The following is a 72,089-nucleotide window of genomic DNA, read 5'->3' on the forward strand; positions in this document are numbered from 1 at the left end:
TACAAGTTAGGCTACTATTGGTGGCAGTGGTAACATTTGGTTTTGGTTTTCGACCGTGTGATTATTGGTCCGCACATACAGAAAAGATCATTAGAACTAATTTATGGAGTGATGTCAAATTTGGTTAGTTTGTATGCATATAAGATTGGTGTGATTATATGTGCATACAACAATGTCAATTATGTCATTTTTATTTTAGAAACGGTAGAAATATTTTGCTGTTTTATAAACACAAATCTACTAATTCTGTATATTAGTTTTAATAGAAACTTTCCTTGTTTGCTCTAATAATCATAAACAAACTTTATTTTGAAAATGTACCTCTCATGCACATTTTTCTGGCAGATGATTTTGATTAAAGTATCATTCTTTAAATTGATTAACTTATGTAACATATTAATTTAGGTATCATCACTTATAAAAAAATGAGAGAGAGAGAGAGAGAAATCCATTACATGTTTGTTAAAAACTGGCATATAAAGCATGGAACAGATTACTGCTAAATTATCAATAATCTTATATATACCACTGTTAGAAAAGTCGTTTATTTGTTAATTCATTAATTCAATAAAATCGTCAACGGCAAAAAAAGACAAAAATATCTCATTGCTTTTTGTTCATGTATCTACTACAAATACAGAAGAAATCATGTAGTTTGCACGAATTTCGCAGCAGAAGTGCGTTTGAAAAAAAACATCAGTTTGAGTAACAACGACAAATAAAATTATCCCGTGTTATGTTAACAGTCACAGCGTTATTCTTACACTTTCACAGACTCATGAATATATACTAAAGATTTAGATTGCGAACAATTATATCTTTTCATATGCTTAATTTATTGTTGCAGCCAATATATATAATTGCCTTGTGTACTGAAACATTTTTATTATCTCTCTCTCTTTGAATTGTTTATCCTTAATAAAACAAACTCCAGGGATTACTCTGCTGCGAGAAACTAACATTATTCTGAAACAAAATATGTGAAATTCCCGTCTAGAGCTAAGACCTCGATTAGAGAATGATTTGATGACGCATATTTGGTCTGGTTCATTATTTCCTTCATATCATTAAATAATAGAGTGAAGACAGAGAACTACGAGACCTAGCAACATCTCGTTGCACATATATACCGGATATTGGATACCGCCATCTACAATTGTGTCAGAACTCTTTATACAGCCGAAGTTAGCAAGTCACTTCTGTTCCTTTTGACACTGTTCCAAAAATGTCGTTTAATAGCGAGCATATATGCACGTTCATTATCACCACCGTTTGTACGTGATCCCTAATTTTAAAAAAGAGTGAGAACTAGATTTTCATCTCTGCAGTCTGTGATTCTGATGCGGAACTAAAGACGTATTTGAGTTATCTAGAACGCATCATCCGTCATTCTGCTTGCACCATAGACTGTGAACCACATTGGACTACCTTAGAGAATTACGCTTCGTGACTACAATCTAACTTAATATACCGTTTCTTGAGATTTTGAATACATTGCTAAAATGTGGAGAACCACATCTTGGTGCAAAATCATGGTTATTCTAATCAAGATATGCGTTTTTCTTATGCTGTTTGGAATATATGATACAACAGGTAAGCGATAAACTGATGTAGTATAATGTTTCCAATGTAGTATACGAACTACTATGGAATTCGTAATAAACTGAGAATAAGACTTCACTATATGTTCTAACAAATTTAAAGGTATAAAACAAAATAAGACATCGACAGTTCTTTACGACTGACAATGATAACTATTGAGTTTTCTTACTATGAATTCTCCGACGCAATTGTGAAAGGCAGCAAATGACGAGTACACACACACACACACACACATGCGCGCGCATTATTGTCTATACTATATCATTGATATACCACGAACTTTCTTTTAATGAAAACTTCATACAACTAGTGGTATGTCAAATATACAGAGTTCATACTATAAATAGATTTTATTGATATCATATTGATATCATATGCAAATACACATACCTGCATTTCCAACAAGTTAAGATTACGTACAGAATGAATGAACTCGTCTTAGCCTTGTCAAGTGTGTCCGCCATAAAATGTTGTTGTTGTTGTAGGGTTTAACGCCATTTTTCAGCACACGACAGTCTATACATGGCGGGCAGTATTAATGGTGGAGGAAGAACTGGGTAAACCCCGGAAAGAACCACCGACCCACGAGAAGCTACTGGAAAGCTTTCTCACATGCCCACATTAACCGAATCCGAGACTCGAACCCACGTAGACAGAGGTTAGATGGCAGTGATCCGTAACAGAGAACGCTTTAGACCACTCGGCCACTCGGGGCCCCTGCCACAAAATGTAGTTCTTTCCTTTTTGTGAGTAATTGCAAATTGAAAAGTTACTTCTTTCATTTCAACTTCTGCTTTCATTTGTAATGATTAAATAAATATAAGACACTTTAATGATTTAAACCTGAAATATGGTTTAAATGAAGAAAGTAGAGAACTACGAATACAGTATGATAAGCTTCTTGAACATTGAACCCGCAGATATTCACATTCCAGCTAGCTTAATAAAACGGGTGTGAAATATAAAATAACCCGCAAGAGGTATTTCAAGCATTTATATCATTTTCCAGTTGATTTAAGTGGTTATTATGAGTTAATTAATCGACCATGCAGTTGTTTCTGTCACAGAGAGAGAGAGAGAGAGAGAGAGAGAGAGAGATGTGGTGGTGCGGTTGGGGAGACTTTTTCATAAACGAATTTGTTCAATGTCCATCCCAATGTTTCTTAAAAATAAACAAAGCATTAAATATATTATAGTATGTTCCTCCTTCTAACCCATACATTTGTCATTTAATCTGACCAGGATGTTGCAACTTTGTATAATTGGTATTGTGAACACTGTATTAAAATCTCACGGGGCGTGCACACCTAACAGTTACCAAGACCAGGTTCTTCTAGGTGTGCAAGTTCAGTTGTCTTTTTCTCTCTCACTCCAATGACCAGTGCCGGATTACCAAATAGGCAGAGTAGGCACCGTCCTATGGGCCCCACGGCAACGGATCAAAATAATATTGATAAAACGTATTAGGAGATCATTTGCGAGGAAGGCCCCAAGATTTCGACTGCCAAAGGGCCTCCACAGTGTTTAATCTGGCACTGCCACAGACTTCCCCGTATTCTCTTCCTGATGCAAGAGAGAGAGAGAGAGAGAGAGAGAGAGAGAGAGAGAATTTCCCTGACCCTGTGTACCATGTTCAATTCATTATTAATATTTTGATCTTTATTGTATTACAACGCTAATGATTAATCAAGGGAAATTCATCATAGATGTATAGAATACAGAAGCGATCGCTAGCTGTTGAAATATAACCTAATTTTCAAACAATGTTTCTAACTGCGTATGTATGGGCCATGGGGGAATCACAATTTGATATAACAATAGCATTGATATCAGAAATTGCTTATATCACCTCTTTAAAAGCCATGCTATTTATAAAGTATATATCTATCTATATATCTATCTATCTATCTATCTATCTATCTATCTATCTATCTATCTATCTATATATATATATATATATATATATATATATATATATATATATATATAATTGTTGTTTGACTCATCTGACACAGATAGACTGAAGTTAAAATAAAAACATTTAACATAGAAGAAGTATGGGATATATTTTTAGCTATGAACTTAAGTAGACTTAAGAAAGTACAAAACTTAAAGGAGGGAATTAATACTTGTAGAGTCATAACATTTCCAGAACATATGAAGGAATGGATGAATGGATATAAATGTTCGTGGTTTTAAAACCTATCATTTCTGATTTTCAATAAAGCAATCGAAATGTCAATATCACATTTTAATCATATTTCAAATGATTCTTTTTTTGCAGGATGGAAACCTGAGGTATATGCTAAGGGAGAAAATGTGACCTTACTTCAAATGAATGGAAATCAAAATTTAGAAATAACCTTCTTTGGCTGCACCAGTAAGCTACATGTCACTAATGTAATGGTCTATCATCCAAGGAAAAATCTCACTGAGGGCATCTCTATTAACATAAATTACACTGGCCGTATAACAGTGATCGAAACGAACAATGGTATTGTCAGTATTCTCTTATTAAAAGTCAATTGTATGGACAGTGGAAATTATACAGTCTCTACATTGAATGGTTCTGTTGAGAAAGGGAGGAAAAGCATTATTGTCCCACGTAAGTTGTCTTATTGTCTCGCATGCAAGGTAGCCAGAACAGGGGCTCCAACTGTTTTAAAACTGTCTTGTGAATAATTTTGATTGATGCACCCCAAACTCATGGGATAAAGATTATCATGTCCTAATGGATGTCTCGCTCTCTTCCCGTTTGATCCTTGCTGCCTATCCCACTGTTTCGTCGCCACTTGAATGGTAACCACACATTTAAATCAAGTACAGTCCCGTTTCAACGAACTAAGACATATTCATTGTTAAGAATCAATTATAACTGATCACTCTCACATCCCGATACTTCAGTAGTTTGTACCAGAAAATCGTTTCTTTAAAGGAAAATTTCAGCCCCTATTTTTTCCTTCCTACTGGAGACGAAATGACCATATAAATCTACAAGACCATGGACCCGTTTACAGCTGAATCGACAGAACCTAACAAGTTTAATTGTCCAACGGATGCTAGTACCCATCGACTTCCGACAAAGCTGAATCCAGGAGTGCTAACGGACCAGCGGATAATGGATCCTGTTACAACTTGCTGGGTCAATAATATTATGTTCTGCTCAGATGCAATTTGATATTCATGATAAAGAAGATGTTGAACACTCCTTTGCTGTTGGTCCTTATATACTAGTCAGAAAACGCAGCCTTTTCATTGTATCTTTCAGCTTTCAACTTTTGTACGCTTGATTTTTTAAAATTGAAATGTGACACAGAAGAAATTTTGCAATATTCCTAAATGCTCCGAAATATTTATATTCTACATACCAAATTTATCAATTATACACAATGCCAGTAGTGGCTATAACTAGTGAAATGTCTTGTTCCCCCACACTTCACTGTCATTTACTTACATGTTAATTCACTTAATTATACAAATATATGTTTATTTCGTTTTTCATTGAAATTGCTTGTATTATATTTTGCGGTGAAATTTTAGGTCTTTCTTCTATGCAATTCTGACAAAGTTTAGGTATACTCATGTTTTTGTCATTCTGGGGGCATTTAAGGAAAGGACCTAGATAAGTTAGTTATAGCTTAGTTAAACAATACTACAATATATTTATATAAAATTCAGAATACGATAATGTTAAAATCAACAGGTCTTTGACATTTTTTACAGGCTGTCACCCTTATTTCTCTTAAAACAAAGATTCGGGTTCAAATATTATTTGTTATAATACCTTGAATTTTATGTTTTAGGTACAGTGCTACGTGTACAAGACGGTGCATCATCGTTGATAGTTCAGTTTATGTGTAACAAAACGAATATATCTTCGATCAAAATTGAGATGATCAGGCCTACACTTGTTCTTTTTGCAATCTATGACGTGAAACAGGGAAATTGTTCAGGGTACCTGTATACGAGTCAAATAGAAAGTTGTGTATTGAACGTAAACAGTTTTTCTTTAACGTTGCAAAAAGTATCATATTTGGACACGGGCACGTATGTTGCCTGGGACGAAAAGGGATTCCTTTTGGATTCAATAGATCTCAACATTCAAGGTAAATTTGTCTTGCAAATTAAATGAACCACGTATTAACTCTTTGCTCGAAGAATATCACAGTACAAGATCATTTGATACATTTTCCATGACAATTATAGTGGTAAATAGTATAAAGTGTGATTCATTATAAGAGATTAACGACATTATAACAGTATTTTAAATTTTTTGATCGGTGTTTGATATTCAGGGAGTAAATATGTAAATAAATAAATAATTTAAAAAAATCTATTGTTCAAAACTATGCGATAAGAAAGACATTAAATCAGTCTCCTGCAGAGGAAGAAGCTCTTTGAGATATTTGAGTACATTTTGTAAATTTATCAGTGTCCGGCTTATACGCATTTGGTATATATAGTATCTCGTTTTAATTTTGTATTCGCGTATATTTGTCCCTTTATCGTTTTGTTTGGTTATGTATTTTTCTACAGGTATTTTCTTAGCTGTTGAAAGAAATAATTTAATTTGTAAGAAAAAATGAATGAGTTTTGTCTTGGCTTTTTCATAGGATTATGTCCCTTATGTGATTTACACTTGACTGCGTATTAATCAAGGTATTTGGAACAAAGTAGGCTCGTTTCAGATGTGTTGTATCTATACTAAGTGCTATGTTATTTAATTTGTACAATAATAAGCAAGTCTGTATGCAGTATTCTCTTATATTCTTTAAATTCTCTCATGATTTGCAAATATGTGATGGGTTGGGGTACATTTCTTTACCTTACAAACAGTTCGATTTAAAAGTACTTCCACCATCACTCACTTCTCAAAGAAAAGGTTAAAAACAGAATGTTTTGATTATTACACGCAATCAAATCTAAATCACGTGTCATTATCGTATGAAAAAATCAAAAGGAAAAGTTCATTCAGTTTGTTTCTTGCAAACTAAATTATTTTAAAATTTGATTCAGGGATTCTTATTTCTTTCAACAACTGAGATGACACCTGTAAAAAATACACAACCAAACAAAACGATAAAGGGACCAAGCAATTTGGATGAACAGAAGAAAAAAAATAATTTCAATGCTTTTTTGGACGTGATAAATGTGCTAATGACCCGAGTTAGAATGAATCTTTCAGGAATTCTTTTTTCTCCATCCATATAATTCTTTCATTTTATTTTCTTTTAAAAGACACCACAACATCAGACTTGGAAACAACAAAAGGGTATGTCACTGTACCGTCTACGGCAAATGAAAAACAAAATGGTAGGTAGTGAAATCAAAAAGCCAACTAGTGTCTTGAACATTTGTTTTTCTACCTCTGCATGTAAATAAAATGAAATAATGACTTAAAACAACTAATGAAACAATATATAAATATAGAAAGAACTCAAAATGTAATTAAAATACAATAAAGACCTTTATTGCATATTTTTCAAACACGATCTTATCTGTACTATAGTGGGGCGATATAGGGTCTGTGGAAATCACAGTCAAAAAGGTGTCGTGGCACTATGGGGTCTATGGGACTTTAACATGGTTGGATCTGTATAGGGTCAAGGGGAATTTAACATAGGGAATGGATTGAGCCTGTATAGGGTCAGTAGGATTGGAACAGGGGTTATGCCACGGCAAGTGGCTGACCTCAATCGGGACCAAAAAGCGGGAATAAACCTAGAACGTTTGGCGGGACATAGACATATATAAGACATACAACATACAACATACAGACATAGAATATCAATCTATCACACAAAGAACTATTCAACCGACTAAAATATTTTTAGGCTAAAAAGCAAATTTTTCAAGGCATATGAGTGTCTCTGAAAATGGCATTTTGGTTCTTCTATTTTCTCCACTCCTTCCACCATCTCCTCACTGTCTCTATTAATCCCAACTTCGTTTCCTTCTCTGGCATTCAGTCAGAATGTCCCATTAATATAAACGTTTCCTGCATCTTGATTTAGTTTTGATTCGGTCTTTCAAAGTCCCCGTCTTTCTGTTTGCGTGGTCCTTTCTCTCCTTTGAACAGTTATCTTTTATTTTCTTCACTTCCTCTTTCAGTAAATTTTTCATCATTTCCACAGCTTTGTTTAATTGGTCTAATCCCCATTTCACATAAGACCACTCTGTCAAATTTTCCATATGCTCTAAAACACACCTGACTTTCATCACACCATCAAGTGCCTCGTTATTTTCTAACTCTAACATACTTAGGATGAATGGAGCATCTTAAGCTCTTCACTTCCTCGTCTATCATGTATTTAATCAGATCTCTCGCTACTTTCAGACTGGTTACAAAGTCTAGGCTACCTAGATACTTCCATTCATCTTCAAGCCTTTCAACTACATAGGCTCCATCCACCATCCAATACCAACTCTCTTTCAAGTTGTTAAACAAATCCATTTACCATACGTGTTGACCAGTCAACGCTTGGTAGCCAGACTGACTGACTGACTGACTAATTGGATTTAAGTGGTTTTCATACATATGCACATGTAGCACTGATTTCTACCTGCAATGGATGTTATTAAATTACTCCTGAGGGAAGGAATTAGTGCCACATACCTCAGGCATGTATGTGCTCACAGAGCATTATTTAATTTAGCCTTCTGGTCGTGGGACTAAATGTTCCTAACGACCTGAATGAAGGGCTTTCATGAATGGGAATGGACCAACACACACTCATGTTAAAAGATGTTATTTCATTCTGTTATCAACTGGCCAGGAGTCTACCAAAGCAGTATATGATAGGTCGCTACTATAACGTCACATCGGGACACCTGGGTCTGGACGGGTGGAAATGGTTCCACATCTCCGTCACGGTACAGGAAGTCCGGGAGAGGGAAGGGAGGAGAGGTACAAGGTAGCAGGCGAAAACGCACATAGCCCTAAAACGCCAGCCGTACTTAACCAAATCTAGTGCAATTATTTGAATGGTATTAAAGGTACGTGTGTAAGCCACCTGTGCAATTAATCAAATCCACTGAATCAAACAGTTTTGATTATGATTCATTAGGAAGTTGGAATTTAGTGTACAAAGTGTACATACGATAAGCTAATTAAAAACCAATCAGTAAAGTCAAATTGACTTATACATAGTTTGTATCACGCATAATAATAATTGGAGTATACTACTTTTGACGGTGGTATCAAAATGATCAAGTCAGGTTCAAATATGTAAATATTTTATCTAAACCAGTTTCCGGCCAAATGTAAGCTGCATGATTTACTACGGCAATTTTGGTAGGATACTCGACCTTTTTAATATCGAGTACGTACGAGGTCTTCAGAAATGTGGCAACACTTATCTGGCCGTGTCAAGAGTAAGAAAATTATCTCAGCTAGGTAGAATTCGAATAAATTACATTAATGACGCTGGCGGTAGTCGAGTATCCTTCGGTATTATTTGTAATTCTTCCTTGGTAAATCCGCGTTGTGGCGCTAGTGAATCTAAGATGTAAATTGCTGGTCTTCCTGACGATCTTGTTACGGCTGATATTTTATGTGTTGTAACGCTCCAGTTTGGATCGGTTGCTCTTTTTCTTCCTCCTTCGGCCTCACCTTCTTTATATAAATACCTGACCGTGACGCTACCTAGCACAGGCGGAATCGTAGAATCTCGCTTTAGGGGTATATTCGATTTTGTAATTGCAATTGCGGGTTTCATTGCTATTGTTCGAGTTACTTCGTTATTTAGCGCGTTAATCACGTGAGGCAACCTCGATACCCAATCATGAGATCGATTATCTTGGATGAATTCACGCGCGTACTGATATCCGAATAATCTTTACGCGAGTGTTTTGTTGAATCTTTCGACGATAGCTTGATTGCGATGAACACCAACTATACCACGTCGGATTTTAACATTATTCTTTTTCATCAATGAAGTAACCGCACCAAGAAATTCTCGACCTGGATCAACCTGGAGAAGATTTGGCCATGTCAACGGGGATCGTGAATAAATTTCGCTAAACGCCTTAGCGATCTCCGTTGCTGTTTTATTCGATAATGGCTCGGCTTCTTTATACCTGCTAGCGATATCAACGACTGTTAAAACGTATTTGTATGTGACGCCGCCAACGGTATCGTAAGGAAGAAACATAAGATCAGCCTGATGGACCTCATTAGGGACACTGACGGTGAAACTTGCATATGGTATTTTCTTAGGCGGAGGAAGATATATTTGCCAAATTGCCTGTTTCGATAACCACGATTCAGCGGTGGATTGTTTTACTTTAGCGGCTTTAGCGAGTTTGGCAATTGCTGATTTTCCTCGCCAGAATCCTCGCGGAGAATAATATATCTGATCCATTATTATTTACCAGCACCGAATACTAATTTACCTTTCATCGCGCCTTTTATCACCCATGTTGCCAATTTCTCTCTGAAACTTTTGTCGGGAATCGCGCTTATTGCGTGAATTAGCCTGATATCAGCGAGATGTCGTTGTTGTAAATCCCCGCTACGATACGCAAGATCGTGATAGTAACATGCGTTATCGATGGCATTTACTGGATCTTCGCCGGGATTTGGTTGATTATTATCGTCGAGTCTGATATCGAGCCTTGTGCCGGGTCCGCAGTAATTGTATCCTGGTAGATGCTTCTCTCCGGGATATTTCGCCCAAGGCAATCCAGGAAGATTTTTCATGGAGGCGGCAATGTCTCCTCCGGTTCTATTTTTTTTTTACAAATTTAAACTTGCGTGTGCTGCAAACTTCACATTCTCCCTTGATTGCGTTCCTGTTGTTGCGTGTGACGATTTCGATTGGATTTAGCGTAGCTGTGTGAGTGCGACACTTAACACGATATAGATCCATATATTTTAGTAACATGAATGTAATTGATTTTTCCGCCACGAAGCAACGCGAGCAAATAAAACACAACGCGGTATTACCAAATTCGATTAGAATGATAATTATTGGCCCGTCGGGATCTGGAAAGACGCAATTGTTGCTAAATTTGATAATGCGATGGCTGAAATGGGATAAGTTGTATTTGGTTGCACCGTCCGTTGATGATCAGCGATGTTATCAGGTGTTAAAAGAATTCAGCGACAATACCGACGAAGGCACGATCGAATTCATCACAGACATTAATGAAGCTCCATCAGTGGAAAATTTAGATGGCGATGTTAATAATCTTGTTGTTTTCGATGATGTTATGCTGGACAAGCAGACCAACCCGGCTAGAATATTCTCGCGTGGCAGACACATCGAATGATAGACCTCTGTGACGATATTGGACTCTCAAATAATCATCTCTGCTTTTGTATCCGTGTATAATAATACGATCTAATTCATCTCTATCTCCCCTGATGCTTTCTAAAATAGTAGGAAGGAAAAAATCAGATGCAGGTTCACCACTCATCCTCGATTCGTCCTCTGGGATATCTAATTCTTCTTCCTCACGCGAGTTTTCTTCTTCTACCTCCTTAACAAATTTCCTGTAATCTGGGTCGTTCAGATCATATTTTTTATCCTTATAAAAAGCAAAATATAACGCAGGAGTCCATTCAGATTCTTTTACTTGATCAATATAATCATACGCCAGATATTTTTCTCTTTCATTGTAGTCATGAGCAGCGATCTCAGTGATTCTTTTACGATCCTTTAAAATTTTAACAGCCTCAGGTTTGAACATCCATGCAGTAGTTTTAAGTAGTTTTACCTGTTTAGGTTTAGGTTGTAATTCCTTGAGGAATTCTAAATAATCTGGATCGTTTGGATCCGTTACTGCTCTCTTAGAAGCAAAATATAATATGAGGGGCCAATCAGCTGATGCGATCCTTTTAGCGTATTCAGGTTTTACATATTTATTAATCTCTTTGTATTTTTTAGCTATCTCGATCATTTTATCTCTATCTTTGATTTCTTGAAGAGTATCTTCGGTAAATATCTCATGTGGCATAGGTATCTTTGCAGGTTGAGGTTGCCGCGCAGGTTGAGGTTGACGCGCTGGTTGTTTTATTGCATTGAGATACGTATTATATCCAATATCTTTAGCAGTGACTCGATCCACATTATAATACACGTAATAGATCCACCTATACCATTTCTTGCGACCAGGAACATCATCAACATACTCAGGCTTCAACATATTTTTTTTTGATTAAATGAAGTAACGGCAAAGTTGGCAAGAGCGTTAACATCTGCTATCGCTTTTATTCTTGTTACGCTATCATCGGTGAATTTTTCAGCGGTACGAATCTTAGCGGTGGTTTGTTTTTCAATTCTTTTCAGCAAAGGAAGAATTCCTTCTTTTACTGCCTCAGGATCTTTTATGTCGCCTATGAAGGCTTTTTGGGTTGCTTTGGTCACTGGTTTGAATAATTCCTGTGTTGTCTCAGCAAATCCTTCCTTTGCTCTTTTAATGGCTCGTATTTTCTTTTTGACTTCCCTTTGTACTGGAAGATATTCTTCTATTGCTTTTAGTCTCTCTCGTGCTATTTTCGAGCTGAGTGATTCTCCAACATCCATGTTATTTTATTTTCATTTTGTATCTTGAAATTAAAATCTTAAATTCCAGTGAAATACGATAGCAGCAGGGAGGGAGTCTATCTCCAGTCGGTCGTCAAAATATAATCAGAGATAAAATAAAATCATGAACATATTATTCTGCAGCTATATCTTCGAACTAAGGTTTTATTCTCGGATTGAGGGTCAATAGCGATGTAACTCTTCCTGGAAGCCTTAATTCGGTAAATAGAAGCCTTCTCCGGATTAGATTTCTTTGGAAGATTTATTTTTTGTCGGAACCCTTAGGTCTGTTCGCTCTCCCTGCTGCTGATATGTAATTAGACTAAATCTTGTTCTTATAGTTCATGCACTTATTGTTATGAAAACTAAAATTGGAGTCCAGAGATATTGTTCGTATTATTACGTCATTATTAGCCTGGAAGTATCTTCGTATGACGTGGGGATATATCATATGTCATCGCGTATTGGTCGAATCAAACTGGAAAGAGTCAGCAGATCTTTTTATCTCCAATTCGTTAGGAGGAATCAGTAGAATAAACAACATAGACCTTGATTTGCCAGATCAGTTATATGTTGTTTGCAGTTGGACTCCACTTATCTGCATGCATATACAGTTATCTGACATGACAGTAGGTTCCTTCTCTATTTGATATTTGTCTTTTTCAAGGTAGGGAGTTCTTGAGAATTAATTAGTTTTGTTATAAAACGTTATATATGCAGTCATAGATGAAAAACACATCATCTACGTGAAGGAATCTGCATTATTATCTGTGGGCCATTGACGGAGGATGGGATGGAGTACAGATGGGTGAGCCCGGGGATTATAATATATAATAAAAAGTTTGGGAATTTTCTATGGCTATCCATTGAAATTGTTAGTAAATTTGATTAACTTCGGATGCATTGTATTCTTTTGAATTTTTTAAATAGTTATCTACCGATTACTTTGTCAAGTCAGAAGATCGCCAATGCTTCCGTTCGTATATTATAAAACATACTTTAGATTACAATTAACATGATGAGATCTAAACTAAATTTTCATGTTGCAAGCTCTAATGTACCACAAGGGGACTGTATATACTTTGGATTTACGAGAAGATTGCAGTAGAAGTACAAATGGCTATATAAAATGCGTTGTTGAATATAATAGTACCGTATGACGTTATTCGTTCCTTAATAAAGCTCGTAGAAAACTTCATATCACTCGATACAACGTTATAGCTCAGAGTGTGTGAAGTTCTACATGAGAAAGACATATCAAAATTATTTAAAGTAAACTTTGTTTCTTCAGTTTCTGTACTCGTGTGTAATTTTGACAACTGTTTTATGAATTAAAAGAAAATCTGAGGTGTCTTTACGACTAAAGCATAAGGCGAACTCCCATTAACAAAGTCTGTAGCGACTATTAGACCGTCGTTATTGTACACAGCATTCGCACGATCAACCTGTGTTAATGTCCACGTAAAGCACATATCGAGATGGAAAGTGTTTGGGCAACTTTACAAGTTGCAATGTAACGTTTAAGCCTTGAACGGGAGAGGATAACAGCTGAATTAGAGAAGCTAAAAGTTTGAGACTTACACGATAAAGAGAATATTAATATACTGAAATCTAGAAACACACACATATAACATTGTTGCTGAGAATTCATTTATTATGTACTTTATATACATATATATGGCTTTATGTCAAAATTACAAACAATAAGATCTCATGGCAAGGTGTTTTTTTCCACCTTCCTATCTTTTGTTGAATATGAAAGCTATTGCTTGAGTTGATTATCGTGCTTGTAAAATCGTTTTGTGACAGTGCCTGTTTCAAGTGCCATTAAAATGACCTTATTGCGTGTGATAGTAAATTAGTAAAATGAGTTGAATAATATTATACTATGTTGGTCACAATCTACTTAGAACCAATTGCATATTGCAATATTTAAGACGTTTCAGTAACTTCATGTCAAATAAATCGAGTTTTAGATTTTATCTAACACACAACGTTATTCACCCATGCTTTACTCACGACATTGCTATGTGACATTGTTAAGTGTTATGACACAGTGAGACCAATGATGTTCTTATTATGACGTCATAACGCTAATGCATGTGAACATTATGTGATAAATACACAAAACAACATACGCGTATTGTTACGAGTCAGCGAAAAAAACCTTAGTTTCGTAGGAGGTGGGGTGAATCACTAATATTTTTCGTCAGCCGATATATCTATTGTTCACATGGAACAAACAATTATCGTCTATATTATTTTTGTTCATTGTTCAAATCATGTATTTTCCTAGCAAAGTTCTCTTACCGTGTTATTATTTATGTTCCTGACATTTATGCAGGCATGCTTCCTTTAATCCAATCATCCATCCATCCATACTCACTCAAATAATATGTGCATAAAAATATGCTTTGCCATTATCTATGTTTCCTGCATGTTTTTCACTCATATAGTTATAACAGTAAATACAACAAGGGTATTGCACACATTTCCTATACCAAATCATAACTCGGTTTGAACTTCAGTGGGGCCATAATACTTGTTAGCCCATGACGTCAATCTTTCAACGAATGCAAAATCACATGTTACATATTTCTAACATATGACACAGAATATTTCTCACCTTGCTGATATAAATAGTAGTTAAAACTAAAATTGAATCCAAAAGTTATTTACAAGCGATATATGAATTTAAAGTTTTAAATTGCATAATGAGAAAATTGTTATATCTTAGCCCACAAATACTAAATAGTAATATTAATTTACAAAAACCGTACATTAGAAAATGCAGTAATTGTACTAAAGTGTTTTATCCCGAGATACACCACCTCCGCTGATTCTGGATAGCATTGGTATGATTCAAACATGGACCCAACTAATTGCAAGCTATGAGCGATGGATCGCAGCGTTTGAACAAACTAATATTAAACTTTACTAATATTCAAAGAAACTAAATTTAAAAATTCTGGACTTTGCATAAATGACCCGCTTAGATAATCTCCTGAAGATTTTAATAGCGGTTATATTACACGTATTGTGATTCAAGCAGATATTGCTTAGTGTGTGTGTCATAGAAATAACACTATACATAAATATTTTGTAGGATAGTCTGTACACTTCATGTTTCCTGCTTCCTCTACGATTAATTGTTTTTGATGTTGATAGCTTAAACTTTACTTTTGTCAGTTTAAATGTTTCACTAACAGTGCTCATGTGACATGGTGAATGTATTGTATTGAATTTCACTGCGCGATAATTATACTCTATAATAGTTTACTCAGTGAAGATTGAAATCACATGTGTGATTTTTGAATTCATACTGATCATACTACCATCGCGTGCAGCAGAAACATTTGATTATGTTCCTGTTAGTCAGTCCATGCCTGCGTGCATTGGTGCCTTGTCCGTTTTTACAGCCGTAGGTATATCACGATGTGGATTAAATAAGACCTTTTGCATTATAAAACCATTCCCAATAACAGAAGTCTCCAACGATAGCATAATAATATTTAAGAGTTTACCGAAGATCTATTTTTAAAGGAGAGTTTAAAAACAATAAGTCCTATCATTGAAACAGAGATGTGAGGTACAAATACCAGTACTCTAAAATATTTATTTCAGAGGTCAACTTGCATAAGCATGGTGTTAAAATGAAGACAAAAAACCCAATGCACAATCTTCGATAGTAATGTTCTCTTAGAGATAGTAGACACGCATGAATAGGAACGTTTTCTAAAGAAGAATATAGAAGTGCGCAGTAGAAGATAAAATTAGCACATGTAGAGGTTTCTGCCTTACATGGCAATAATTCCAAAACTGTTATAACTAAAATTGGAAAGGATATACTTTTTAGGCTTTGTTATTACTCCGACTGTTGCTTGAATATTTAATAAACAAAGATGTATCCGTGTCCAACATAACAAAAGATTCTGTTGGTCAAATTGTAATCTTTTTGTGAATTGTTTGTAAAAATAGGCCATGCGATGGAAATAAAAATATAACATTTGTGTTAAACATAATATCAACGACGTGTGATCAAATAAGTATGTAGTGCAAGATAAATTAGGTGATGATATGAACATTAAATTTTAAAGAATTTCGTCAATTAGCGGGTTTCCTAAGGAAACTAAATTTGATAATTCATTTTAATTACTTTGCGATTATTTGTGTTCACTCCAGCTAGACTGACAACAGCAGTGACTAAAATAAACTTAAAGACTTGAGTAAATGATTCATACAAGTTCTAAAATATTTCTTACCTGTTTACATAGTCTTATTCTTTTAGTCAAATTCAGCTTCCCCCATTCATACTTTCTCACTGATTGGAACATTGAAAACGTATTCTCAGTTAAATTTGCGTTGAACTTATTCAGCATTTTATTCGCGCTTACACGACATAATTGCAAATACAGCAGTATGTCCTTGATTTATTCAAAATCGTTACTAATTTTAACTATTGGACAGAAGTTATGAAAATATAAATTCATTATCTCCATTTCAATTGTAACAAGGTTTAGTGGTCATAAACAAAATATATAGCAAGTGACGATAAGTAAACAGCTGACAACTTCTTCACCTCATATATGCGTGTACTGAGATAGAGAGAAAGAGAGAGAGAGAGAGAATATGATTGGCTCTTAATCTGACAGATGCTGTCTCAGTTCAATAAAGACTGAAAGTGGTTCAATTATACTTTGAGATTAAATAATATGATTAATTTACAATGTAGAACGTGTAGCTTCTGCAAATCGCATTATAATATTGTCAGCGTTTATTGATAGTAAATACTTCTAAATTGTGAAATTATACCTCGTTGACAACCTTAACGAGCAGGTAAAACACCCGAAGTTAGTACATTGTTTAATAGTAGATAATATTTATGCAGTACAGTACAGTAGTTAATACGCATGTAGTACAGTAGATACTATGTATGTAAATAATAATATAGGTCATACGTTACATTTATAACTCTTTATTTATAACGTCTGTCTCAGACGGTAATTTATTTTTCATCTTTTGGTTTTTATCTTCAATTTGGAATGCCTACTCAGCACCAGGACTCGGGCCATTACAACCCCAAGTATCCTTTGCATAAATAGTTAATACAAGCTAAGACTTTTGATGAAGTAGTTTTAATAAGGTTTCACTAACATTTATTAAGTTAAAAGGATATTGAGATGAAGTAGAAATGTATGTGTTTGGGTTGGGTTAGGGAAGAACAAAGAGTCTAAATATTGGCTTCTAAAGTGATGACAGATTTGCAATGATATTAACTGATGCTGTGTTTTAAACGTCTGTGGCTTCCCAGACATCTTTGATCAGTTAGTTTCATTCATTTCATGATTGAGAATATCTTTTAATATTCCATATCTGTAATCGGGAATCTTAATGATTTCCCATGTAGGTCAGCCGATACTGTATACATTAATGAAGGTTACAAATAATTGGTTTTCGCGTCCATTTTATTGTCTGCTACTAAACTGAAATGGCTTACATGTCATGTAGTTGATCAGGATGTATCGTTACCGTAATAATGTTTAGTCATGTACAATGTTATCATACTCATAGACTTTTGTCTTGAAACTAATTTTCCCAATATCGCTAGGTCTTTCTACAACAACTGCAATTGTTCTGTCATCCCCAACCCTTCATTAACAAGCGTCAATTCACTGATCAATAAGATGTTTAGAATTTAGATCTAAGACGGACGTTAAGTAGAATAGACAGTGAAATAAGAACAATTCATCTCTCTAAATATCGAGTGATAATTGACTTTATTGAAAATTGCATCAAAAGTCTTATACGATTATATATCGATGCGGAGAGTGGCAATTCAGATGCGCACAACGGATTTCGATAAGCCATGCAAACTTACCAATATCGCGGCGCGGAAGTATCATCGTTAGCCACTACCGGATCTCATAGGATTGTATTTTAGCTATTAGTAATAGATCTGTGAAGATCCCATGACTCATGGTTCTGCAAGCATTTGGGGTGGCCCTATAAATGGAACATATATTTATAGGCATGTATTGACTATTGATATTTTAAATAAAGGACTCGTATTCGGTTTATTCAGTCAGGTAGATGCAGGTTATTCCCCAAAACCCGTGTACATGGGAAATCTGCCTAAACAATACATTTTAAGTCAAATGTAGATACAAATACGGATACCAGTATATATAACCATTTTTATCCACAGCCTTCACACCAGGTCTACAATCTTGTTACCATAAGGTATGTTTCGCTGAGAAAATCTCCTGTATATTTAGAGAACATTAATAGAACAATAATTTAGATGAATGTAGTTTCATGCATTTGATTTGCCATCCCATTACTGCTACGACAAAATTATTTTTTCATAGGATAACCTCAACACTTGATACTTCCCGCTTCGTGCAAGATTCATTGGTTGACATAGATACCTTTTAATCCAATTCTGCTAATGAATTCTGCAACAGCGCTCATTTAACATAGCGAATTCATTGTTTTGCGTGCGTTCGTGTGATAATTATATTTTACAATAATACAATGAGTTTTATTTTCATTTGCTGCTAACACTACTTGCAGTAGGGATATTTTGATTTGGTTTCATGCGCCTGTCTATCAATTTGCACGTATATACCCTGTCCGTCTATGTATTCTTACGTCTACCTGTCCCAATAAGTTCATTATAACTAATCGTAGACAAATAAAACTTGTTTTATATGCATATGAGGTTAATGTAATGATATCAAGTATATTTTCATGACAACAAACAATTGTTTCATTTCTTTTAAAAAATATTTGCAAGGTTTGCTAAAGTAACTGGTTTGCAAACACAAATTAATTTATTCTTTGGATTAATATCATCCAAGAAAATATCAATATTCGAATAATGGACCATTCTTATGTACGTTTTTCTGACAGAGGCATTTGATTAAAGTATCAGTTCTTGCTCATCTTGTCATTTTCAAATTTACTATATTATGTAACATAGCTGTAGCTAATATCAGTGTAAATTGAAAGTTAGAGCTTTCTTCAATATATGTTTATAATAGAATTGTTAATGTAAAAGTATGGATCACTTATTTTTATTAAATTATCAGTATGCTTAGAGTCCATAGATAATAGAACCAATCCAACATAGTCCAACTCATGTATTGCGTGAACGATGAATGAATATACATGAAGGAGAGACATTCATTTAATAATTTATGAACTTACATTTATTTTGGGAAAATCATAATTAGCACATCATCTGTTGTTAGACGTCATTGGTTAAGTCAGACTTGTTTGATCAAAACATAAACTTACGACATTTATTTCTCGATATTTACATAGACACTTTGAAACACTCATCCACTTTTGTCTAGATATCTGAAAGAATTATTCCAAAAAGAGTGGACCCTCTCGACAATGCCAGCACACATTCTATCATTCCCTGGTCCTTACAAAAGACGGTTAAATCAATAAACAATACTTTTGAGTCGAGTGTAAGTTTAAAATTTGTATCACAATATATAAAACTAAGCTTTTATCCACAGTTCTTATATAAAATTTAAAGGCTTTTTGAGCTTGAACGTTACTTGTTATCCCATGATGTTAATATAAAGTTCGTAAGTATTTTCTAAACGTGCTGAGAAGTTTAATATGTCCCCATTTATCTACGGTATATGTATCATGTTTTATATTGGTATACTATAACATGGGAAAATACGAGGGGAAACAAGAGATATAAAAGGAGAGCACTCAAAGGGAAAAGAACAGTATCGTAATTCTGAATTGTCCACATATGATACAAATCTCAATCTCAGTAAATAACATACATATTAAAATTATTTCCTTTATCAGATATGTATTGAGTATGTGGAGAATCCAGTTCCCTGTGAAGAAACTGGTCCAGTCATTGACATCAAGCAATAATGTACATGGACAAGGACAGCCATAAAGTCCTCAACATAAATTCAACATCTGAATGCAATTATAGTTTTGAACTGCAATAAGCATACATCTAATTGAGTGTTGTCCTCACAAAGTTTCTGGATATAATCAAGCGTCAATACACATACTGGACAATAACTTTGGCGTAATGCGCAACAAGATCACGCACATTTATAATGACAAGTTGTATACGGTTAGAGTCAACAGATGCACATAAGTACGTGTTCAGCATATATTGTCCTGATAATCCATCTTTACACCTTTAATGGTCAGTTATAGCTAATACCTAATGCAGTGGACAATTTAATTTACGAGCGATAAATGAATTAAAAATGTTATATTTTAACGTTAAAATTGAAATCATGTTCATCAACATATGAAAGGTTCTTTACGTGACAAGGTAATTCTAGTGAAATGCCTTAACTGGAGATACCACCTCAGTTGATCCCGCTACCTTAAGTAGGGTTTCAGCATGGGTCCCACGAATTGTAAACACTGTGCCACAAGGTTGAAAATGCACATTTTAAACAAACTGATATTAAGCTTCAACGAAATTCAAATAGAGTGATTTATAAGTTATAGACGTTGAGAAAAATGTTCCGCCTAGGTAACTCCAATTGTTGTGGAAAGCGTTTATAAAACAAATAGTTAAATTAATGTGGATATAGTTTCATGTACGTGTCATAACAAAACCACTATTCAGAACAAACGATGTTTACTGGGCCGGCTGCTACACTTGTCACTTCCTGTTTTATCAACAATGCATTGATATTCACGATAAAGAAGATAGTGAACACTCCTTTGCTGTTGGCTCTTATTTACTAATCAGAGATCGCATCATTTACACTGTATCTTTAAGCTTACTCCTTTTGTACGCTTGATTGTTTTTTTTTAAAATGTGACAAAAGAAAGTTTGCAATATTACTAAATGCTCCGAAATATGTATTTTCTACATACTAAATTTATCAATTATACACAATGACAGTAGTGGCTATAACTAGCGAAATGTCTTGTTTCCCCCACCCGTCTCTCTCATGTATAATACATCTTAATTCACTTAGTTATACCAATATATGTTTATTTCGTTTTTCATTGAAATTGCTTGTATTATAATTGTCGTTGAAATTTTATGTCTTTCTTTTATGAAATTCTGATGTAACGTTATGTATTGTCATGTTTTTGTCATTTTGGTTTTTTATTTAATATCAAAGGACCTCGATAATTTAATTATTGCTTAGTTAAACAATAATACAATATGTTTACAAACAACCCTAAACCAGAGTATCATAATGGTTATCCATTCAATGAGAACGATGAGAGACATCTATGATTCAGAATACGATAACTTTAAAGTCATCAGATCTTTGAAATTTTTTCATGCTGTCATACTTATTACTCTTAAAACAAACATTCGGTTTCAGATATTATTTGTTATAATACCTTGAATGTTATGCTATAGGTACGGTGATACATATACAAGACGGTGCATTGTTGATTGTTCAGTTTATGTGTAACAAAACGAATATATCTTCGATTAAAATTGAGATGATCGATCCTACACATCTTATTGCAATCTATGACGTGAAACAGGCAAACTGTTCAGAGTATCTGTATACGGGTCGAATAGAAAACTGTATTGAATGAAACATTTTTTCTTTAACATTGCAAAAAGTATCATGGTTAGACATTGGCACATATGTTGCCTGGGATGACAAAGGATTCCTTTTGGATTCAATAGATCTCGACATTCAAGGTAAATGTGTCTTGCAAATTAAATGATGCACGTATTAACTCTTTGCTCGAAGAATATCACATAGTACAAGATAATGTGATACATTTTCCATGACAATTATAGTGGTAAAATGTACAAAGTGTGAATCATTATAAAAGATTAATGACATTGGAACAGTATTTTAAATGTTTGATGGCTTTTTATATTCAGTGAGTAAACATGTAAATAAAAATAATTAAAGAGATCTATTGTTCAAAGTCAAGAGATAAGATAGATATTAAATCAGTCTCATGCAGAGGAAGAAGCTCTTTGAAATATTTGAGTACATTTTTTAAATTTACTAGTGTCCGGCTCATAAGCAATTGGTATATATTGTATCTAGTTTTAATTTTGTATTCGCGTATATTGGTCCCTTTATCGTTTTCTTTGGTTATGTATTTTTCTACAGGTATTTTCTCAGCTGTTGAAAGAAATAATTTAATTTGTAAGAAAAAAAAGAATGAGTGTTGCTTTGGCTTTTTCATAGGATTATGACCCTTATGTGATTTACCCTTGACTGCGTATCAATCAAGATATTTGGAACAAAGTAGGATCGTTTTAGATGTGTTGTATCTATACTAAGTACAGTGTCATTTAATTTGTATAATAATAAACAAGTCTGTATGCAGTATTCTCTTATATTCCTTAAATTCTCTTATGATTTACAAATATGCGATGGGTTGGGGTACATTTCTTCACTTAAAAACAGTTCGATTAAACTTACTTCAACAATCACCCGTTTTACAAATAAAAGGTTAAAAACGGACTCTCTTGATTATTACATGCAGTCAAATCTGAATCACGTAAGGATAATAATCCTATGAAAAAAGCAAAGGCAAACTAAATTATTTTAAAATTTAGAGATTCTCATTTTCTTCAAGAACTGAGATGATACCTGTAAAAAAGTACATAACCAGACTACAAGATAAAGGGGCCAATAACTCTGGATGAACGTAATTTTTAAAAAATCTTACCTCAACGCTTTTCTGGACGTGATAAATTTGCTAATGACCCAAGTTAGAGAGAATCTTTCAGGAATTCGTTTTTCCCAGTCGTATAATTCTTTAATTTTATTTTCGCTCAGAAGGCATCAGAACATCAAACCTGGAAACTACAAAAGGGTATGTCACTGTACCGTCTACGTCAACTGCAAAACAAACTGGTAACTATTTAAATTATGAAGGAAATTAGTGTCTTGAACGTTTGTTTTTCTAATTCAGCATTTAAATAAAATAAAATAACGACTTCAACCAAATGATTAAACAAATATAAATACAGTAAAGAACCCAAAACGGCCAAAATTTAATGGAATTAAAATACAACGAAGACCTGTATTGCATATTTTTCAAACATGATCATTGATATCTTTATTATAATGGTTGAAATATTGTAATCTTTAATATACACTTTTATCCTTAAATATCTACTCATCCTCTGCATCATCATTAACCTTAGCAACGCGATATCTAAATCTCCATTTTCAAAAATGTACAATGCCCAGTCATAAATTGTTGAATAAAAATGTTAAATTTCCTAACTTCTTAATTGATACTTTTCGTATCTAATATCCCAAATGAATAGAGATAAAGTGAACATGAAACATCAGTATGTTCTTGGCACATTGTTTGTTTTTAATACTGCCCGTCATATTTGGCTTCGGATTTATTGACACACATATTCGTTATAAACAATAAAATTGGTCAGTTTTAGCCAAATATATTAATTGCTTCATTCAGCCATACAGATGACTGAGGTGGAAAATTTATTTATTTTTATTTTACATATTACTTGGAAATATTCGATAATTTCCATTAGTAAATCCAACATAGTTAATTTACATAGCTTGCATAAAAATCACTGCAGTATCCTGCTACAGCACCGGCAAGCAATGTAAACAGAGTATCCTATTTTACACTCACTGCACTGAATGAGTACAATGTACATGATTAATTTTTTCCAGATGATGTCCCCATGACTTTAACATTATTCTACATTTCATGTAATGGTAACGGACACCTTGAAAACAGTAAACCTTGGTCAGAATTGTATCAATAAAAATTTATCTTAGACTTCAAGTCATGATAAGAATTTATCTTATGAGAAATAAACCCAAATTAAAAAAGTTTCAAAATGAAAATAAAATTAAAAATTATAAAAGGTGGAGACCTATATATATATATATATATATATATATATATATATATATATATATATATATATATATATATAATTACTAATAATTCGTTAAGCTACTTCGTCAGACATGACATTCCTTTAGCATGGGACATCAAGAAATTTAATTCAATAGAAAGTATATCCTAACACAAACGCTAATCTTCAATACATGTTTTAAATGGTTGATAGAAAACATTGAATTCGGGTAGATATTGTCCTGCACATTGGCACCCGCAGGATTTTTCCAGTGGGGATCAGGGTTTATGTGCGTGTGTGTGTGTGTGTGGGGGGGATCAGTCAGTCACGGCCTGGAGAGTTTGTAAAGTAATCAGTCTGAAACTGAAGCTAATATTTACTTAGTGTTTTTAACTGAATCTTGTGACATAATTTCAGGTTCATTGATTAAACGTGTCAGAATATATATATATATATATATATATATATATATATATATATATATATATATATATATATATATATATATATAGAGAGAGAGAGAGAGAGAGAGAGAGAGAGAGAGAGAGAGAATGAGAGAGACAGAGAGAGAGATACATACACGCATTATAGTCTATACTGTATCACGGATATGCCACGAACTTTCTTTTAAATAAAACTTCACTCAACTTGTTTCCAAAAAATAACCACCACACTTCATACTTCCTTCTACGTCTAAGATACATGTTCAATGTAGGCATTATTTTCATTATAATAATAGTTTCATTAATTGGGTTAAGTGGACGTAGAATATGCATTGTCTGGAGTATCTTTGTGTGATAATTGTTTTCCTCAGTAATAAATGGATTTTATTTTCATTTGCTACAAGTTAGGCTACTATTGGTGGCAGTGGTAACATTTGGTTTTGGTTTTCGACCGTGTGATTATTGGTCCGCACATACAGAAAAGATCATTAGAACTAATTTATGGAGTGATGTCAAATTTGGTTAGTTTGTATGCATATAAGATTGGTGTGATTATATGTGCATACAACAATGTCAATTATGTCATTTTTATTTCAGAAACGGTATAAATATTTTGCTGTTTTATAAACACAAATCTACTAATTCTGTATATTAGTTTTAATAGAAAATTTCCTTGTTTGCTGTAATAATCATTAAAAAAAACCCATTATTTTGAAAATGTACCCCTCATGCACATTTTTCTGTCAGAAGATTTTGATTAAAGTATCATTCTTTAAATTGATTAACTTATGTAACATATTAATTTAGGTAACATCAATATAAAAAATGTGTGTGTGTATGAGAGAGAGAGAGAGAGAGAGAGAGAGAGAGAGATAGCTCCAGCTCTATTACATGTTTGTTTAAAACTGGCATATAAAGCATGGAACAGATTACTGCGAAATTATCAATAGTCTTATATATACCACTGTTAGAAGAGGCGTTTATTTGTTAATTCATTAATTTCTTCGTCAAAGGCAAACAAGGCAAAAATATCTCATTGCTTTTGTTCATGTATCTACTACAAATACAGAAGAAATCATATAGTTTGCACGAATTTCACAGCAGAAGTGCGTTTGAAAAAAACATCAGTTTAAGTAACAACGACAAACAAAATTATACTGTGTTATGTTAACGGCCACAGCGTTATTCTTACACTTTCACAGACTCATGAATATATACTAAAGATTTAGATTTCGAACAATTATATCGTTTCATATGCTTAATTTATTGTTGCAGCCAGTATATATAATTGCATTGTGTACTGAAACATTTTTATTATCTCTCTCTCTCTCTCTGACTCTCTCTCTCTCTCTCTCTCTGTGAATTTTTTATCCTTATTAAAACAAACTCCAGGGATTACTCTGCTGCGTGAAACTAACATTATTCTGAAACTGAAAATATGTGAAATTCCCGTCTAGAGCTAAGACCTCTATTAGAGAATGATTTCATGACGCATATATGGTCTGGTTCATTATTTCCTTCATAGCATTAAATAATAGAGTGAAGACAGAGGCCTACGAGACCTAGCAACATCTCGTTGTACATATATACCGGATATTGGATATCGCCATCTACAATTGTGTCAGAACTCGTTATACAGCCGAAGTTAACAAGTCACTTCTGTTCCTTTTGATACTGTTCCAGACAAATGTCGTTTAATAGCGAGCATATATGCACGGTCATTATCACCACCGTTTGTGCGTGATCCCTAATTTTAGAAAAGAGTCAGAACTAGATTTTTATCACATCTCTGCAGTCTATGATTCTGATGGGGAACTAAAGACGTATTTCAGTTGTCTAGAACGCATCATCCGTCATTCTGCTTTGCACCACAGGCTGTGAACCACACATGACAAAAGTAGATAATTACGGTTCTTGACTACAATCTAACATAATATACCGTTTCTTGAGATTTTGAATACATTACTAAAATGTGGAGAACCACATCTTGGTTTCAAGATCATGGCTATTCTAATCAAGATATGCTTTTTCTTATGCTGTTTGGAATATTTGATGCAACAGGTAAACACTTAACTGATGTAGTATAATGTTTCCAGTGTAGCATACGAACTACTATTGAATTCATAATAAAATGAGAATGAGACTTCACTATATGTTTTAACAAATGTAAAGGTATAAAACAAAATAAGACATCGACAGTTCTTTACGAGTGACAATGATAACTATTGAGTTTCCTTACTATGAATTCTCCGACGCAATTACGAAAGGTAGCAAATGACGAGCACACACACACACACACACACACACAAGCACACGCGCGCGCGCGTATTATAGTCTATACTGTGTCACTGATACCACGAAATTTCTTTTAATGAAAAATTCATACAACTAGTGGTATGTCAAAGATACAGAGTTCATACTATAAATAGATTTTATTGATATCATATACAAATACCCATACCTGCATTTCCAACAACTTAAGATTACCTACAAGCAACTCTGTGTTTGCAGAATGAACTTGTCTCAGCCGTGTCTAGTGTGTCCGCCATAAAATGTTGTTGTTGTTGTAGGGATTGACGCCATTTTCAGCACACGATAGGCTATATATGGCGGCCAGTATTAATGGTGGAGGAAGAACCCGAGAAAACCCAGGAAAGAACCACCGACCCACGAGAAGCTACTGGAAAGCTTTCTCACATACCCTCATTAGCCGAATCTGAGAATCGAACCCACACAGACAGAGGTGAGATGGCAGTGATCCGTAACGGAGAACGCTTTAGACCACTCGGCCACTCGGGGCCCATGTATGTATGTATGTATGTATGTATGTATATATCTATATCTATCTATCTATCTATCTATCTATCTATCTATCTATCTATCTATCTATCTATCTATATATATATATATATATATATATATATATATATATATATATATATATATATACGCACACACACACACACACACACTGCAAATGGGTCGAACCTATTAATAGAACATATGTAGCACGTGCCCTCCTATGTTTGGATATCACTTATTAGAACTGATCTGACAGAAGATCAATTTTTAACAGTTACATGAGATGGACTCTTTTACCTTAAAATCCTGAGAATAATTATTTTTTCAACAAAATGCACAGGAAGACTTTATATTGACAACCAATCAACGCCTACACAGACGAAATGAAATAAAACATAAATAATTTAATTGAGATAATTACTAAACCATACAATAAGAATACCCAGTATAAGTAAAACAAACGTGATGTGAAAATTATACGACTAAAAGTTTTCACATAAAATTTCTTTCAGATTTGTCTGTTCATGCGGATGGTGTTTTATTTGAAACATAATATGAAAACAGCACAAACAACAGCAACAAAAATAGCTATGAATAAACGAACAACACCAACAAACAATACATGAACAGCAACAGCAAGGTTGGAAAATACCCAACGTGGATGTAGTTTGATTTATTTATGATCAGAATAAATCGCATTCGATGCCAATAAATATTAACTACGTACAAATTAACAAAACAAACCTTAAAGATGAAGTAAGAAATGTGGACTATAAATTAATGGCTTAATTATTTACTAAGACGTGTAATAATCATTCATGAAGGGGAAACTGATTTTATAGACCCCTGTCAATTATGTTATTAGACTACCTGCAGTTCTAATATGGCAACTGTCAGTAACACTTTCAAGATATTAGAAACTGAGTCTAACTCAGACATGACAGTATATATATATATAATGGCTTAAGCAAAACTTTATGTCAAGATGGTGTGTAGAGGTGAGGAGGAGAATGAGACGGATAAATAGGGAGAGATGAAGTGGCAGTATCACGTTCAATACTAATACTCTTCTCACGAATGAATAATAGTGTACAATCACCTCTACACTCCAACGAAGGCAAAGGTAATCTTCTATGGTAATCTTTTCCTTTAGACAGTGATCCGACAATATTCAAGTAAACCTCAATTCCTGCACGCACTTTCAGATTTTGAATGGCTTATTGCCTGCTGAAAATTTTTGAGCTATGTCTGAGTGCCAAATCATGGATTTCGTAGCTAAATTATGCATTTTTCTCATGTTGTGTGGAGTAGGTCATTCAAAAGGGAAGTAGAAAAAATAATCTAATAGAATGTTTAAAAATTTAGTTTACAAATGTTTTTGAATTTATAACATAACGTGAGACTAAGTGTTGAATTTAATTTTAAACGTACATATTTAAAGCGAGAAAGCTAAATCACGATATGCAGTTTGGACGCCATCATAAAATGAGCGCAAGTTACCTTGGTTATATAATTAATATAAATATATAAAATTAAGTTTTAAAAAGGATACAATGAATTTAAAAGGAGTTTGAAAACATCTAGACTTCAACTTTAAAAACAGTCTGGCAGATAATAAAAGATAATCATATCAAACAAAACAGAATAATGCTGTAGGCTTATGCCATTTCATAGATGGATGGATGGATGGACATAACTATCTACGTATACTCTTGCATTTAAGATTTAGATCACTTTAAATTTTCAATAAACTAAGTGATATTACTATTATCCCATAATTATTGATATTTCAAACATTTAATTATTCAGATTTAAAACCGGATCTGTATAGTCAAGGAGACACTGCAACTCTACACATTGATCAGCTTCGAATGACTGGAAACAAGATTTTGGAAATAAATTTTTTCGGTTACGCCAGTAAGCTACATGTCACGAATGTGATGCTGTACGACACAACCAAGAAACATCATAACAACATATCTATTAATAGAAACTACACTAGCCGAATTATAAACGTCAAAAGGAGCAACAATAGTCTCAGTTTTCTGCTATTAAATGTAACCTTCATGGACAGTGGAAATTACACAATGTTCGAAGATTCTTTCGAAAATGGGAAAACAAGCATTCTTGTCGCACGTAAGTTTTCTTAATATATTGACTGCATTGCATGAGTATACATAATGATGATAGCCCCACTAATTTTATGAAGACCCATTCCCCTGCACTCGAAAATCCTTCTCCATTGGTCACATGTTCTTGTAAGGGTATACATTTGTACACATAGCATTCCACCTACAATGATTAGCAATCTACATACTTCAGTCAGAACCACTGCATGGTCACTGTAAAATCTTAATTCGTTCCGTAATTCGTATAAAACACATTATTATTAAGCAAAAAAGAAATATATTTTTTCCAATGCAAGTACGTTAAAGGACAAAGTATCTCAAATAGAGCACGATGGCGGAGCTCATTCTACGTTCCATGGAGTGAGTCTATAGATAGTGCTTAATCCTTTTGGATGGGACACAGTCCATCGAAGGCTAATATCGGATTCTGGTACCAATTCACTGCTGGGACGACTAGATCTTGCAAGGTTAACCGTCCAGCAGACGCTGGTTTGCGATTACAACTGGAATGGCTGGATTAAGGTTAGACACGCTGCAGATTCTGGTACCAGTTTGCAGCTCAGACAAATGGATTCAGCAAGGGTATGTGTTATTCAGCTACTGCAACACACTCACAGCTGGGTCTACTGAATCCAGCAACGTTAACCTTCTGGCGGATACTAGTATTTGTTTACAGCTGGGACGACTGAAGCGAACACTGTTAACCACCTAGCGGAGTTTGGTACCCATTTACAGCAGGGTCAACTGAATTATAAAAGGCTCTATTGTGTAGCTGATACTAGTAGCTATTTACAGCTGGAATAACTGAATACAGTAATATTAATCACGCAGGAGAGACTAGTGTCTGTATATAACAGGGACGACTATTCGGCGTGTTTAATTGCTCAGCTCAGAAAGATATATAGCTGTACCATATATTAGACTATATTACCTCAACCCCCAGGTCGCGACCCAAATCAGTGTCGCGAGGACGTTCTGGAGGGTAGCCAGAAGTTTCGCTTTAGTGTGGCAAAACTTATTAAAATGTGGAAACGGGTTCGTTTGGCTCAGAAAATCTATGTTTTAGGGTTGCAGCCAAAAGAAAAGGTTGGGAAACACCGGATTAGGTTGTATTCCACGATCATCAATCCGGATTGTGCGGTATCCACTACCAGGTCACAAATCCTCTGCATGTATGACAAATATAATGCATATGGTGATTCGTTAGATCAGTGATGCGGGAGATAGATAATATTCATAAAAGCACAACAAATTTATTAAATAAACAGTGTACAGATTTTAAACCGAAATCAGTTTCTATGGCGCTTACATATATTACACTTAAAACAAGATTTCTACTTATGACAACATTTAATTATTTTTCTTTTCTAGGTTACATATTGACTGGACAAGACAAGGCACCGATGGTCCTTCCGTTCCCGTATAATAATATCAACACATCTAGAATTCAAATCGAAATGCATATCCCTAGCAATAACTTTCCTGTTTTAATGTATGATGTGAAGAAGGAGAATTGTACAAACTTTGGACAGTTGTACATGGCTCAAATACAAAATTGTGTATTGAGTGGAAACCGTTTCTCTTTCACTTTTCGAGACCTATCTTGGTTAGACAAGGGTATTTACGTTGCCTGGGATGACAAGGGTTTCATTTTAGATACGATTATGGTGGACTTTGAAGGTAATTATTGAGGCTACGTTGCTTTTCTATGCGATTTACACTTGACTGCGTATGAAACAAGATATTTTGAATATAGTAGGATCGTTTCAGATGTGTTGTATCTATACTAACTACTATGTTATTTAACTTGTTCAATAATAAGCAAGTCTGTATGCAATATTCTCTTATATTCTTTAAATTCTCTCATGATTGGCATATATGCGATGGGCTGGGGTACATTTCTTTACCTTACAAATAATTCGATTTAAAATTATTTCCGCCATCACTTCCTTCTCAAAGAAAAGGTTAAAAACGGACTGTTTTGATTATTACACGCAGTCAAATCTGAATCACTTAAGGGTCATAATCGTATGAAAAAATCAAAGGGAAAGCTCATTCAGTTTTTGTTTTTGCATACTAAACTATTTTAAAATTTGATTTAGCGATTCTTATCTCTTTCAACAACTAAGATAATACCTGTAAATATTACATAAGCAAACAAAAAGATAAATGGACCAATACATTTTGATGAACAGCAAAACATATTATTTGAACGCTTTTCTGGACGTGATAACTGTGCCAATGACCCGAGTTAGAGTGATTCTTTCAAGAATCCGTTTTTCTCCATCCGTATAATTCTCTCATTTTATTTTCTGTTAGAAGGCACAAGAACATTAAACCTGGAGACTACAAAAGGGTATGTCACTGTACCGTCTACGGCAAATACAAAACAAAATGGTAAGTAGTGAAATTAAAAAGGAAATTAGTGTGTTGAACATAATGTTTTTCTAATTCTGCATTTAAAGAAAATGAAATAACGACTTAAAACAAATGATTAAACAAATATAAATATAGAAAGAACTCAAAACGGGCAAAATTTTATGCATTTAAAATATAACGAAGACCTTTATTGCTTTATTACATATTTTTCAAACATGATCATTTATCAGTAGTATAGTGGGGCGATATAAGGTCTGTGGAAATCACAGTCAAAAAGGTGTCGCGGCACTATGGGGTCTCTGGGACTTTAACATGGGTTAGGTCTGTATAGGGTCAAAGGGAATTGAACATAGGGAATAGATTGGGCCTGTATAGGGTCAGTAGGAATGGAACAGGGTTGACGTCACGGTACTGAGCACTGGCAACCATGTTGCAGCAATGTTGCAAGTGGCTGACCTCAATTGGGACCAAAGAGCGGGAAAAAACAACCTAGAACGATTGGCGGGACATAGACATATATAACACATACAACTATCACACAAACAACTATACAACCGACTATAAAAAAATAGGCTAGAAAGCAAATCTTTTCTAGGCATATGAGTGACCCTGAAAAGGGAATTTTGGTTCTTCTTCTATTTTCTCCACGTCTTCCAGCATCTCCTCACTTTCTCTATTATTCCCTTCTTCTTTTTCTTCTCTGGTATCCAGTCAGAATGTCCCATTAATCTAAACTTTTCCTGCACCTTGATCCAGTCTTGATTCAGTCTTTTAAAGTCCTCTTGTTTCTTTCTGTTTCTTTGTCCTGTTTCTCATTTGCCCAATTATCTTCTTCACTTCGTCTTTCAATACATTTCTCATCATTTCTTCAACTTTCTTTAATTGGTCTAACCCCCACTTCACATGAGACCACTCTGTTAAATTTTCTATATGTTCTAAAATAACACCTGACTTTCATCACACCATCAAATGCCTCATTCATTGTTCCAACTCTAACATACTTAGGTTGAATTAAGCCTCTTAATCTCTTCACTTCCTCTTCTAGCATTTCTTTAATCAGATCTCTCGCTACTTTCAGACTGGTCACAAAGTCTAGGCTACATGGATACTTCCATTCATTTGCAAGCCTTTCCACTACATGAGCTCCATCCACCATCCAATAACAACTCTCTTTCAAGTTGTTAAACAAATCCATTTTCCAAAACGTGTTGACCAGTCAACGCTGGGTAGCCATACTGACTGTCTAACTAACTGACTAATTGGATTTAAGTGGTTTTCTTACATATGTACATGTACCACTGACTTCTGGTTGCATTGCATGTTATTTAATTACTCATGGGGCAAGGAATTAGTGCCACATCCCCCAGGCATTTATGTGCTCAGAGAGCACTCTTTAATTTAGCCTTCAGATAGTGGGACTAAATGTCCTTAACGATCTGATTGAAGGGCTTTCATGAGTGGGAATGGACCCAACACACACTCATGTTAAAAGATGTTATTTCAGTCTGTTATCAACTGAGCCAGGAGTCTACACAGCAGTATGTGACGCCCATAGTGATTGGTCTCCAATATAAAGTCACATTGGGACACCTGGGTCTGGACGGTTGGAAATGGTTCCACATCTCCGTCACGGTACATGAAGTCCGAGAGAGGCAAGGGAGGAGAGGTACCCGGTATCAGGCCCAAACGCACATAGCCCTAAAACACTAGCGTACTTAACCAAATACAGTCCAGTTATTTTACTGGACGAAAAAGTACCAATTGTGTGTAAGCCACCTGTGTAATTAATCAAATCCACTGAGTCAAAATTTTTTAATATGATTCATTAGGAAGTTGGAATTTAGTGTACAAAGTGTACATGCGATAAACTAATTGAAAACCAATTAGACTATAATAATTTTTGACGGTGATATCAAAATGATCAAATTAGGTTCAAATATATAAAGATTTTATTTAAATCAGTTTCCAGCCAAACGGAAACTGCATGCTTTTCAATATCGAGTATGCACGAGGTCTTTAGACATGTGGCAACACTAGTTCACGGTGTGCTATCGTCCAGCCCCACATTTGTCGACTGGTCTCACTCTTGAAAGGCCTTTCCTGATGGTCCAAATCGACGACCGGTCTGCTTAATTCTCATCTGGTAAGTATTTGCTTGAGTATTGCAGAATAAGTTTCCTTTTACTAACAGCAGTATACTCCACTATTATTCAATAATGGAGACCCATTGACATGTAGGTATTGACGGACCACTGTCTTTGTTCTTTCCACAATTCTGCGGGTCCCCGTGTCCGTCACGCAGAATGTTTTTCATGCTCCCGTCATGCAACATCATCAAAGTACCAGCTGGGGCTCCGAAATATCCCCTCAATGGCACCGTAGAAAACCATTATTCGTCATTCACGAAAGGCAGCTTACCAAGGAAGAACTTCTGCGGTGTCCTTGCTTTCTACTGCATACAAAAAGTCCCTGTAGGACTGGTGCCATTCTCTCCATATTGTATGGTAAGGTTCTGACTGCACGTGGTAACTCGTCTCCGCTCTTTGATGGTCACAGGTCAACGTCCTCTGGATGAATGAATGAATAGGACTCAGTAGTCAGATTCAGTCTATCAGACGATCAAAAAGGATTGAAGTGGCCAATGCATCTAGTGCTTTTGCGACTTAGTTAAGTCTCGCACGTGGATAATGTAGAAATGGAGCCACTACAGTCCAGTTTTTATGTGCGAATGTCGCACCTTTTAATTATCTGGCAGAAGCAAGGTGGAAAGGAACCCAGGAAAAAAGCGCAAACGTAACCAAACAGACAATGTTCAGTTCACCTAATAATAGAAAGGCATTTTATTCCCTACAATAGTTATTCAAATCCAATACAAATATCAATACGTGTTTTACACAATAGTTATTCCATCATCATCATCATTTAAATTATAGACGCTTGCGCCCTAATAAGGACATGTGCGTCTGGTTATTGTCCATAAACGGACTTTTTAATTAATCCCGGGGGAAGGAAGTAGACCCTCATCCCACAGGCATTACTGTGATATTAGATCACTAATCAATTACACCTTCAGATTGTGGGACTAATGCCCGAAGGCTAAAGTCCCTAACGACCTGAATGTAGGGCTTGCATAAGTGGGAATAGACCTAATACACACTCATGTTCAGAGACGAATTACAATCTGCCAGAACTGAGCAAGGGTGTCAACCAAATCAGCATGTGACGCCAGTAACGATTGGTTTCCAATATGACGTCACATAGGGAAACCAATCTTTGGACGAGTGGAAATTGTTCCACATCTCCGTCCATGTACGAATGTTCGAGAGAGGTAGTAGAGGCAAGGAACACCGCAAGCCGGCCATGGATGTTGTGTACTCCCAGAAAAACCAGCTCGTATTTATTTCAAATCTAGTCCAGTTGCATAAATCGACAATAAAATGGCAATAATGTATAAACCACCTGTGCCATTGTTCAAATCAACTAAGTCAAGAGTTTTAAGAATGATTCATTCTAAAGTTGGAATTTAGTGTACATAGTGTACATTCGATGTACTAATTAAATACCAATCGGTAGAGTCAAAATGATTTATGAGTAGTTTGTATCAAGCATAAGAGAAAATAACAGAATATTTTTTTATGGTGGTAACGAAACAGATCAAATTAGGATATTCAATTAAAGATATTATCAAAAACGATTTTCAGGTAGCTGATCCGGTATATGAGGGCTTCCACGGCTTTTTTTATAGGTTGCGTCACTGGACTCACGCCTGCCTTGTTTAGCAGACTGCCTTGTATTACGCCTTCCCTATTGAACTCCCATGGTGCTACAACATTCATCAGTTCAGCTAAAGTTGCTTTCCACCGGTCAACATTATTGGTACGTATGCCTTGTTAACAAGTAGGGCACACTCTCAGGAGTTAGCAAGCACTTTTCTGCTGTGAACCTTACGTCTTCAATTGTATTTTGTAACAAGCAGGGCTGACAAAAGTGCGCTGACAAGCACGGCAAAGACAGGGTTAAGAGGACAAACATCCCTCACATTTCGATCCAAAATGCTTGTGTTACTCTCGATTGGTATAGCAGTTAGTCACATGTTCCACAGTAATAACTGCATCCTAGGAATCCTGAGATACTGGAAATGACATCGAAATGTTCATCATGATGATACACGTGAATGTATTTTCCGTCTTTGCAATCTTTACCGCGAAACAACAAAGGTCCTCCCTCTTCTTGAGGGTGCACTTTCAAGGTGTAGCGTGGAGCCAAAATGTTTTGCAATTTTTGCATTTCTGGAATGCCACATGGTGTGTTTTTGATTAGCGCCGCTTGCTCTGGCAGTAGTTCTGATTCACTTTGTTGTTTGGCTCGGTGTGATTGTTGATTGTTCTCCCAGGCTCTTTTCCATTCTACGATGTCGTTCTTGTCGGCATACGTTCGTCCCACCACGATGGCACGGGCTAAACACATCTAGTCTTGAGGGTTGTTAATTAATTGATGCTACGATGTTCGTTCACCAATAACACTTTTCTGCTTTGCTTGGTCCCTTTGGGGAGAGACTGTCGCTTTTCCGTCAGTGATGTGAAATTTGTCGTTGGATTGTTGTACGTATTGAATCTTGTCGATGGCTTTGGAAGGTGACGGTTCTGACGGGCTGATAAACTCGATCAAAACGGGGGCGGGGGGGGACTTCAACTGTCGTTATGAATGGAAAGTCTCAAGCGATCACCTTCTTTCGCTTCACGTTGCCGTTTCAGTACGGTTAAAAAGAAACCCACGCCTCGGTAATAAACGCAACGGTACGTCGGACATGATATCTTTAAATTTCACAGTGTACGTGTAGGCTGTGGTTCTAAATTTTCTAGAGGAGCGTTTTTCCGTCCCTCGAATGTGGTAGTACTTTTCAGGGTTTACTAGAGGTGGTAAACTTTGGTTGGGTGTAGACTTTCTGGGTTTGGATTCTGGCTCACTCATGTCATCTTCAAAATCGCTGGCATGAATTTGAGCCAAGACTTCAGCTACTGTGCGAGGCGATAAATCACGTTTCTGTCGCTTATTTTCTGCTCCTTTCTCAACGACATGATGCGAGTGTTTCATCTTGATGCGAAAAGTCAAATTGCTACATTTTAAACGCCATGGGTCGCTCTATCCATGTCAGACATGTGGCTTCACTATATAAAAGGTTAGTGTCTTCCCTTCCAGTATTGATATCACTCTCAAACCGGCCAGAACGATGGAAGAGCCAACACAGATCGAACTTCTGATCAGAGCTTTGCGAGGTGTCATGCGAATGTTTTCTTCAGACATGGAGACGGACTACTTGCTATATCCGTAGGAAGAAAGGGCACTGGGCTACAGAGTGTCCAGGACTTCAAAAAAGCAAGACAGCTATCAGAAGAGACAAATGTCAAGATACCTGTTATCATTGTCAAGAGAAAGGACATTGGTCTTCAGAATGCTCTAAAACAAACAACAGGAGCAAGAGAAAGAGAGGAGATCAGAACAGGAAGAAGAGGTACCCTCGCAAGAAAAGAACCCAGACACGTCCAGAAAGAGAAAAAAGAGAAGAAAAGAAAACGAGGAGAAAGAGACGAAGAAGGGGAGAAAAAAAGATGTGAAAGTGAAGAAATTAAAACAAAACCCAGAGAGATTGAACAAAGAAACAGAAGAGGTTTTTGAACTTTTTAAAGTGTTGTGCTATGCATTGGATTGTAAAGAATAGACCAGACAGAAAATGTAAGAGTCTCTTGGTTTTGATTTTTTAGAATATGGACATATACTCACGCATTCACACACGTACATCATGGGGCAAGAAATGGATTTGAGTTTTATTTGATTTTGGCAAAATGAATGCTACCTCTTTTTGAGAGAGGTGGGTGGCCCTGAAAAGGACATTTGGGTGTACGTTTGTTTAAAAAACACACTCAGGGACCGGTTGTAATCTGCTTTCACTACCTTACTCCTTTGCCACGGCCAAGGCTTATTTCTGGACTCTCTCCTGTCGATGATTTGGTTGAAATCACAAGAAGTCAGAAGAAGTTTTAGGAAGAGAAGAAGATGTATGAGACGCCCTCTATGTTAGCGGAATGATGCTAACAAAAATATCCAAAGTCCATTTTCAGGTCCACTCATATGCCTAGAAAAGATTTGATTTCTTGCCTTTATTTTTCTTTTAGTCGGTCGAATAGTTGTTTGTGTGATGGATATTCATGAATCTATGTCTGTATATTGTTCGTTGTATGTGTTATATATGCCTATGTCCCCCCAAACGTTCTATGTTTTTGCCCGCTTTTTGGTCTCGATTGAGGTCAGCCACTTGGAACATTGTTGCCAGTGTTCAGTACCGTGACATCACCCCTGTTCCATTCCTATTGACTCTATACAGGCCCAATCCATTCCCTATGTTAAACTCTCTTTGACCCTATTCAGACCCACCCATGTTTAAATCTCATATACCCCATAGTGCCGCGACATCTTTTTTTGACTGAGATTTCCATAAATCTATATCGCCCCACTATGCTACTTTTATCTCTTCATTATTCTGATTGAATCGTTAAAAATTTAACAGACACTTTTATCCTGGTCTAAATCGCCATTTTGAGAAATGTACAATGCCCAGTCATAAATTGTTGAATAAAAATATCAAACTTTCCCATTTTCTTAATTGAAATTTTCGTATCTAATATACCAATTGATTATAGATAAAGTGAACATAAAACATCATTGGGTACCTATCATAATGTATGTGTTTTGAATACTGACCGTCAGATTTGGCTACGGATTTATTAACACACATAGTCTTTACAAACAATACAATTGGTCAGTTTTAGTGAAACATTAATTGCTTGATTCAGCCATACAGATGTTTGAGGTTGAAAATGTATTTATTTTTATTTTACATATTACTTGGAAAAGTTCGATAATTTCCTTTAGTACATCCAGCATAGTTAAGTTACAAAGCTTGTATGAAAATCAATGCAGTATCCTGCTACATCATCGGCAAGCAATGTAAACAGAGTTACCTCTCTTACACCCACTGCACTGAATGGGTACAATGTACATGATTTATTTTATTCACATGATATTCCCATGATTTTAACATTATTCTACATCTTCTGTAATGGTAGCGTAAATAGCAAAACGTGGTCAGCATCATATCAATACAAATTTATCTTAGACTTTAAGTTATTATAACAATTTATCTTGAGAGAAATAAGCTAAAATTGAAAAAGTTTCAAAATGAAAACAAAATAAAAAATTAAAAACGGTGAAATCCTAGATTGATACACATGAAATTAATAATAAGTCGCTAAGTTACTCTCTCAGACATGACATTTCTTTAGTCTGGGACATCAGTAAGCTCCATCTAATAGTAAATATTTCAGAACTTTTTGTAGCCGGTGGGAGGTGGGATGGGTGTGGTCAGTCAGTCACGAACGCTAGTGTTAGTATAGCAAGAATATATATATATATATATATATATATATATATATATATATATATATATATATATATATATATATATATATATATATATATATATATATATATATATATACATAAAAAAGTATGATAAAAGGGGGTCATCTGTCCTACTAAATCTATGCTGCGGGCACCCATGGTCCTTCATAGACTCATTGTGTGAACTGAAACACAAGTTAAGGATCACGTCTCAAATATGCTATTGAATGGATATTGCATGTGTTATTGATTTCAGTTTTACACAGCCTTATGAATTATTAATCCATTATTTTCGCCTCAAACGGAAGCAGCTATCTACATCATACATCAGGGTGCGTTTCCCTGTTCTATAGGCATATTGACCAACCATCCATCCACACACACACACACACACACACACATATATATATATATATATATATATATATATATATATATATATATATATATATATATATATATATATATATATATATATATATATATATATATATATATATATATATATATATGTATATATATATTGTCATACACCAACAAACAAATATATAAACAATTATATATATGCGTGTGTGTGTGTATGCGTTTGTGTTTGTGTGTCTATCTTGATTTTACCTGTGCATATTTATAAAACTGGTGTCTCAGCTCAATATTTCTCCTAAAGCGCTTTGTTCTTTAGTAGTGCTCAGTGTAGTGTGTGTTACTGCCCGTTTATCAGGATCTCCAAGTCCTAGTATAAGATGCCAGAGTCTGAATTATTTCTTATCTCTTTTCGTGTTCAGTGAGAAAAATCTCTACATTTCTATATGTATTTGATCCTAATGTGAAAGTAAAGCGTGTGTTTTTTTGCTATCTAGGATGTACATGTTTTTATTATTTCACTGCAGTAAAACACATACTGGTATTTGCGACTGTTAAATACTTTAGTTAGAATGATTTATTCAGCTAAGGTTGAATGCCATATTGCGGACACTGAAACAAAGATAGGCATATCAAGTTAGTATGATAACATGAAGCTGAAATTAAGCCAAAGGCGATATCAAGTTTTAAATGTTGTACGAAACATTGTTAAATTCAGAATATTTTGATATGAAATGATCCCTATCGTTACTGATTTAAATAAGGAATGCACGGAGTGAGAGAGACCAAAAATGTTCGTGATGACATACAGCTGAATAAGTCTGGTTAACACTAAATACGTTAAATTACTTGCTTGACTGCACAGCTAGAAATTACTCCTAAAAATCATCAATACATTGCCTCATGAACATGTGATATTGTTTTTATAATAGATGGAAAATAGTTATAAACATACTTACGTGAATCATAGTGTTGAAACAAACAAAATCCACTGCTTTGCTTTGTTTACCATATAATGTTTGGATTCTCTGAATCGAAGCAAAGGAAATTTGACAAAATGCACACATTACAAGGAATTTTGAAATAAAATGTTGATAACATTTCATAGTACCTATCTACTACCCACCTACGGTTTACAAATGAGCTGGCATAAAAGATTTTAATTGATACGAATTTCAATAGCTCGGTCTGAACTCGGTTGTTACTTTCTTCAGCTGATTTCAAACAAGTATTACTTTTCCTTGCAGAGTTCTCATCGAGATCACATGTTCAGAAAGATAATGTTAATGTGAGCATCAATGACGGAAGCTGGAGATCGAAAATCAACGTATCCGGTTACAGCAATATGCTGCATGTCACAAATGTGATGCTGATTGACCCAAAGAAGAACCAACATGACAGCGATCCGTTAACATAAATTACACTGGTCAAATCCAAATGAATGTGACAAACGACGGAAGTTTACGTTTTTAGCTACTGAATGTGACATCTGTTCATAACGGAGACATTACAGGTCTGGAAAACTTATCTACAACACAACCATTCGTAATATTTTCGTTATAATATGCTCAGTCTATTTGATTCTCTTTGTAGGTAGAAGATTGGTTCAACAAGACGGTGAATCGGGGACACAGGTGTTAATGTGTAATTACAGGAACATGTATCCGAATAAAACTGACATAATGCAAACTAATGCTACCTCTCTTGTGGGAGTTAATAACGTGACACACGGAAACTACCCTTGTTCCACAAAATTATTCGGCAGTCATACAAGTCTGTGTATTTAGTAAAGACAACTCTTCGTTCACATTTAGGGACGTATCATGGTTAAAAGGGACCATAATTGCTGTATATCATGGGAGTGAGTTTCTTTTGGATTCGATATTTATCGATATTCAAGGTTTAAACCTGGAAACTATAAATGAGTATCAGACATCATCAACTGGGGCAATATTCAGCCATGACCCACCAAGATCCAACGGTGGGTAGGAATACAAACATTCAAATTATAGAATAGAATAACACTTTTAATCTCCGATTTGCATTTGAAATACAAGAATATATACAACTTAAAGGACCTATTACGCTCAATTCTATGAAAATGGAAGATACCTTTTCAATGTTGTTTTCTTGTTCAAAAATGAGTCGCTACATCGATTCCTAGAATGAATTTTGCACTTTTGAAATAAATGTATGTCGTGTCTCCAAATTGCATCTTCTATATTTAATTCATAATATTTTATTCATTAAAGACAATTTTTTTTTGGGACAGCCATGCAATATGTGTAGATTATTTATTCAAGCAGCGTTTGCCACTCACATACTAATAAATGAATATACAAATGGACGTGTGTGTGTGTGTGTGTGTGTGTGTGTGTGTGAATGCCTATATGCAAGTTTATAGTTAAATAGGTTTTTAACCTATTGCATTTATCGATCTCTATTAGTCTATTTACAATATAGCATACGTTATATTTATTGCCTTCCAGACCAGTCAACATTGCTTCTAGTCTCTGCAGTAGTTGTTGTAGTTGTGGCTACTTGCCTGGCTATGATTGTCCTCAGAAAGATTCGAGATGGGACAGGTAAAAAGTAGTATTAAAAATGATATATCTCGTTTCTAAAATGCTTATGAAAAAAACAAAACATGAGTGTTGTACGCTTTTTCAAAGCTGAAATAGGTTAGCCATTATTGCTACGACGATGAAATAGTAATACAGAGTACTGGAGAATCTTTCTTAAAATTGGTAAATGCTAACGCTGTATTGAATACAAACCACAAGCTGTATAACCATAAATATAATATAAAGATCAAAATCAGCCTTGTCAAATTATTCGAACCGTATGACTTAAATGGGTCCAGCATCTTTTCAGCTTTAAAATAAGTGATACTTTCAATAGAAAAAAGTAAGAATCAAAACAAAAGAAACCAAACTGAGATGTATGCCATAACACCTGTCCAATCATAGGTAAGGTTATAAAACTGAAATTGAACATATGTTGCAAAACATATATAAAATTGTCCATGGATCCAACATCACTTTTGAGAAAACTAATAGCAAACATTTCAAGTAAATTTCACAGATAACTACTTCTCGCTTTTGAGTGGCAATGACGCATGTTTTGATTATGAAAATCCACGTCTTTCTTTTTCTACGGCACTGTTTGTAAAAGAATTAGTCCGTATATGGTTGACTGATTGACGATTTGACTGGTGTTTAACGTCACATGATTACATGATAGGTTATATCGTGCAGAGGAAATTGGAGAAAAGTGTCCTTACAATAAATAAAACGTGGCGACCGAAAGTAAAATAAAATATTGAAAGTATTTGTGTTTAAAAAATAAATAAAATATTTGGTTATATTTCAAAAGCTGGTTGATTAAAATAAGATTTTTACGTTAGCAAATACATACACAGCAAAATATATGTCTTGAAAAGGGTATTGCCGATAGGCCATTTCTTAAGCCCAATTTGTGAGGCTCTGGAAAAAATGATTTTTAACTTTTAAGCTTTTTATCCTTTGCAGTACGAAATAATCATATCACATACAGGACTAGAGAAAAACCTACCGCTAACATTTCTCGTAATTTGTACCAGAACGTACAGGAAGCGATTCCTCCTGAAGAAACCAGAATGGTTTCTGTGAAAAACAACAATGCAGATAATCTGATCGATACGTCGTGCAATAAAGGCCAGGTCAAAGTCAGGCTAAAGGAGGAAAATATTTACCATCGAAGATTTGACAACGCAGACTCCTCCCCGAGAATAACACGCAACTTTCAGATAGATTCTATTGCTCGTGTATATGACTATATACATGAAAACCATGATCACTGTCTGTCATATGAATCAAATCTGCGTTCAAGTCCGAATTCGACAGAAAGCATCGCGGAACCTTGTTTTGAATACGATTATGTGGTTCAGCATAGTTTTATGACTTTACGGCCACCAGCACCGGACCCCGTTCTAACCAGGAAGACCAAAGATCGAGGTACAAGGGCTGATTCCATATCGTGGTATCCACGATTAAATATAAAATCAGGATCCAGAGTACATCCATTAACATTATACTGGGAGATCAACAAAATGAGGTCCAGAGAAAGTAATTGCACAGTATCCAGCTCAGAGCCAGGAAGCCATGATGTTATCAACCAATTAGGTCCTTCAAGTTATTTCGAGTTAGAAGGTATTCGGGCAACGGACACTATGAATTCGCCAGGTTGGTTAACATATGGTGGAGGTCCAAACTGGAGGAAGGTTGAGAACGTGAACTTCAGCAACTTTGTTCCAGGATCAGAGTTTTCGGAGCTTCGAGGTAGAACATTATATTCACGGCATCTGTATTCATTGACTCCCTATTACTTTAAGAACTAATGAGTATACCATTTTTCTCCATACAAGTAAGAAGAAAATATTTCAGCTCTAAATTAATAGGCAATGATGTTTACAAATGATGTAAACACGCTAGTTGCGAATAAGTTTGTAACCTTCTTGTCAGTATTATGCCTATATACTGTTAAACACTATATATATACACACACACACACACACATATATATATATATATATATATATATATATATATATATATATATATATATATATATATATATATATATATATATATATATATATATATATATATATATATATATATATATATATATATATATATATATATATCGAACAAGCAGATTTGATGACTTTTTGATGACTCTAATTATTCTTACTAAATCCTAGATATTTTTTAACGAAATTTTACTAAAGTAAACGATAGTTTCTATATAGAAACTTTAGACATTTGAATTATTGTATTTTAATTCTTACATTTTCTTCACAGTTTGTTTAGTTTTGCTTCAGCCAAATCAAAAAGTGGAAGAGTTGCCCAGTTTCGGAACTATGATTATCCTCGAAGTTATTTTGACCATCCCTCTGCCATGGATAGAAGACATCGAAGGAGTCAGTCACTTAGTGATATGATGGCTATCGCAAGTATCCGTTGGTCGAAGAGGAAATCAACCAGGTCTTTTATGAAGAGAGATTGTTACGATTCCCTGTAGACATTGATCGTATAATCTTTAAGAGAAACAAAAAAGGGAAATGGAAGGAAGAGGGCAAAGGATCATATTTGATCGAGAATAGCATTCGGTTTCTTATTTTTATGTACTAGAAAGAAAGAAAGAAAGAACGAATCAAAGAGGGAAAAGAAGTGCAAAACAACCCCCTACGACATTTATTAGGACAAAGTTGTTGTGCGCACGGAAATAAAATTTTGTTCTGCTGTTAGTTTAGAAATATAAAGAATTTAATTTCTTTGTCAAAATATTAAATGCTCATGGGCTTGGGCCGTAGCTAGCTTGAACTGTAGGAAACATTGCCCCCATCATTGGAAAAACGCATCGCGCCAAGTTTAATTTTTACATCTGTTAAAAGTCATATAAAGAAATAATAAGTTTTTTTAAATAAAAAAGACGTGCATTTATTTAAGTAAAATACAAAATAAAAGAACATGATTCGCGAAATGGCGCACGGCCCCCATCTACTACCCCCTACTTGGAGGTTCAGTTGATTATGTTTAGAACTCACCTTTTGATCTCAGATTAATCTTGCACGGTGAACATTACAGGGAAGACATTGTATTTAAATCTATAATTTAGCTGAGAGGAGAGCATTTATCTTTTCGCATAATTAGATTCATCCAATAATTATTAACTCAGCGTGAAACATGCAGGAGTTTTATGTTTTCATTATGATGTAGATATTTTTCTTCCTCCTTTAGAAAACTGTCACTCGTATCTGAGATGGAACTTCTTGTCTCTTTTTCAAATGTTGCATTTTGTGTATGTATGTATGTACGTACGTATGTATGTATGTATGTATGTATGTATGTATGTATGTATGTATGTATTTATGTATGTATGTCTTCAGTTTGAAATCTAGTTTGAAAGTAGTTACAGCAGAATGTAAATATGTACCCCCATATCTTTGTATAACCTGCCAACTGAAGACTTCCCTTGTGTTTCCATAATTGCTATATCGCTCCATGTTTCTCGTTTGGATGGGAAAAATGCAGGAAATTAAAACGACGACCTATTAATCGAACTTGATTCCTAATAATACTATTGGATCTATTATTAAAGTCATGTGAAAAAAGATTTATTAACCCTTTAACCCGTATTTACAAGATATGTTTATTTCTGGTGCATTTTACAATGTGTTGGTGACAAATACATTTAATTTGGAAAACATATTAAATACGTTTCTTCGCGATCAACTTCTTCGATTATTTTTGCAAATTAAAAAGATTGCCATGAGCACAGACAAATCTTTCTTTGCAGAAGAAATTTTATTTTGAGCGAGATATTGTATTTATCCTTCGGATACATTCCCTGATCACATTAAATTATCGATATGAGCTTTCTACGACCAGATCCAGTCCTAGTAAAAGACGCAATTAATCTTTTATGTCCATATCATATAGATAAAGGGCAATAACTCGTTGCCCGCTACATCCTCTTGCCTGAACTAGTTGTCGACAGGTTTAAAGCTTGGCATCCTTACAACGACATTGTACGAGACACCTCCCGTCAATCCAAGCCAAATTTGTACTCAGTGCAAACCAGCGATATAGGATTTTCGATTTTGTTGGATCAATATTCATTCCTCAAACGATCGTCCATATTTATGTTTGAATTTTGCGAATATTTCGTCAAATAATTCTCTTTCTCTGGCTTGTTAAATGTTAGACTACGTGGTACAACAGGCTTTCGTTGTTGCATATTAATATCCACTGTTTCACGCACATAGCCTATTGCCCGCTCACTTATTAACGGATGCTGTTTAAGCGAATGTTTAACACGCTGCATCATTATAATTTATGCATTTGTGTTTATAACATATATCTAGAGTAAAGTTGATATAGTTTCATGTATGTGTCGTCAAAACAATGCTTCGGACACAATAGTGGTTAAGACTGACAATACTCTATGAAAGTCTATTCTCTCCATACTTCCTGCCATATCTGAGATGCATTGTTTGCTTTAAAACGAGTTGCCTCCTGTATGTAATGGTTTCACCTCTCAATGGTCAAACGTGACATGGTGAATGCATTGCGTTTAGGGACATTGTATTATTATTGTTTTACGGAAGTTTACTTGGTGAAGATTAGAATCAGCAACAAATCAAACTGAGATCCATTAAGAGAGCAAGGAAAACGCTCCAACTGCAATACAACAGGAACAACAACAACATCAAAAGATACCAGTACAAATGAAACAACAAGAAGAACAAACAAAACAACCAAATAAGGAACAAGAGGGGGCGGAAACTTCAAAACAGCAAAAGAAACAGAACGGACAAAAACAGACACAACAACAACAACAACAACAACAGCAACAACAACAGCAAGAGAATGAGAAACAAGAAACAAAAACAACAATTACAACTACAGGAGCAAGAAAAAGAGAAGCGACGAAACGAACAACTACAAAAACAGCAGCAAGAAAAGGAGCAACAAAAAACAACAAAAACACCATCTACAACAACAGCAACAACAAAAGGAGAAACAAGAGAATGAGAGACAAAAACAACAATAAAACAAATAAAAGAAATCAAAACACAAAACACCAACAAGGAGAACAACAACAATAAGATCAACATCATCAACAACAACAACAACAAAAGAAAGTAACAGGAATACAGAAACTAAAAGACATTAGCCAAGAAAACAAAGAGAAGAATCAAAGAAACAAACATAGCTGACCACAAAGAAGGGAAACACACTACAAGAAACATCACAAATTCAACCACAACTACAATCAGCCCAATGGACATACGATCAAAGCAACGAGTATCGAAGACTTTGAAAGATACGAAGAATACATGATGGAACATCAGCTAGAACTATAGTCATCAATGTTAATAGAAGATGCAAATAGAGAGAGAGAGAGAGAGAGAGAAAGATAAGTGCAGCAAAGAAGCAAGAAAGAAGACAAGAGGCAGAAATGAATTAAACTTACCTATTGTTGGACGATGAATGCCTATATATATATATATATATATATATATATATATATATATATATATATATATATATATATATATATATATATATATATATATATATATATATATATATATATATATATATATATATATATATATATATATATATATAAACTGGATATGATATGTGACTGGTAAATACAAAAAAAACTAAAATGCAAGCGGGTACCTACCTGATGTTTATTTAGTAAAGACTTGTCTTCACAGAATAGAATAATTTTTTACGGGCAGTTTTATATGTGTACAAACTTTGCGACAGAATGCATTCAGATCAATACAGTTTCACACACTTGTAAAAAGAAGACAACTATATAATTACTATTACTAATAGCCTATTGCCCGCTCACTTATTAACGGATGCTGTTTAAGCGAATGTTTAACACGCTGCATCATTATAATTTATGCATTTGTGTTGGTTTTATTTTATCTTCTCGCTTTAGTTAAACCTATCAACGAAATGTGATAAATGTAATTAGTTCAAGGCCATGAGAAAAAAAGACGTATGCGTCGTAAATTGCGTGTACAAAATGTACTTAGTGGCATGCAATGTGTGCACCATATAGTCTGAAATAAATAATTAGAGTATAGGGACAGTTCCCCATTTTTAGGCAGCATAGGTGGCGTAAATCCCCCACCCCGATTTCCGACTATGGCCGACGGGCTAGTAATTTCGGGATCATGAGGTTTTGACAGATCCAACGGATCCATCCTCTTCTCTCAGGAACCCACCAGGATCTTCCAACTAGTTGAGCTGGCCGTCCAGACTGTCCAGCCTCTCCAGCTGTCTTAATCAGGGTATCTTACTGAAAAATCAGTCCGTCTAGCCAAACTCTCGGCTTCATCATTTTACAATAATGGAGATTTCAGTGATATATTTGTTAGTACTAATATGTTACAGCTATTTACGTTTACAATTACGGGGATCTTAGCGACAGATCTGTTCGCCTCGCCCAACGTTATTTTACGCAAACATATTTTGAAGTTAGTGATTCATCCGCCAGTGCAACCGTGTTTGGTACTGGCAACCATAAGGCAGCATTCTGAACGGCTGGTAACCGTGCCGACCATGTTCCCATCGATCCAGCTGTACATACCAGCATGACAATGTTGCTTGCCACAGCCTGATTTTCCGACATTCACTGCTTAACAATTGTTTGTTTGTTGGTTAAAGGTGTGTTTGTTTTTACACACACACACACACACACACACACACACACACACACATATATATATATATATATATATATATATATATATATATATATATATATATATATATATATATATATATATATATATATATATCTTTGAAAAGTCCAAATGTTTTTCTGCACGAAATTGTCAAATATATGTTATTTAAACAATCGATCATTTGTTTATGTATGTGTACATGCCTTTGGATGATAAATATTGCATTTGTTTTACGTTTATCTTAAAATAGGCCTAAACTTGCATGTCATCAGACGAATGTTAACAGGAATTTTCAAATGTTTTCTGACTAGTGTCCTATACAGCATTTAGCGTTGCTTCTCTGAACAATAAAATATCACAAAATTATCCTGTGTTCTTTCTTTAATCCCAAATTTCTCAACAATATAATATCATTGGAATAATTGTTTAATGAAGATACTTTTCAGGTAAATTAATAGAATTCATAGATAACCTAAAAGTCGTTGTTTGCAAAAAGATTAAAATAATTTTTAATGGCCATTTTCTACAATAAATTTCTTGGAATCAACGACATTACCAAATGTAGACATGCATACTCTACACTTATATTGACGTTCTATCAAACAAAGATACAAATTTAACTCTACTTTTATTTTTCAAAATTTCGACCTTTGTTTTATTCATATTTAAAGATAACTTAAAGGCTTACACCATTCACTAATCAAACCTCATTATCATCCCGCTACAGACTAAACCAAGAGTTACAGTAGAATTGTGTAGTAATTTGAATATTCGGAATTAATGCACATCTAAATTCAGTTTGAAGCCGTCTCATTCTCTGTTCTTGGGAAAGCTTGTGCATTGTTCATCGACGTAAGTATTGAATAACTAAAATACATTATCTGGCATGTCAGCACATTAAAGCACATAAGTAATTGTAACAAAGTACCTTGCTCCGAGACACGCTACCTCAGTCATGGCAGGGTTCAAACATGACCATTCTGATTGATTATAAGACATGCAACCAGAACAATGACCCTACGCGGCTCCAACGCAGATTTCGAGTAAAACGAAATCAAACTTTGTCATCATTACAACATATACAATTTAAACTTTGTGTACTTTGGTTAAATGTTACTATAACAAAATGTTTATAACATACATCTAGAGTAAAGTTGAGATAGTTTCATGTATGTGTCGTCAAAACAATGCTTCGGACACAATAGTGGTTAAGATTGACAATACGCTATGAAAGTCTATTCTCTCCATACTTCCTGCCATATCTGAGATGCATTGTTTGCTTTAAAACGAGTTGCCTCCTGTATGTAATGGTTTCACCTCTCAATGGTCAAACGTGACATGGTGAATGCATTGCGTTTAGGGACATTGTATTATTATTGTTTTACGGAAGTTTACTTGGTGAAGATTAGAATCAGCAACAAATCAAACTGAGATCCATTAAGAGAGCAAGGAAAACGCTCCAACTGCAATACAACAGGAACAACAACAACATCAAAAGATACCAGTACAAATGAAACAACAAGAAGAACAAACAAAACAACCGAATAAGGAACAAGAGGGGGCGGAAACTTCAAAACAGCAAAAGAAACAGAACGGACAAAAACAGACACAACAACAACAACAACAACAGCAACAACAACAGCAAGAGAATGAGAAACAAGAAACAAAAACAACAATTACAACTACAGGAGCAAGAAAAAGAGAAGCGACGAAACGAACAACTACAAAAACAGCAGCAAGAAAAGGAGCAACAAAAAACAACAAAAACACCATCTACAACAACAGTAACAACAAAAGGAGAAACAAGAGAATGAGAGACAAAAACAACAATAAAACAAATAAAAGAAATCAAAACACAAAACACCAACAAGGAGAACAACAACAATAAGACCAACATCATCAACAACAACAACAACAAAAGAAAGTAACAGGAATACAGAAACTAAAAGACATTAGCCAAGAAAACAAAGAGAAGAATCAAAGAAACAAACATAGCTGACCACAAAGAAGGGAAACACACTACAAGAAACATCACAAATTCAACCATAACTACAATCAGCCCAATGGACATACGATCAAAGCAACGAGTATCGAAGACTTTGAAAGATACGAAGAATACATGATGGAAGATCAGCTAGAACTATAGCCATCAATGTTAATAGAAGATGCAAATAGAGAGAGAGAGAGAGAGAGACAGATAAGAGCAGCAAAGAAGCAAGAAAGAAGACAAGAGGCAGAAATGAATTAAACTTACCTATTGTTGGACGATGAATGCCTATATATATATATATATATAAACTGGATATGATATGTGACTGGTAAATACAAATAAAAATAAAATGCAAGCGGGTACCTACCTGATGTTTGTTTAGTAAAGACTTGTCTTCACAGAATAGAATATTGTTTTACGGGCAGTTTATTTGTGTACAAACTTTGCGACAGAATGCATTCAGATCAATACAGTTTCACACACTTGTAAAAAGAAGACAACTATATAATTACTTTATTTAGTTACTTTTGATACAATCACAATCGATGAAACAATCACCAAATTAACTTAAGTAGATGCACTGTCTATTCATCCCACCCAGTCATATATATATATATATATATATATATATATATATATATATATATATATATATATATATATATATATATATATATATATATACGATACATACATACGTACATACATACATACATACATACATACATACACACCCACTCACACACACAAACACACACACACACACACTCATACATCCATCCATCCATCCATCCATCCATACATGCACACATGCATGCATGCATACATACATATACATACATACATACATACATACATACATACATACATACATACATACATACATACATACATACATATATACATACATACATACATTCATACATAAGTGCATACATACATACATACATCCATCCATCCATCCATCCATACATACATACATACATACATGCACACTTGCATGCATATATACATACATACATACATACATACATACATACATACATACATACATATATACATACATACATACATACATACATACATACATACATACATACATACATACATACATACATACATACATACATACATACATACATATATACATACATACATTTTCCATTGATCCTGCCTCAGATCCATACAAAATTAACGATGATTATTCCTATCAATTTAAATTATGAAATGAAATTACAACATAGATTTTGTTTGCAGCTGCTTAGGCCTAATTTATAATTCTGTTAGTGGGCAATGAAGGTAAATATTAGTGAACAGTGGTGTCATTACTAGCTGGTAGCCAAAATTAGTAGGTATTAAACACTTAAGTATATAGTAGGTAGCACGCACCTGTTAAGGTAGGTGGTAAACATGTCGATAGTATAGGAGGTAAAACGCTCGCTTTAAAGCTCTCTGTCCAGAATCATATAGACTGGTTTCTTCTGGATGCTTCGGTTTATCTTCATCTTTAGAAAAACATAACAGAGGTTAAATGATACTGATATGCACTGTAAGTCTGTTTTCATTTGTTGTGTTGGAGTAGCGAAAAGAGACGCGATAATGGATTCATAATACAGTTATTTGGTATTTTCTTTTAACACTTCATGGCTTTAATAAATATCTGTGGTAAGATCATTTTAGCCATTGTATAGCCAAGGCCAAGGCCATCATTCAGTGTTTCATATGTGTTTCATATGTGTAACTTGGTCGGCGAAATACTTCCTCAGGTAGGGCTGCTCTTTCCGGTTTTGAATTCAGGAGATTTTACCATTGGGAACTCTTGGTCTACCTGTTGTTTGTAATGTTTTAGTAATAGACCTGATCTTATTTGCAACTTAGAATGTTCTAGAAATGAATTTTTGACCCACATCCTGGTTCTCATGTTGTGTCTTAAGTTTTTATGCAAAGGGAAAATAAGCATATTTTTTATTTCTATCCTAACATGTGAAGTGGAAATCGTACATTAGTTGCCTTCATTTAGCTAATACCAACTGCTATATATAATTTAATTTACAAGCTATTAATAAATTAAAAATGTTTAAATTTCTTAACGCTTAAGTTGGAATCTTGTCAGCAAATGTTGTTTCTGTGATAAGGTAATTGGGGTAAAGCACCTTACTCCTCGATAACCACCTCAGTCTGGGTAGAGTTCAAACATGGACACCATGAATTGCAAGTCTGAGTTACGGCGGCTCAAATGCAGATTTTGAAGCAAGGAACAACACCAAAAACAAACAAAAAGCAAAAACAAAAACAAAATACACGCGTAAATGTGCACGTAGCTAATCGTCAGTACATTTGAATACTTTGATAAGAAAATATGTAAATTAAAGCATGGATAGTTTCATTTATGTGGCATCAAAATAACTCTACGAAAGAAATTGTTTACTAAGCTAACTACTACACTTCGTGCATTCTGCTTCATCAAAGTTGCATTGTCTTTCTGTTCAATTACCTAACATGATGTCACTCATATAACATGGTAAATGCGTTGCTTTGAGTTTCGTTCTGTAATAATATATTCTACAATAATTTACTCAGTAAATTGCTAATTACACTAGAACCTTCTTGCAGCACGGACATTTTCATTTAGGCTTGTCTGTATTTCTATCCATTCCCGGGTACATGATCTGACCGTCAGTATATCCAGACGCACATTTGTAAAACAGATCTTTCAACAAAACACTTGATGCATAGCAACATAAAATTGGTAGGTTATGCACACTTAATGAACATTAACAGCTTTTTACAGAGCAAAAAATTAAAATTATTGTTAGATAACAAACTTTCTGGTTGCAGTACATTTTTTTATAATAAATCTAGATTTCTTTTATTAATTTTACTCAAGAATGTCATCATTGTGCTAATAATGTTCGTTTTTAGTTAGAAAGTTTGATTTATGTATCAACCTTTGGTCATTGCGAAATGTTTAAATTAAGCATCTTAGGAAATAATAACATAGGCTTAAAATGTGAGAGAGCACTTCACCTGGTGTATATTTGTTACAGACTGAATGTCACTAAATTGAAATAAATTTATGTGAAGTTATGGACAAATTCGTAATTTAACGCATAATGGACGAAATAAACTTGGCGCAAAGCATGCGTTGATTAAATCAATATACATAAAACTATTTTAGTATTCACGGGAATAATTTACATTTGGTACCTAAAAACAGGTATCCAATTAGAATTACCTATGACAAATCTTCAGTGAGCAATGGCAACAGCCTTATATTGTTCTGTGTTAATTTAGCAGTTGTAGCATGTAATTTACTGAAACATTCAACTGGAATTATACAAATAATTTGTGTCTACTTTTTTCATATCCTTATGTTATTGTTGCAACCAAGTTCTATAATTGCTTCGTACTTTGAAAGGTTTTAATACTCTATGCCTTCCCCCTCCATGAATGGTTTATCCTCATTGAAGCAAGACACAGTGTTTCAACTATTGTATGAAAATGACATTCTTTTAGAATCGAAAACATCTGCAGTATCAGGCAAGGAATAGAGCTGTGAACAGATACACTCGGTAGAGAAGTAAGCACTAGATTTCACAACCTTCCATGCTTTTAAGATACATAGAATATTAAATATTGATATTAACGTCTTTATCATCAAAGTCGATTATATGTAAATGCTCTAAGGAGTGTTGTTTGTCTCGTATTTTAGTGGTCTGATGCCTGTATATTGTTTTATATAAGAGGTCTCTTTTATTTAAAAGAACGTTGAGGAAGAGGGATCGAAACCAGTATGAGGGCTTCTACTCTTACCTCGTCTTGAGCATAACATTGGTTCTGAAAGTTATTGTTTTCCTATATAAAGTGTATTGATGCAGTCATTATATAGGAGGGCTTCTATATCTAAAGGAAACGTTATTTTACTTTGCCTAATGTGTTATCTGACTATGGGGATTGAATGCCTCTTAAGCGTATGTTCGTTACTTGTATAACACTTTGAAAATAGAATGGAGCTATACATTTTCAAAGAATGTAACGATACAATATTTTGTTACTCTATCAATCTCGCTCTCAAGCAACATCCCTTACATACCCCGATTGTCTGAGATATCTATTCCATTATTAGTAATAAATCCACGAGCATCCGCAGATCGGGAGATTGTCTTGTCATGCTTTGCAATATGAGCTTGGAAGAAACAATATTTTCTGGTGATTCGTACTTGTACAGTATTATATACTAAATTGATTTAACTGATTATTTGTTATTATTCAGTCTTATCTACTACACGTATCAAAGAATCAATTCCTGAAAGCACGTTCCTTTGCAGAGCTAGCTTCTAACAGGAGCATCCTTGTCACGAAAGATAATCTTTTGGGCCAAATCTTTCGGTGTCTGATAACAGGAAATCTTTATTAACTGCCAATACTTTTTACTTGTTTAGACAGAAATTTATGTTCTATATAATGTATAAACATGAATATATACATATAAAAACACCCTCTCTACCCGTCTCATTAATGCATTAGAAATAAATAGACGTGAGAGTGTATTATCGACCTTTAGGAATGTATATTGACTAGACCTGATTTAAAATAAATATCTTGTCGCAACATTTTAGTTAACACGACAACTGAGTTTCTCGCAAAATAACCGAACGTGTATCTAAAATCAACCAGATAAAATAGTTCCAATGAATTACATATACAAAAAATGTATGTCAGTCTGCAAAGCAAAATTATTTTCCACATGTATTATACCAACTCAGAACTCGGCTCATTCAATCGGACCGTTGCACTTGTTAGCCTATGAAGTCAATTTTTTAAACCAAAAAAGTTAGGGAATACTTTTCAAAAGGTTTTTAAAATATTATGTAAATATATATATTTCAAATGTAAAAAGTGGAGAGATACTTATATTAAAATTTGTTTCAATGGTTCTTACTATGAAAATTACTGGAGGTCAGACATTGTTTTCTTGTTTTTACATCATTTTACATTCTAGAAGAATCATTTTAAAACGTGGGCACGTACCAAAAATACTAGCTTAAGGTCAAGTCCAACTGCAAACTGCAGAGACCCAGATTTACCATCAAATAATGCCTAGCAGATCTAGGCCTATGCAGTTGTTCAAAATAATCAAGAGAATAATCAAGAGAATAAACACTAAAGACCATGATCTGCTTGCTCATCATGTGACGGCATATTTAGGTGCGTGCGGTTGTACTCGACTTATCAGCGGTTATACACAGTATGGTCTCTGGTAATGTTGGTTACTGTTGGATCCGATATTCGGCTTGATTTTAGGGTATGTGTTCCTTGACCCATTTTCTAATATTGCTGTAATCAAACCACTATACGCCATCAAAGAAGGAATGTACATTATATAATTAAAACATCCAATTATAAATCATTGAAAGAACTAAAGGAAGGAATCGAATTCATTGTGCAGTGATATAAAGAAAGGGCAAATCGTATTAAGACTAGGTTTATGGTGGATCTAAATATTTACAGGGGTATTTTATACCTAATTATTACTTCGAATTATTTGTATGTATTGATATCATGTTTGGATCATTATGTTATGTTTTGGAAAAGGGCCCAGATGTATTAGTGAACTCTTGTCGAATCTCATATTGTTTATTCAAATGACAGCATATATATGTAAGGACAATCACATGGTGCATAATAAGAAAGATTCGATTGGGAAATAATACTGTAAAGAGGGTGCACTCGAAGGTTAGTTAAAACCTATTTTAATACTTCTTACACTTATTGGGACCGTAGCAAGAATCGGAAGTCAGAATTTGTTTTTGTGACGGCATCATTTTAAATTCTAGACGTACCATTGTTAGACTTGGACATGTATGTTTCTCGGAATTGGACTGTATTTGTCTAATTTCAAGGAAACATTTCCTTGACAATGGGTCATTGCCATTGAGCAGTTGTGTGATATGGAGCAGGAAGATGTTAGTACGCAGTAGAAATCTTGGGGTTTGGCATGACGAGTTATTGAAATTGATCTAGTTAATAAATTCCTTCAGGTTCAGATATTTTTTTTCTTACGCCACTTAATTCTGTTTGAGAGCTAAAGCAATAGCCGGGCAAGACAGAGGATCGATGACGCATTTGTTTATATGCAATAAGAAAGGAACATATCTTCGATTATAACTGACATGATGTTAGCTAAAAATAAGTCCTGTAAAATAAGCTTTCATGATGGAATCCACGACCTAACACAAGGGGACTATACAGTGTTTTTGAAACCATGATATGAGTCGGATACAATGTTGTGTATTGCGTGGAGATATTGTTCCTTTCCCAGTTCGAAACGTATCATGGTTAGACAAGAGTAGGTACATTGTCAAGGATGACAAAGGTTTCTTTTTGGATACAGTTCCTATCGACGATGAACCTAAATATTTTACAAACAATTGCTCTTCTGTAAGATAATTTATTGCTAAATTTATTGACAGAATTTAGTGGCTGAAAGCCCCCCCCCCCAGTCGTCACCATTATAAGAGTACTTTAAATGAACATGCTGCAATAGCTGAGCGGCAAGATCAAAGGCTTTCACTGGTAGCTGGGTGGGATAATGGACTGATATTTACAGTGCTTGAATTCAGAGGCAGAATATCCCAGAGATGAACATGAGGTCATTTATAACAGTACATCAAATAAACAGCTTTAGCTTTCCTTATTGTGTTCATTTCCGAATGTAACGGAATAAGCAGTGCACGTGACCTCGGATTCATGACATGTCGAGACTTAGACTTGAATGAGTATTTTGGGGTTCAACGGCAAACTGACGAAGATTTAATGAGATTCAGGAGAGTGCTAAAGTTGCTAGAACTGGTAGTTTGGAAGGGACAGTAGCCAAGTGTACGAACGTGTGTGATGCCTAGCTTAGTGCTTTGAATAAGACCTTCCTTGGATGGAAAAAATTCAGACTCACTCTGATGGACAAACAAGAGCTATGTCAGTGTTATAAAGAATGTAAAATTAAACTCTGTGACAACCAATAGTTCTTATAATTTGCATTGTTTTCTGGGAGGGGACTGCAGCTTTTGCTGGTGGGACTCATATTTTTACCAAAGTGGGAGCCATTCACTCTTAGTTTTAAAATCCTAACGAGACCTCTGGCTCAACACTTTTCTTTTTGGAACAGAGATATCCAAGAGAGAATACACATGGATCCATATCTGTGAGATGTTTGAAATTGCACAACCATAAAGAACAGTAACTTGTTCAAGCTAGTTATGCATATGCGTTTCAGACAGCAGGCAATGAAAGGAGTTCACAGCGCATAATAATATTCGTACACAGAGGAGGAGGATCATATTAAATTCAGAAACAATCAACAGATTAATGCCCATAGGGAACATCAGGAGTCCCCATACAATACAATTAAGTGTGTGTAGATCTCTAGTTGGCAGAACCACTATGACAACAAAAGAATACAGATACAAACTTTTATTTCATGCGGATGTATGACCAAATGAAGTACATGCTCTCTATGTGCAAAAATTAAATGATATTAAACGTAAGAGACTGACTGATCTTTGTAAACTCAAAGCAAGATGGATGAAATTTGTCCTGTTTGTGTTCGGTTCTTCCTATGTATATTTTGATCATGGTGGTATTTTCTGCAGACCTTTTGGCACTTGGTTCCAAGCCATCATTTGGTATTTGTGTTACAAATTGGATAACTATAAATGTCTATTATCTAGTACACTACATTTTGAAGCAGTGTCATTAACTAATGATGAAATTGATGAAAAAATACTTGATGTCATTCTGATATATGGATTCTTTATTACACTACTAATCTCTTCATCTTTATTCTTTTTTTTACCATCTCATTTAGTCTTACTGGTACCAGTGCTTTTAATAAATTTGCAACTTCTATTTTCTTGCGATCTAAATATTTGTAATGATGTGTTATTGTCAAAAGGTAAATTGTGCTTAGTGTTGTAAAATCTAAAACTATTAATTAGCAAGGGACTAAAGTAAAAAGTGGGCAGAAATTATTGCCATATTACAGTGTTGTTAGAAACAACAGAATAGTTGTACAAGATGTATTTTGCAAAGTTGTAGAACTAGCGCTTGTATTGTCACCACTAATTCTACTTTAATAATAATATCATTATTTCTGTATATTCCTATCAGTATTTTCCCAGTGGTAGTAATTTTCTGATCTGATGTTCTTCGTTTCTTGCGCAATTTTTACACATCAAGAATTCTCACAGTATCATTAAAAAACAATGTAATCTGCACCAAATTGAGTTGTTTGAGAAGAAATTAACTTTTTTAAAACCCAAATATCACTGAAACTACGAGTTCTGGCATTAAAGTCTCACATTAAATAATATTTGAAGTAGCCATGATAGGAATTTAGGATGCAACTGTTTTAATTTCACCTTTGGTATATCCAAATCTTGAATGTGATGGAGGAACATAGCTCCAAAATAAACACATCAATTTTAGAACCTGTTCATTGACTATGAATCATGTATTCGAGTCCAACTGAATTGTTAGAAAATGTTTAATTCTTTTGACAACATCGTAATTAGCTGTTAAATATGGAGTAAGCCAATGGTCTTTCTGCCATCCGTACCAATACCCCACCACGACCAAATGGCCATGCCCAGTGACGTCACAGTAATAATCGCTATACAAGTAGAGATGACATCTCTTCGAGAATTTTGTTTTCATTAGAGCCTAAACATAGCGGAACAGTATGAAAGAGTGACAGATATTTAGGTGTTATGGAAATATTTAACAATGGCTATTCCTCCCGCCACCTCTTCCTCATTGGAGATCACACACACACAAAACTTAGAGTAAATCCTGGAATCCTGGCAGCATCCCTGCAGGGGAGATAACTTGACTATTCTATTTGATTTTATTGGTCTCTGGGTATCCCATGGTATTTCTGTCACTTGAACATTATCTTACAGTGTGTGCAGTCAGCATAGTCGAAAAAGGCTTACAACCATTGAGAGTTGTTAAAGGACTCACATTACTACAGATGTGAAAAGAACGAGAACCATACTATTAATCAGTGAAGAAAAAATAGAGTATATATGGGTTTGACTCTCCCTGATTGGTTGATCATGAAAGTAAGATGTTAGTAAAAACAATCTTTTGAGAGCTTGTCCTACTTGTAACTGAAAAAAGTGAGGGACATTGTTTTATTAACATAATTTCCGTCCCTTTACAGACCTGAGTTTGGAAGACTCATTACTGAAATCAGCAGCTGACTCATTTGGTGCAGTATTGAAATCAAACATTTCAAATTTGTGCTAGGTCCAGAAAATGGTGCAGCTGTTATGGTTTTCTTTTCACAAAAGCTGTCATCATAGATGTGTCTATACTGATACAAATTTGATCATGAGCACTCGAAATTTTAAGTTATTGAATTTTAATATCATGGTGTTTTCATAGGTTTACAGTGGGAACTGAATTAGTACAGAGAGTCATGAACTCTTGAGTTTTGAGCAGAAATTTGAAATCCAAGCAGAATACATCCATAAAGATAAAGGTTTTCAATCTTGGACTTAGTCTCCCCGTTGCGTTTCCCACTGATATGCATATTCACAGAACAGTTGTATAGTAGTAGGAAAAGTGAGAAATTTAGATACATATCATATACAAGACAAACATTATGTGGAGGGACAAGATCATAAGAACAGGCTGGAATGGAGAAGTATAATAAAAACAATAATGAGTAGAAGTGTGCCTCTCTTTTGATGTGTGCAACATCATTTTCTCAGCCTCAGTAAGAAATTGCATCAAAAGGAAGACAATAAAGGGTATACAGTTAACTAAACCAATATGAATTTAGCTACTTAAAAGATGTATCAAATCGATGTTAACCCTCTGGTTATATCTGTTCTGGTCTGTTTCTGTCCATTCTGGTGATATGTCGACTGAATCAGTATAGTTCGAAAAATATTTGGCAAATTTAAAAATTGAAAAATTTTTTGGCAGATTATGAGTATACACTACTTTTGCCTGAGACATGTGAATACTTTTATTTCTTGGTTAGTTGATTGTGGTTGTTGCTCAGTTCAAAAGCATCATTGCAAAACATTGATGCATTCTCATAGTTTGTTACAAATATTTATTACAGATGCATATCACCAGATATTGTTGAATATAGCTTGAATAAGTTATAACAGTTCTAGTTGGAACAATGAACATTGTTAGAGAAAATTTAAGTGAGCTAAAATGTAAACTTTTGGGCAGTGTGTGATGCAGGATTGCTCAAGACTCTTCCATCTCATATGCTCACCATGAAAAATCCATTTGTACCAACTGATGATGACTTTTAGCAGAGGTCTTGCTAGAATTTTAAAACTAGTAGTCCAGGACTCCCATGTTGGTAAAAACAAGAGTCCCACCATCAAACGTTGCAGTCCCTCCTTTCCTACAGAATTAACACAGACGTAAGTGCATCTATTTTTAGATGGAGAGGTTTTCGTAATGTAATCACTCACTTTAATATAGCTTCATTACAATAGTCCATTGACAGGATTGCAAATTTATGGTTTATTTATTTGTCGACGTACTTGTAGTAATTTTAGGCAATGGTTAACTAGTATCTGATTTGCTGTTTATTTCCGTATTTTCGCAAATACGTGTCAAGTCAGAAAACAGCTTAGGCCTTAAAGTGCATCTCGCGAATTCCACAACATAGCATTGTCCCATACGTTTCTGACCTACATAATTAGCGTTTTAAAGTTAAATCTTTAATAAAATAATACCTAGGCTTTGCTGTCAATGATTTGTATATCTTTCCGAATATATTTGTCCGATGATTTACGAAAACAGACAATCTAATAAACTGGTACATCCCAGACTTAGCGAAGTCCGCCATTATTTCCCTTAAGGCCTTCTGGTTCACTTACAGTTTCAAACTAATTTTATGACGAAATAATGTACAAGAGGCAGTTAATATATATCCAAATCACCGATTCTGATCTTAAAACACAAGTTTGTATGTTTTTATCATCAAAGGATATCATGCAGGAAATTGATAGTTGCTACCTTACTCGAGAAAGGGTTAATGGTCAATCAGCTATCAAAACCTATGGTTGTGAATGGGCAAGAGTTTGTTTGTCAAAGTAATTGATATCAAAACTAGGCCTAGCTACTGATGTCTTGATGAATACATTTCGCTACAACACTAGAACTAACCGGACTAAGGAGTTAGTGAGCGTTTCCGAGACCGCTGCTTAGGTAACTGTCAGAAAGGCATAATTGACGAAATTCAAAGGTCTACAAAAATTACTCGAGTCAGAAGTTATAAACTCATACAGCTGTGGCAAAAATGATTGACTAGTACCTTTGCTGCTGTTGCCACAGTTGATAGTTGGTTGATTTAGATTGGTTTGACTTGGTTTTTTTTTTGATTTTTTAAAACAATATATTAGGTGGATGAAGAACCCAGAAAGACTACCAACCTAAATTGGTTGATCTGTGACACAAACTCACTCTGTGAGATGTGCAAGTGATGTAAAAGCAAGCATCTTAGTACACATGGGCACATGGAGCCTCTGTTGATTTGACGTTTATCTCCAACAACCAAAGTCATTTAGATATGAGATCTCGGGTTTCGGTAGATCATTATGGTTTTTATATCATTTTCAGATGAAGAGAATCTATATTTGGCAGCCAGTTTTACCGCTGAAGGAAATCCAAGTCCTTTTCAGACACCAAACACCACTTATGTAGAACCATTGACCTTCCACAAGTAACTGGCAACATTCCTATTTACACACTGGAGGCAAGTAATCACATGACAAGCATCTTATACCACTCTGCCATGAAAGCCCCTCAGGCCATATGTATGTCTCATATGAAGGACTAGAAGTGGGAGATAGAACCTGTGACAACTGGATTGTAAGTACAGAATGTTACTGCTAGGCCATCAGTGATGATGCTGCTGCTGTTGACAATACAGTTAACTGCAATGACATTGATTTTTTGAGTACTCTGGGAAAACTGATTCCTTGACTTTCATCCATTTTTTAAAATCTAACTTATGATATAAAAAATGTTTGACTTGCTATATTTGTTTTATAACTTTATATTAGTCTTGCAACAAGGCATACAAATAAGACATCGGTAACTGAAAAAGGTGTTCTTACAAGAAATTATATAGCGTAACAGTAGACAGAAATAATGCAACATCACTTCCACAGGCGTTAATGTTTTTTTCTTCTTCTGACAAATCATGTATTATAAGTTTACCAAAACATTTATTGAAAAATGTAATAACAAGGAATCATAGCATCTGACCACACATTTAAAGCAATACAAGACTTAACTACTATTCTAATCAAAAGCAGCATGCCTGAGAACGAAGAAAAATAGCAAGACATAGTGATCACTTTAGTAAACACACAGTTTAGTAAGGATACAAATTCAAAATTTCTGTATTAGAATATAAATATCTATTATAAAATCTGTATTCATGGATGTTAAATTAGTAGGTATTAAGGGACTGATCAATAACATCTACAAATAATAGGCCGCCATGAAAATTTGTGATTTCACAGTAACCGAGACATACTTTGCTGACAGACAAAAAACAGAAGGACAAAATATTGATTATACTGAATGAATACAAATACAAATATGCAGTAGATTATATGATCTATAGGAATTCAGTAGATTTCCTCCAGCCAGGTGTCATTTAAATCGCTTCTGTCCCCAACCCAATATTAAAATCGCTTCTACCGCCCCCTAACCTATAGCCAGAAATTAAGTTAAAAAATATGCTTCTGTAGGGGGCAGTGTTTTTCGATTAAAACATACCTGATGGTGGATCATATTTTTTTAAAACTGCTTCTGTTGTGGGTTGGTTGAATATGAAAGTGCCTTCCCCCGGGGTATATGTTTGACTGGAACAGCCCTAAATATCAAACTAGAGGTCGTCACTTGACAGATCTACAAGGTTTCAATATGGAGTTTTAGAACGTAAATAGTTATTGAACATATGTGTCGAACCCCAAATCAACCTTTTTGGATTAAATTGATATGTAAGGAAAAGTATTTAATAGAAGTTATAATTTTATTCTAATTCGTGAATGAGTGGATTTTTTAAAAAGCGGAATAAAGTTGATAATTTGTGTAGTGAATTATCAATTATTTGTTTTTCACACTATCTACAGGAGCTGCTTTATTGTCATGGAATATATATATTGACAAAAACAGTTACTAAATTGCACTTAAAGTGTTCGCTTGATGTTGCATACAATTTATAAAGTGCTTACCTGTTTATATATTCTTATTGTTTTAGCCACATTTAGCGTCATTTATTTATATGTTTAGCCGTATAAAATAATAGAAGTGTCGACAATTTAATGTTTGATCGTTTGGATATTTTTTTACTGAGCAAAATTAATTACACTTCAAGAAAACAGTTGTTATTCTTAGCTACTGAGACCAGATTATAATAATGTCAATAGGTTCGGATGTTACTATTTAAAAATAGAGTTCTAAAGGGTTCTATTAATTGTTGACAGCCTTAATGAGTCGCTAATAAAAGCATATATAGTAGAGTAGGTAATAATTTCTATTTCACCCCTTTTCCAGTTTTGTCCGTTTGAAGACTTTATTTAATCTTGGTGCTTTGATATTCCGTCACCTTTTTTTTAAAAGTCTGCTAAACATTACGATTTGAGCTAATATCATTTATATGAATAAGTAATATAATTTGAGGAAGTGTGTACTAGTTTGACGTGCATAGGTCAATATATTCATCTACTTGTCTGTGAATGAAAGCTGCCTCTGTTGACAAAATCCATCTCTGACGAGAAATACTAGTTATATCCCTTTTCGTTAGGGTCAGGGACATTCAATATTTTAAAACTTGTGCATAAAGATAGCAAATATATCTGTTCACATGTTATTGACAACAGCAAAATAAGGCTTTTTTCATTCCTTCGTCATCTCATGCCTTTTACATAAACCGTCTATGTTATGATCTCGGCGGGTTGAGTAACTGGTAATCTATATACTTTTTCGCGTGTGCTGAAGCGTTTCAAAGGCTAATGAACAACTTGGCATTTTGTCATTTTTTTCCCAAAAACTGTAAGCAGGGACATTTTTGGACCGATTCAAAATGATTTAATTTAGATGATAGGTTAATGTGAATCGGTTACAGTAATGTTGTTTGCAACCTAAGAGTATGTGACAACACATTTACATATGTATTTTATGATTGCTGACTAGTGCACGTAACTCAGTGTGTTGATAAAAATACATGTAATAATTATAATAATAGCAAGAATATTCAATGCATATTATTCAAGAAATAAGAACAAGTTGAAGGTGTGAACCCGCATACAGAGGACACGTGTGAATATAGGTCAGTGTGGCTATTTCCTTTGGGTGACCACTGTTGATCGGATTGGTCGTTTTCTTGCAGTTTTGTGACAGTGCTGTGAAGCTTAGCAGATATTGTGGTTATCATCAAAAAATATGCATGCTGGACAATCATTGTACACACTGTTTTCGGAGCAGTCGGTTGCTTTTTTGCTCCATAGATTCATCTTCATTATAGGGAAGGAGTATAATGCAAGAGAGTTAGGGGTATATTTATGTGAACAAATAGGTTTGTACTCCTCCAGTTGTTTCTTTATATTTCGCCATCGGTGACCATACTGACTTAATATCTACTAGGTTAATATTTGTCGTAAAGTAATCGGAGACTGTTTTGACTTAATATCAGCCCGGTCATTTGTCATCTCTGTGCCATCAATGACTGTACTGACTAAATGTCTACTGGAGCACTAGTCATCTCAGTGCCATGAATGACTATACTGACCCAATGTCTACAGGAGCACTAACCATCTCAGTGATATCAATGACTGTACTGATCCAATGTCTACCAGATCACTGGTCATCTTAGTGCCATCAATAATTGTACTGACTAAATGTCTACCGGATCACTAGTCATCTTAGTGCCATCAATCACTCTACTGACTAAATGTCTACCGGATCACTAGTCATCTCAGTGCCATCAATGACTGTAATCACTTAGTGTCTACCGGAACACTTGTCAACTCATTTTTGAATATCGTTTGGAAAAATCAATATTTTAAAGAGTTTTTTTCCGATAATGCGTCATTTCTCCACTTTTTAAAGGCTATTTGATATAATTTTTCACGAACAAAAACACTGGATTTTCATATATGGAAGATTCCAAGTTAATTTGAAACATATTTAATCCAATGGATATATTAGTACAAAAGACTTACAAATAGAGTGTTGCTGAAATTTATTTCTTTATGTCTTAATTGTATAATTGAATTGTTTACATTATATTCAACACAACATGTAAAGTAAATATACAAACAGTATACCAAATGTATAAAGCAGACAATCAAACAATAATATAAATAAACTAGTATATTTCTTAATTTGGCTTGATTACATACATACCAGATATATCCGAAAAGAAAGATATTTGACCAAATTGTGCATTGGTATCTACTCAAGATAAATATATAGTTGAACTTGCAAAAAGATGTCCTGATGAATATACAGAAGGATAGCATCAGAGAGGGCGGACAGACCAACGTTTTTTCCATGAATAAAGGTTCCTGCGAAAAAATCTTTTGTAAAAGTCTTTATTTCCTAAATAAAAGGCTTTGTTAGGGTATTAAAATTGCATTACACACATATGAGACCATACCAATACGTGATTCTTTATGCAGCAACAAGGACAGACAAATCTTTTTTTTTTCCATGAATAAAAGGTTAATGCGAAAAATTCTTTTGTAAAAGTCTTTCTTCGCCAAATAAAGGGCTTCCTTAGGGTATTAAATTTGTATCAGTCATGTATATGACCCAACCTTAGGATGGTCCATCCATGTCGCTGTCGTGGTGAGATTATTTTAAAATATTTTGTCAAGACCAATCCGATATCATGTTCGTGGATCATGTAAATTTATCGTTACAAATCTATGTGGAGTTGACTGAGCATGACTAAATAAGTTTTTAAATTTAATAATATCCATGTCACCATTGCACCAAGTTTGGTCAATATTTCTCAACGTGTGCGTGTCAACGCCGTTAAATACAGCTAAAATATTGCTATTATCTCTAATTACTTTTGGAATTTGTGTATACCGTTGAGTAACATAAATAACGTCAGTATCTTTATGTCTGCCTCGAGAAAATATCCTTGCAGGATTTGATTGTTTGTCTAACATCACGTCATCGTACACAACTAAATTATTAATACTCCAGCCAAGATCATCAACTGATGGTGCATCAATAATATCAGTGATAAATTCAATAATATCACCGCGCTCATTTAACAGTGACACGTTTTCATTAAAATCTTTTAGTACCTCATAACATCGCTGGTCATCAACAGACGGTGCAACTAAATATAATTTATCTCATTTTAGCCATCTCATTATCAAATTAAGCAACAATTGAGTTTTTCCACTACCAGATGGACCTATTATTATCATTCTAATAGAATTTCACAACGCAGCATGGTGTTTAACTGGTTCCTGTTTTTTTGTAGCGGAAGAATTAATTACATTCATGATACAAATATATTATGGATTTATATTGTGCAAAATGTAATCACGCACATCAACTATTGATCCAACTACAGTTACAATAAAAAATAACAGACCAGCTATTACCGGTAAATGCGCTGTTTGTGGCACAAAAAGTTTAGATTCATAAAAAAAAAATACTTACGGAGGTGATATCGCCGCAAAATTAGCAAAATTGCCAGAAGTTCCCTGGGCTAAATATCCTGGAGAAAAACATCTTCCCGGATATAATTATTGCGGCCCTTTAACCCGACTCGATATTAGACTCGACAATGAAGATCAACCAAAATTAAACGAGAATTCGATAAATGCCATAGACAGAGCATGTTATATTCATGATATTGCTTATCGAAGCAACGATCTACAATAAAGGCATGCAGATGTAAAATTGATTCGTTCTATTCCTGGTAAATCTATCAGAGAAAGATTAAAAAGTTGGTTAATAAAATCAGCGATGAAAAGTAAATTAGCGTTAGGTGCTGGTAATTAATATTATGGAGTCGATTTATTATTCTCCAGCTGGAGTTTGGAAAGGTAATCAGCAATTAATAAACTTGCTAAAGCTGCTCGAGTAAAGATTCCTACTGCTGCATCATGGTTATCCAAACAGGCAGTGTGGCAAATTTATTTACCACCGCCAAAACAAATCCCTTTTGCGCATTTTGACGTTAGTGTTCCTAATGAGGTTCATCAAGCCGATATAATATTTTTGCCCCACGATATTATTGGTCTAAAAACATACATGCTAACGGTAGTTGATATTGCAAGTAGATATAAAGAAGCAAAGCCGCTAACAGGAAAAACTGCCGTTGACGTTGCAGTTGCGTTTAATAAAATGTATCAACGAGGATCTTTAAAATGGCCAAATTTACTTCAGGTTGATCCTGGCAGAGAGTTTTTAGGTGCGGTATCATTTTAAATGAAACAAAACAACGTTAAAGTAGGACAAGGACTCACTGGAATTCACCGCGATCAGGCTATTGTTGATCGATTTAATAAAACACTCGCTGAGAGATTATTTTGATATTAGTATGCAAGGGAATTTATTCAGAATTCAAGATCATATGAGTAGGCAGAAAGATTACCAAATGTGATATCAACGATAAATAGTGAACCAACACGAGCGATAAATATGAAACCGTCTATCGCGATTACAAAAACAATTATGCCAATAAAAAGGCGCGATTTTTCAACACAGCCAGTTTTAGGCAATATCATCGTAAGATATTTATATAAACCAGGTGAACTTGAAGGTGGCAGAAAAAGAGCAAGTGATCATATTTGGAGTATTACAACACATGAAATATCTACCGTGACAAGATCAACCGGTAGACCAACAATTTATGTACTTGATTCAAATGCTCCTCAACGCGGTTTTACCGGTGAAGAATTGCAAGTAATTCCCTCAGATACTCAGTTACCCCCTAAATCGCTTCGGTAACACGTCTGTTACACTCCAAGCACGCCAACGTGACATTTTCTCGTGTATGACCGTAAGTATTGTCTTTTCTGTCAACGGTAAACTGTCTTGAATCATTTTTTCGATATTTCCAAAACATTGTACAATTACAACCCGAGCAATGATTATTTTGTTGTTGTTTCAGTGACATTACAAGCTTAACATCTAAGTCAAATTTGTAATTATTTTTTTTTATCAAATTGTTTATAGTTGGATAATATTTTCTTTATTGTGATATCGCAGGTTTCGTCATCGATTATCAGCGAATCTAAAATAATTCGTCTCAACTGAGATAGTTTTCTAACTCTAGACACAGCTAAATAAACTAAATTTGACCATTCTATGCGATTATCAACAATCGAAACAACTGTATCAGAAATTTTTAATTCTTGCGACGAGTGAATTGTCATTGCATATCCTAGCGTCCACGGAGATTTATCCGCGCTTAGTGCTTCCTCAACGAAATTAATATCAACGGTAACAATATCATTTAACACCAAATTCTTTTTTCCTTGTCCCGGTACATCAACGTCAATATATTGTCGTCGCGTATCTGCTGGTCGATAACATAACGGTACCGGTAACATAGGAAATTTCTCTCGTTGTAGTTGAAATAATTCCCGTTGAAGCATGTCTCTGACTATTTTTCTGCTGGCAACTATTAAATCACTTGGTTTCCATTTATTTAAAAAATCCATTATAGATGTTTCTGAAATTACTTCTCTCAAAACATTGCACTGAATTTTATTTGGTTGTAATCGAATTAATTTTTTAAACTCACTTAATTTTTCATCAAGTGATCTGTAATCGGCATCAACTTCCTCATAATAATCAACAAAATTTCTCAGCCAACCATGGGGAGACTTCCCATCAACAGGGTTAGGTTGACCGTGATCGCTGCACATTATCACGGCAGTATTTTTTAACAATAACCAATCGATAAATGTTTTTAACACATCTAATGAAACAGTACAAATTTCATCCCAAGTAATAATTTTATTAATATATTTTTCTACCATTCGCGAAGAAGTCCATGTTCCGCCGCTGTATTTGATAAAGCTGTGCACGAATTAACTCCTCGCTGCTTCATTTCTTTCGCTAGTCAATGTGTTGGCGTTAGCACGATCACGTCAGAGTTTTTAAATAATTTTATAACCCGCGTCGTTTTACCTGAACTACCTGGCCCATTCACATATACTGTTTTGTAACGCTATATTAGATCATTCACAGATGGCGCCAGAGATATTTCTGATATTTCACCGCGATAATAGTTATTGCTAATTTCAACAGCAGCTGATTCACAATAACTAAGAATACTTTCATTCTTGATTCTCCACGTGCCCCATGAACCATCGCTAGTTAATTTTGATACCGTTTCTAAATATTTACTATCGATATAAAATGAATCAGTAGCTACTCTAACTGCGTCACAAGGGAATTTATTTATCATTGATAGTAAATTTATGCTTATGTACGCCAACATCGATGATCTTGAATGAGTATATTGAGGTGATTCTCCTTCGATGTAGCTGACAACGGTACCTAATTTTGTTCCATCGGATAAATAAACATTTTCTCGATTACAAAATATATTTCTCGCAGCAGTATCAGCAATTATAAGTGTTTTCCAAACAAAATATAACAAATCCTATGGAGACCCTTAGCAAACTCAAACGATACTACACGAGCGAATCCCGTTAACGGAAAATCTGGCAATGGACCATTAATTGCTACTCGTGTCATTTCGCTACCAGGATGTCCAAACTGCGCAAAATATTTAGCACACAAGCCCATCCCTAAAAAACATCCAGGATAACACGCAACCATGTCAACAGATATCATATCGGCGCAATTATGTTTAGCATTCCATAAACCGCCGTGTCCATATTCGATACAACTTTGTTCTACATCTTTAAGAAACTCACTTCGCGTTGGTTTCCACAGATTTTTTTCCCTGGCAGCGTGAGCAGCAACTGATGGAACCGTAAAACAATTAGCTAGTAATTGTTCAGCTACTGAGTATTTTTCTGCTAATTCTTTCATTGTACCGTGTAATAATTCATCATACTTATTTTGTGAATAAAATCAAACATTTCTGAGGAGTAAAATTTTGCGGAAATATCGTTACCTCAGATGTCCAAGCATGACAATTATGATCAATTATTTCGATTGATGGTCCTCGTGATTTACTCGCTGACGAGTATAAAATTTCTCCTGATAATCTTTTTACTGTTATCGGAAATTTTAACTTCGTTGATAACTTAGCAACATCATTTATAGATGCTCCATCAGTAAGTGATTCAGCCCAGGATGTTATTTTTTCACGTCGCAAATCAGTTAAACCCGTTCCTCGTTTCGCTTTTGTGAAGTGCTCTATTAGTCGTTTCACCACACAATTTAGCTTTACTGACATTTTCATCGGAGCAAGATTTTCAATATCAGGTTTATCATTTAGTTTGTAAATACCATAAACAACGGCGGTAGCAGGATAAGATCGATCGTAATATAGTTTGTCGATACCGGTTAATAACCCCGGCTTGGAATTTTTATGCAAAATTATAGTTTTTTTTCCCACCAACAATAGGATCACGTTTATCTCGAATTATCCACACATCTGAGTCATTTGTTTGCACAATAAATTGTATTCGAAAAATATATTTTTCATCGCCAAGACTTTCGATTATTGTTTTTGCTCGTTCGTCATTCATTGTATTATCAATATTGCTAGTTTTCCAGGTTGACCATATGTGAGATGCTCCGTCTTTGTAGAATTCCTCCTTGGCAGGATCAATCTCATTCAAAGTCTGCTCAATTCCGTCAAGATCAGGTATTTGATTCATGTTATATTTTAGACAAATATCTAATTATATAATGAATCAATGCAAGTGGTTAATGGTCGGTTCTCTGACTTGTTGTAATAATCATGCATAAGTGACTTCTGCGGGGAACATCTACAGTCTATTCGCAAAGGTCATTTAGGGCCAACTCGCTATATAAAATGCGATGTTGGAGTTCGAGGCAAAACTCGTTTATGAACAAATTGTGGCGCAAAACGCTATCGAGAACTTAAAAGACATTACGACAAAAAAGATAAAATAATACCAGTGACAAAATCAGCAAATCCGAAGAAGATTATCTTAATAGGTTTTCAAGCAAATTTTGATTTATACATATAATAATTGTTATATGAATCCATCATTCACAAAGCATCCAATCATTGATAACTATGAAGCATCTTGCGATGA

At 34.6% G+C, this 72,089-nt stretch overlaps 3 protein-coding genes across 3 annotated transcripts; all 3 read left to right on the forward strand.

The window, feature by feature from the left end:
- The first annotated feature begins 1,168 nt into the window (after positions 1-1,168).
- Positions 1,169-6,923, forward strand: LOC149770764 (uncharacterized). Its single transcript, XM_089949161.1, has 4 exons — positions 1,169-1,593; positions 3,887-4,207; positions 5,406-5,708; positions 6,841-6,923. The coding sequence occupies exons 1-4, from the start codon at positions 1,503-1,505 to the stop codon at positions 6,921-6,923; spliced, it is 798 nt and encodes a 265-aa protein (XP_089805287.1). The 5' UTR covers positions 1,169-1,502.
- A 21,861-nt stretch (positions 6,924-28,784) lies between these two features.
- LOC149770765 (uncharacterized) lies at positions 28,785-41,745 on the forward strand. The gene is made up of 4 exons (XM_089949160.1): positions 28,785-29,360; positions 30,725-31,033; positions 31,673-31,750; positions 40,798-41,745. Exons 1-4 carry the CDS (start codon positions 29,096-29,098, stop codon positions 40,965-40,967), a joined length of 822 nt encoding a protein of 273 aa, XP_089805286.1. The 5' UTR covers positions 28,785-29,095; the 3' UTR covers positions 40,968-41,745.
- Positions 41,746-43,085: 1,340 nt separating this feature from the next.
- Positions 43,086-47,541, forward strand: LOC149770766 (uncharacterized). The gene is made up of 2 exons (XM_089949146.1): positions 43,086-43,869; positions 44,395-47,541. The coding sequence occupies exons 1-2, from the start codon at positions 43,188-43,190 to the stop codon at positions 44,532-44,534; spliced, it is 822 nt and encodes a 273-aa protein (XP_089805272.1). The 5' UTR covers positions 43,086-43,187; the 3' UTR covers positions 44,535-47,541.
- The last annotated feature ends 24,548 nt before the right edge of the window (positions 47,542-72,089 follow it).

The sequence above is a fragment of the Sinohyriopsis cumingii genome, unplaced genomic scaffold (assembly GCF_028554795.1).
Source record: "Sinohyriopsis cumingii isolate HCF-2022 unplaced genomic scaffold, ASM2855479v2 utg002411l, whole genome shotgun sequence".
In the NCBI taxonomy this organism is placed as follows: domain Eukaryota; kingdom Metazoa; phylum Mollusca; class Bivalvia; order Unionida; family Unionidae; genus Sinohyriopsis; species Sinohyriopsis cumingii.

Excerpts from the sequence above, each read along its gene's own strand:
- LOC149770765 (XM_089949160.1), top strand. The coding sequence starts at position 29,096 with ATGACTGGAAACAAGATTTTGGAAATAAATTTTTTCGGTTACGCCAGT. Across the intron at positions 29,361-30,724 it reads AACAAGCATTCTTGTCGCAC|GTTACATATTGACTGGACAA; the intron begins GTAAGTTTTCTT and ends TTTCTTTTCTAG. Across the intron at positions 31,751-40,797 it reads GGCAAATACAAAACAAAATG|AGTTCTCATCGAGATCACAT; the intron begins GTAAGTAGTGAA and ends TTTTCCTTGCAG.
- LOC149770766 (XM_089949146.1), top strand. The coding sequence starts at position 43,188 with ATGGTTTCTGTGAAAAACAACAATGCAGATAATCTGATCGATACGTCG. Across the intron at positions 43,870-44,394 it reads AGAGTTTTCGGAGCTTCGAG|TTTGTTTAGTTTTGCTTCAG; the intron begins GTAGAACATTAT and ends TTTTCTTCACAG.
- LOC149770764 (XM_089949161.1), top strand. The coding sequence starts at position 1,503 with ATGTGGAGAACCACATCTTGGTGCAAAATCATGGTTATTCTAATCAAG. Across the intron at positions 1,594-3,886 it reads TGGAATATATGATACAACAG|GATGGAAACCTGAGGTATAT; the intron begins GTAAGCGATAAA and ends CTTTTTTTGCAG. Across the intron at positions 4,208-5,405 it reads GAAAAGCATTATTGTCCCAC|GTACAGTGCTACGTGTACAA; the intron begins GTAAGTTGTCTT and ends TTTATGTTTTAG.